Source organism: Dipodomys merriami, unplaced genomic scaffold (assembly GCF_024711535.1).
Source record: "Dipodomys merriami isolate MVZ:Mamm:240054 unplaced genomic scaffold, mDipMer1.0.p SCAF_1, whole genome shotgun sequence".
Lineage (NCBI taxonomy): Eukaryota > Metazoa > Chordata > Mammalia > Rodentia > Heteromyidae > Dipodomys > Dipodomys merriami.
The window spans coordinates 127388184-127445108 of record NW_027202270.1 but is presented as its reverse complement, the minus strand read 5'-3'; the positions used below and the strand labels follow the sequence as shown (position 1 = coordinate 127445108).

The window sequence follows — 56925 nt, the reverse complement described above, 5'->3', positions numbered from 1 at the left end:
AATTGCTCTTAAAAAGTAAAATCATTGCCAGGTACCGGTGGCTCATGCGTAAATCCTAACTATTCAGGAGGCTGAGGTCTGAGGATCATAACTGGAAGCCAGCCTGGGCAGGAAAATCCATGAGACTTTTACCTCCAATTAGCCAATAAAAGCCAGAGGTGGATCTGTAGCTCAGAGTACCAGCTTTGAGGGGGGAAAAAAAAAAAACAAAATAAGGGACAGCACTCAGGCCCTGAGTTCAAACTCTGGTACTGGCACACACAAAAAGCAACAACCTGTTCTCTCATTGATTCTTCCTTTCCATGTACACATTCCTTGGTACCAGCATAAAAAATCCTCTAACTTACAGCAAATTAGTTACGAACATAAATGCAGAATACCGAGCTTGTGAGAAAGCAGCAAAGTAGTGTATAGGATTTTCTAGCTAGTGTAATGAGGCTGACATTGAATGCCAAATAGAAGAAAGAAGTTGTATTCTCCCCTGAAGCATTGGAATTGTGGGCAGGAGCCAATAAGGGCAGCCAGAGTCTACTACCTCCTAGGAACATGACAGCCTTTCTCCCTATGACTCTGCACCCTTCCCTGAGATGCCCTGGGAATTTTCTGAAGCTCTGTCCAAGTGAGGTAAAGGGGAAGGGCTACCCACGGGGTCTGGGGCACTGGGGGAGAGAGCAGCCTCTCACAGGCTGTGCCTCTGCTTCGGCGTATGTACACTCTTAGGCATCAGCACACTGCAGCCTGGGACCAGGGAACCAATCCATAAAGCATGGTGGCCTATGGACGTTCTTAACGGACTGATACCCTGTAAAACCTGAGACACTCTCAGTGCTGTCACTGATGTTCAATCTAGATTTATGTATGAAGGCTTATTGCTATTTGCTAAAGTTCCTTCAGGTTCTTTTTTTCCAGTCCTTAGGCTTGAACTCAGGACCCCCACTGTCCCTGAGCTTGTTTTGCTCAAAGCTAGTTAGTTCTCTACCACTTGAGCACAGCTCCACTTCTGGAAGTGTGTGTGTGTGTGTGTGTGTGAGAGAGAGAGAGAGAGAGAGAGAGAGAGAGAGAGAGAGAGAGTGAGAGAGAGAGAGAGAGAGAGAGAGAGAGAGAGAGAGAGAGAGAGAGAGAGTGCTGTTTCCTGAATAGCTAGGATTATAGGCATGAACCACTGGTGCCCAGCTTCTTCAAGTTCTTGTTGGGAAAATGTAGGGATTGTCACTGCAGGGATTTGTTTTCTAGATTCTGTTATATTTTAGTTGGACCAGCTTGTGCCTTGGGAGATACCACTCCCAAATCTGTATGGAGGAAAATATCTCAGCCTACGCAGATGTCTTTGGACCTCAGGGCCCGCCATTGGTGACTCAGAACCAGGGCTCCTCAATAACATTTATAAATGAATCCAGCTTTGTTTTACCCACAGTATTAACTGGCTTGTCACCCAAATACCAGCTGCCAACACAGGGTTGGTTCCAATAGCATGCCTCAAAGTCCTACAATATTTTTATGCTATATTAAGGTGTTTTCTTAGACAATCACATCTCTCTGTTTCCTTCTCTCAGAGGAGAAGCCCCTCTGCATTGTTTCTAGCCTGCCAAAGGCTACCTTATCTGTCTCTGGTACAACCTTGAGAAGCTCTCTCCACTACACTGGCTGATGGTAGAAACGCCCGGGCCATGCACCTGTCTATAGACACAGACAACAGAGTCAGAAGCCCCGGTGGTATGTGGCACCATTAACTGTGAAGCAATAGTGAACTGTGTGTAGAATGCGAATGTGAATTAGAGTAGAATGCTCTGTTGCAGCTAGACCTATGTCAGAATGGCTAGCTCTCTCTGGATCTCATGCAAGTTAACTGCCTCTCTGCATACTTGTTTCTCCATCTCTAAAGTGAGGTATGGTGAGGTCTCAGTGGAAATCTATGCCAAGGGCTCTGTACTTTCTAGCACCAGGCATAGAGACTCCATCTATTGCAGTTGTTCTCATAGAGTGGATCTGGAAGCTTCACAGCCACAAAACAAAGTGTAGCATCAGCAGGGGCTCAAGGAGTGTTTAATATAGTGAGTGGCTCTCAGACTTTTAGGCTTTGACCATTATAAAAGAGAAAAAGTTGTCTGGGAAGGTAAGTAACTCAGTGGTACAGTGCTTACCTAGCAGGCACAAGACTATGGGCTCCATCTCCAGCATCAAGGGAAGGGAAGGGAAGAAGAAGGAAGGGAAGGGAGAGGAGAAGAGAGAGGAAAAGGGAAGTAGAGGTGTGAGGAAGGAAAGGGAGTATAGGCCAAGTGGAGGGATACTGACATTTTATTTTGCAAATAAGGGTACAAAAATAGGTCTACAGAAGATCACAATATTCTATCATTTATATTTCATGAAATGAAAGAGTTTTAATCATTCTGCTTTTGGAAAAGGAGGAAGGGCAGACCATGCAAATAAATGGAGCTGTGTGAAAATCTCTTGAAGCGCCTTTATCATTTGCCTGAAAACATCACAGTCTAGTGTTAGGGATCTTCCGAACATGCTTACTTTTTGGATGAGGAAACAGGAGCCCAAGGCTCAGCCATATACCCAAGGCCATAAAGTGGCCACAAGTGCCTTATTATTATTTAGGAACATCAGAGATGATTTGGTCTGTCTGGACTGGGAGCCCAGCCATTTTACCCTTCAGCCACACTTTCTGTTGGTTCCATTTTGAAACGAGGATGATAGTCATCCCCCCCTCACCAAAGACTGGTATGAGAGCTAATGAAAGGGTAGCTTCACCAAGATTCTAGAAATGTACCTCAGGTCTGTGGGGTGAAGAATTAAGGAGTGAAACATTTCAGTGGTAGAGCACTTGCTTGTCTAGAGTTTACTTGAAAGTATTTCCACCAACAAAAACAGATGGGCAAATGGGGAAACCCATTAACAATGTGTTAGTATCGAAACATTCATAACAAATATTCTATTATAATAACAATAATGAAGGACTCTGGCATGGTGAAAGAAAGGGAAGGCCTTACTCACCAAGAAGAAATCCTCAGGGAGATCCCTAGGAGTGCAGAGGTCTAATCCTCACCAGCTTTGGGCAGAGAAAGCCAGGGCCAGGAAGTGATTTTGACTTCCTTGCTTCCTTCTCCCCAGGTGGGCCTGTGATGCTGTGACTGGGTGAAGAAGGCCTCCTTCCCCTTCTCAAGGCAATCAATGCACCATCTGACAGACCTAACCCTGCTGGGGATAATAGGAGCTGTTTAAAAGCAGCCAACCAGCATGGAGGACTTATGAATATGCAAATATGCCCTTGATCTGGTTGGCTGACCTAGGCTATTTCCCACCCCGTCCCCAACTCAAGGTGTCCTGAAAACCAGATCAGAGGATCTTCTTGAAATGTCATCTCCTGTATTCTTTCCCAAGACCCACATTTGGAGACTAGATTGCTTAGCTTCTCCCACTACTTTAGACCCCAGTTGAAAGCTTCTGACTGCTGCATCCCAGTTCCTCAGTGTGGCAGCTCCAAAGTGATCATCTTTCTCCCTGATCATCTCAGGAGACTGGATTCTGCTCAATACCAACACATGGTGTCTAAGAGCTGCAGGAAGGACAGGCTACATGGTCTCCGGCTACAGAGGTTGGCTCATGTTAGGGAGGCTTGTTGCTGGATCCAAAGGGTCTTTCCTGGGCAGAGATGAGGACATTGCCTGGCCTCTCCTACACCTAAACATCACCAGAATTTTGCTATTTTCTCCTTTATTTAGCTTGGGAAATAAAGTGAACAATGAAAATCAATGCAGTATAGCTCAACTCATTAGCCTGGATATATCCACAAATAAAATGTTAAAAAGTCACCGAATGATACATCAGTGATTCCATTTCTATTAAGTTAAAAGAAATAGGCAGCCTCCCCTCCAAAATACACAGATTCCCATGGTGTATTTACCTGTCCATTCTTTCTAACTATAACCAAATGGTAGATAGATAGATAGATGAAATTTAGTTATCATAAGCAATATTCTGTGACTATAGGGCATAGTTTCTATTTCATATCCCTGTGGTGAAAGGGCAGGCTATAGTCCCATACTCTGTCAAGTCAGTAATATTCATTAATAGGTAAACAAGATATGAGTGCATAGTTCAGATCATATATATCAAACATATAAAATAGAGTGCTGGTAGGTGCCAGTGATTAACACTTATAATCCTAGCTACTTGAAAGACAAAGATTTGGGAGGATGGAGGTTCTAGACCAGATTAGCTCAGAGAAGTCTGTGAGATTATCTCAACAGAAAGAAACTGGATATAGGTGCATACATCTGTCATCTAACTATAACAGGAAGCCTAAAATAGGCAGATTGTATAGGCACAGACCTGGGCAGGAAGCAAGGTGCTGTGTCAAAAATACCCAACACACCAAAAGGAACTGAGGGGCATGACTCAGTGGTAGAGTGCCTCCCTAAAGTTTGGGGTCTCCTAAATTCTAGAGGAAGAAAGAAAAAAGAAAGAAAGAAAGAAAGAAAGAAGAAAGAAAGAGAAAGAGAGGGAGGGAGGGAGAGAAAAAAGACAGAAAGAGAAAGAGGAGGGAGGGAGGGAAAGAAGGAAGGAAGGAAGGAAGGGTGGGTGTGCTTATTCAAGGTAAGCTGACAACTGTGTGGTGTTTTCTCTAAATGGAGCTATTTCACATTTCTAATTTTTTCTCATGTAATTTGAAAGTAAATACATATTTTCCTTAATTTAAAAAGTCAAATCATGTGTATGCACATGCATATTGAGGTTGTAAGAGTATGATCGATAGATAACTCAGTACAATTGTGGTTAATTGGGGCTGATGATCCAGAGGGACCGTATAGGTTTTTCCATACCACGGTTGGGTAGTGGGTATGGCTACTCCTTTATAATTCTTCCTTAAGCCATACACAGATTTTTACATGTTTCTTTAAAAATTCTCTTTCAAGTCCAGTGCTGGTGGTCTGTAATCCTAGCTACTCAGGAGGCTGAGGTCTGAGGATTGTGGTTCAAAGCCAGCCCTGGCAGGAAAGGCTGTGAAACTCTTATCTCCAATAAACCACCAGACAACCAGAAGTGGTGCTATGGCTCAAGTGGTAGAGTGCTAGCCTTAAGCTGAAGAGCTGAGGGACAGCGGCCAGTCCCAGAGTTCAAGCCCCATGACTGACAAAAAAAAAAAAAAAAAAAACTCTTTTAAGCTGGGCATTGTGGCTCAAGCTTGTAACCTTAGCTACTTAAAAGGTAGAAATCTCAGTTTGAGGCCAGCTCAAGCAAAAAGACTTTCATGAGACTCCATCTCAACCAATTGGCCAGGCCACTGGCATGTACATTTATCTCTCCTACAAGGGAAGCACAATATCTGGGAAGGTTGTCATGTATCTGTCATCCTCAGTGACATGGGGAAGCACAAGTAGGAGGAACGTGACAGCCTGGGCATGGCTTGAGACCTCCATCTTGAAAACAGCCAATGCAAAAAGCAGCTAAAAGTATGTATCAAGTGGTAGAGAACCTGCCTAGCAAGAATGAGGCCATGATTCAAATCCTCTCCCCACACACACCCTGCCAAAATCCTCTGCCAACCACATAAATTTTTTTTGAATCTTGCTGCAATTCATATTCAAGAACTCTTGTCCTAGTAGATAATTCTGTGCTCTGGGAAGGTGGAAATGCAGAAGAGGGTGCTAGCTTAGTTGCACCTTGGACCTCATAAAAACTCACGGGTAAATTACAAGGAAATTAATTTTAGCCTTTATTTTCTGAGACAGACTTTGTCTTATACCATGTGAGTATGGTCTGAGACTATAAAATATTTGTTTTTTTGAGACAGAATCTTGCTATATAACCCAGGCTGTCCTTCGGTCCTTGAGCTTTTGGTCCTACCACAGCCTCCTGGGTGCTGGGATTACAAATTTAATACTGTAAAATGTAAGAGTAAGTTGAGTGATTATTAACTCCCCAGGAGATATACTTTCCTTGAGCTTCTACAACTGAGAGAAGGATCTCTTTTTTTTTTTTTTTTTTTTTTTTTTGTCGCTTGTGGGGCTTGAACTCTGGGCCTGGGCACTGTCCTTCAGCTCTTTAGCTCAAGGCGAGCACTCTACCACTTGAGCTACAGCGCCACTTCCGGTTTTCTGGTGGTTTATTGGAGTAGGAGTCTCACGGTCTTTCCTGCCCGGGCTGGCTTTGAACCGCGATCCTCAGATCTCAGCCTCCTGAGTAGCTAGGATTACAGGCGTGAGCCACCAGCGCCCGGCAGGATCTCTTAAATCACTTATTAAAAATCATAAAATAAAACAAATTATGAAAGAGCTTGCCATTGTAGTACATGCTTGCAATCCCAGCACTAGAAAGGCTGAGGCAAGAGGATTTTAAGTTTGAGGACAGCCTGGGCACACAGTAAAGACTCTGTCTGAAAAAGCCTAAATAAATAAATAGGGCTAGGAATGTGGCTTAGTGGTAGAGTGCTTGCCTAGCATGCTTGAAGCCCTGGGTTTGATTCCTCAGTCCCACATAAACAGAAAAGGCTGGAAGTGGTGCTGTGGCTTAAGTGGTAGAGTGCTAGCCTTGAGCAAAAAAAGCTCAGGGACAGTGCCCAGGCCCTGAGTTCAAGCCACAGAACTGGCAAAAATAAATAAATAATCATGAAGGGGGGGATTAGGTAGGGGGAGTGGGGGGATAGGAAGGGATGGGAAGGGGAAAGCAACAATGCTTGATAAGAAATGTACTCATGGGCTGGGAAGGTGGCTCAGTGGTAGAGCGCTTGCCTTGCATGCCTGAGGCCCTCTGGGTTCGATTCCTCAGCACCACATAAGCAAAAAGAAAAAGCCCGAAGTGACGCTGTGGCTCAAGTGGTAGAGCGCTAGCCTTGAGCTGAAGAGCTGAGGGACAGCGCCCAGGCCCAGAGTTCAGGCCCCAGGACCGGAAAAAAAAAAAAAAAAAAGAAATGTACTCATTATCTTGCCCATGTAATTGCAACCCCTCTGTACGGTATTTTTCACAATAAAAAAAATCATGAAAGAAATAAACAACTATAGGAGAAGAAGCTGGTGGTGTCGCTCAGTGGTAGAATGTTTGCTTACAATTTTTGAAGTTCTGGGTTCAATCCCCAGCATAAACACAAGAATGCATGTGTTCACTCTCTCTCTCTCTCTCTCTCTGTCTCTCTGTCTCTCTGTCTCTCTCTCTCTCTCTCTCTCTCTCTCTCACACACACACACACACACACACACACACACACATGCATGGGGTGGGGGGGGAGAGGAAAGGGAATCAAGCATAAGGAATATCAACAGCAAAGATTGCCATAGCTCTTTCTTAGCATCCTCAGCTGTGTCTAATAGTGTTAGAAACATGGAAGTATTTTGTCACTTATTGGGTACTTACAGAATACCCAGTACTATGTTGTGTGCAGAGGATTTGGGAAAACAGAGTGGTTCCTTTCCCTTATACTGTTTGGCCAACAGAGGGAACAGACAGGTCATCAGGATAGAAACAGACTGCTTGGAAAGCATAGAGAAAGTATCCACTAACTCTGCCAAGAGGGATTAGGAAGGGATTTAGAAAGAGACTTACAGGATGATTAGAAGTCCCTAGGCAAATAAAAGGGAACAACCCAGCAAAGATGTGAAAGAGTATATGATAGTGCATTGGGGCATCAGCCAGCAGAGTGACATAAGCTCAAGAGCTGTGAGGATGGAGAGAGGACAGAACACAGAAGCCAGATTAGAAGGTGCCTGGTCAAGTTGAGCAGTTTGGACTTTATTGATAGAAAAAGCACCTAGGAAGACTTTATGCAGGGGAGTGGCAAGATTAGGTTTGCATCTCAGGAGGATTGTTGACAGAAGTTTGACAGTGGGCTAGAGAAGGTGAGAGTGGAGACTCAGACCTGCTTAGGAAGTTTGAAAGCAATCCAGAAGAAGGACACTGAGGACTTAAATATGGGCAGATGCAGCTTGGGAGGGGAAGTCTGTGATCTTCAATAAACTACTCAAAAAAAAAAAAAAGAAAGAAAGAAAGAAAGAAAGAAAGAAAAAAGAGCAAAGAGAAAAGAAGCTGGAAGTGGTGCTGTGGCTCAAGTGGTAGAGTGCTCACTTGAGCAAAAGAAGCTCAGAGAGAGGCCCAGGCCCAGAATTCAATCCCCAAGATCAGGGGGGGAAAAGATAAGGTAGAAAACTTAGGTAAAAGAAACCAATATGAACAGGCAAGGAGAGTCAACCATTCATTCATCCATTCATTTGTTACTTATTGAACCAGAGGTTTATGGAGCACCTTTTCTATTGGAAGGTGAGCTGTAGAGGCCAATAGTCCCACCTGGGACTAACAGGAGGGGAAAAATAAGGAAAAAGAGGGTATGTCATGTGCCTTCTTTTTACTTTCTGTCCTCTTTCCCCCCACCCCACCCTTGCCCTCTTTTTTCTTTTTCTTTTCTTTTTTTTTTTTTTGGTGTCCAGCAGGGCCAGGACACTCTCCCTTAGATTTTTTTTCTTCTCAAGGCTGGCTCTCTATCACTTGAGCCATACTTCCAAGCTTTTGGGTGGTTATTTGGAGCAAGAGACTTTCCAACCCAGACTGGCTTGGGACTACAACCTCTGATCTTAGCCTCCACAGTGGCTAGTATTACAGATGTGAGCCGCCTGTGCCTGGCTGCCATGTGCTTTCATTTGGAGGCAGTAGCCAGAATAGCAGACTCAAAGGTAACAGGTCCAAAACTCAGCCTACAAATGTTTATTATACCTCTATCAACCTCTGTCCTTGGTGCTGGGGACTCCAGCAGTGAACAAACTAGACTATAAGCCACATGAGATTCGCTTATATTCCAAGAGCGTGGTGAGGAGTCGCCAACTTCCCAGACAGCCAGCACCCACAGCACGTGTGGGGAGCAGTTCGTTTGGCTGGAGAATTTCCATCGGGAGGAGGGGGCAAGATCCAGAAGACAAGGCAGAAAGAGGGCAAGCTGGTGAGGGCCTTGATTCCTGAGACCTCTTTACGGTTCCCTGGGACGGTGGCAGGCTGGGGTGCTTGGACAAGCGTTAAGTACACTGGGGCGCCTGAGCCAGGCAGCGCCACCGGCTCAAGGGCACGCCATGGCAAGATCCGGCGGGCCTGTCTGCTAGGGCCCGAGTTCACAGCCCGCGCCCGCCCTTCCTGCCCTGCCGAGCTGAACTCGGAACCCCAAACCCAGAGCTAGCATCAGGGAAGGGCCGCGAGGGGCCGGCCTCGGGGTGCTCCCACGGCCGGACGCTCCTAGCGCAGGCGGGGAAGCCGCGCGCAGTCGCGGGCGCGCTCCCGCCGTGTCCCGGCTCACCGGCGCCGGACCCCTCCGCGGTGGCTGAGCCGGCTCGCGCATCCCCCCCACACTCCCTGCCAGTGGTTGGCTCCGAGCACCCCTCACCGCCCGGCGGGATGCTGCGGCCCGCCCCGCTTCCGGTTGTTGCCGGGCCCTATATCCGGTGTCCGCCCGCCCTCGGCCCCGCCGCCGCCGCCGCGATGCTGTCCCGGTCCCGCTGCGTGTCCCGGGCGTTCAGCCGTTCGCTCGCTGCCTTCCAGAAGGTACTGTCTGGCCGGGCCGACGCTCCGGTGGGTGAGGAGACTGGCGGCAGGCCGAAGGGCAGCTTGAAGGGCAGGGGCGCGGCGCGCCGGCCAGGCCGGGCACCAAGGACACCGGGACGCAGAGGCCTCCCGTGCCCCCGGGGGTGTGGAGCCCTGCGGCCCGCGCTGTCCCGGGGCCGCCCGGGCCGGCCACTTCCTGCTGCACCCCAGCCTCGGCGCCCCGCCCGGCCTTAGCCCGACTGCGAGGTGGCGAGGCGGGCATCGCGCTGACCCCAACCCGATCCGGGGCTGTATAAAACGGCGCGGGGCGGCCCCGTGGGGGAAGTCGAGGCAGCTTGACAGAGCCCGTGTGTTTCGGTTGCCTTTGAAGTTGGGAAATTCACCTGTCACCCGCACCTAACGCGCACTTTTAAAGAGAAAAAAAAAAAAAGCGGTTTTCTTCCCTCTCTTCATCTTGGGTGACGTCGATAATGTCTTCTTTCTCAACAGGGGAACTGCCCTCTAGGGAGACGTTCCCTGCCTGGTAAGTTTTGCCCTTGCGGTCACCTAAAATGCCCTCCTCGGGCTGCAGAGGAAACCAGAGGAAATCTGGGGGGGGGGTTCTCCTTCCCCCTCATAAGGCGCAAAGATAGTTCCGAGCACTATCATTCATTCGCTCAGCACGTGGCGAATAAGAAGTTTTCGTTTGGGGGTTTATTTTGTGGTGCTGGGATGAAACCCCAGGGCCTTACTGCATACCTCAGTCCTTGGCGATCGGGCTTTTACTGTTTTAGGTACTGCACTAGGTACCCAAGTTTGTGATCCAGCAATGGGCAATTCTTCTTGCCCTCATGGAGCTTATAGGCTAGTGGGGAAGACACAGTGTAAATTGCCAAACAGGTGATCAATTGTGGTAAGAGCTTAGAGCAGTGAGAGTGACAGAAGAGCGTTCTTTAAGTAGGTGACAGTAAGGGTGTGACCTGGAGGATGTGACAGAGCTAGCACAGTGAAGAGCAAGAGGAGGAGGAAAGGGTTGGCAAGATTTTTTTTTTAACTGGATAAAAGATGATTGGAGGCGGGTGCTGGTGGTATATGGCCCAGCACTTGCTAGCAGTGGGAGGCCCTGAGTTCAAACCCATTTGCCCCCACTCCCCCTTCCCCCAAATGATTTGACTAGAACATTTTGGTTAAAGGAAAGAACGTCATGCAATAGAAGATGGGGTAAACTACTGAAAGACATTTAGGTTTTATCCCAAAAGTTGGATGGGGGTTGGGGGGTTGCTATTAACAGTGCATCCTTAACATAGCTTGTGGTTTTTTTTTTTATTATATGGCTAGCATAAATATTTGTTGAATGAGTAAATCTTACTTTAGGTTAAAATCATGCCTCAGTTTTGCAGAGCATTGTTCTGAGTGCTTTCTGTGCAGTTTAATGACCACCAAGCAACAAGAAATGTTGTGTCTCTATTTTACAAATGCATAATACAAGAGGTTAAGTGCCTTGGCCAAGGTCACAAAGCCAACTATTGGTTAAACCAGGTTCACTCGACTCCTTCTCAGCCTGAGTTTTTAGTGGCCACGTGTGCTTCTTTATACAACAGATCGTTTATTGAGTGCTTACTACCATGCCAGCATGGTGCTAAGTGACAGCAGTACAGATGGTCCCTACTCATATAGATCTTATGGGCTAGCTGGAAAGAAAGACAGAGCAAAAACACAACTGTGCACACATAAGTACATAATTACATTGTGGTTACTAGGAAAGAAGTACAGAGTGTGGTATGATAAAGATCGGCTTCCCTTTCACCAACAAAGAACTGATGTTTAAGATGAGACTTGAAGAATACATGAGCTAGCTAGGAAAATGATATTCCAGGCAAAGGGAATATCTTGTGCAAAGTTTTCCAAACAGGAAGGGACCTGATGAATTACAGGAATGGAAAGGAAGCCTATGTGTGACTGGAAAGATAGAGAAGGCTAAATAGCTGAGCATTATTAAGTGCTTGGACTTTATCCTAAGTCAGGAGGACAAGGCATCTAGCACACTTCATAGTGGCCTCCCAGTAATAAACTTTTTTGAATTTGGAATACTGAAACATGTTTAAAATGTTTTCTTCACTTTATAGATTGGTAGGTCAAGAAGAAGAGCTTGCATTTTGAGAGATTTGCATCTTGGTTCAGGAATTCGCCTTGTGTTACTTAACGTCCAGGAGCTACTTATATTGTGAAATAGGAATAATGGCCAGTGGTCACCATAGAGTCATTGTGAGAATAGATGGTGCTCGTACTGGAGCTTTAACTGAGGACCTTGAGTTTCATTTGGTCTGCTGGCTCACAGCTGGCATTCTACCACTTGAGCTATGCTTCCAGCCCTGCTTTGTGTAGGTTAGATGGAGATTAGCCTGGGCTAGCTCTAAAACAGTATCTTTCAGGTCTTAGGATGAGCCACTAATGTCTGGCTTATGTGAAAACATTGTAGCACTAAAGCACTGAATAAAATTTGTTGTGGGGTAAACTCTCCATGGGACTCAGGGTTCCAAAAAATCAGTATGGGCTGTTGTGCTTTAGTCCAAAGACATGCTATGCACTGCATATGAATTGGCTACTGAATATAGAGTGATTTCCTTGTCTCTGGGGAGGTTTATGAAGAGGTGTAAGAAAATATTTTCAGGAAAACAGCTCCATTCTATAGGCATCAGTTGAGGAAATACAGTTGGTTATGATGACTCTTGGTAAGCAAAAAGAGTTTTCCTGTTGTTGGAAGGATCCAAAAGTAGGAGATTTTAGAAAGATGAACTGTATAGGGAAATGATTTGCTCAATCCTAGGACAAATGTGAGAGATTGGGCCTAAAATAGCTCAGTCTTTGTTGGTAGGGTTCAGTGAAAGGTTTCCATACCATTATCCAGTAAAACCCAGACCAGTACTTACCTCTACCCCATCACAAACTTCTCCAGTTAGATTATATGAAGTTGAAAGATAAGCCATCATGTGACCACCTCACCCTTCCCTTTTTCTCTCTCCCTCTCTCCCTTACTCTCTCTTCTTGTCTCTCTCTTTTATTGTTGGTCATGGGCTTGAACTCAGTGCCTGGGCACTGTCCTGAGCTCTTTTGCTCAAGATTAACACTCCACCACTTTGAACCACAGCTCTACTTCCCTTCCTTTCTTGTCTCCCCTGTTAGGCTGGCTTCTAACTCAGGCTGGTCTCAATCTGCCAATCCTCTGTCTTCAGTCTCCTAAGTGCAAGGATTACAGGTGTGCATTATCATGCCTAGCATCATCATGTATTTTTTTTCAAGCTTCAATTGTATTTGAAAACTTGAATTAATAGAGACATTTTACTATACAAACATACAAGATCAATGAAAATGTCTGAATTCTTGAGGTATATTATAAAATTCCTGTAGGCTATACCATCAAATACCTCTCCAGCCTAACACATGCCCACTCTCAACTATACTCCAAGACCAGTTGTTCTCTGCCATTAGGCTATTTTGGTGGAAAATTTTGAAAAGCAGGATTCTGTGTGATAAAGATTATATTGCTGTCTGCAGCTGGTCTCAGGGTTAGGGAGTGAGCAGGCCTTATTTTATTTCCATCTCATATACTGTGTAAGAAATTTGTGGTTAAGAATTGCTTTGTTTTTTGCAGGAGTCTCCTTTTGTCAGGTACCAGGTTACCCTGACAGCAGAAAGATTGTGTAAGTATCTCAGGGGAGGGGGTATGGTATAGAAATATAGCCACAGGATGTTTACATAAGACATCAGTTTTAAGTTTGACCATCTGATTGTTTTCATTGGCCTCCAGACTTAGAATTAGAGGTGGCTATGTTGAGTGTCTAGACCTAACCTTGATGATCATGGTATTTACTTATGCTATACTTTAGGTTTTAGCCTCATGTCAAATGTTGGACCAAGAGTGTATCTGCTCTCCTCAGGTGGTTAAATTATAATGAAAGTTACATTGAAACTTCCATTATAATTAGGAAAGTAGATCCAGAAGAGTACTGCTAAATATTTTCAGTTGGACGTAAGTGCAGCTGAGGGGCTAGAAGTCACATGTATGTGATGATTGAGACCATCCTCTTGGTGGCAGAGTTATTCATTTTGGAAACAGTAAAAGCAGATCATTTGGATCTTGGACTAGTGCTGGAAGAATGCTATTGTTGCATAATGTAGAGTTTGGACAAAGACTACCCATGTGTATTTCAATTGTCTACTTTTGAATGTTGCTTGAGAATGCTCTGCATTCTCAGTATTTTTAGGGTGATAGTAAAAGAATGCTCTCTGATAACCTGTTGAAGAGCTATGAAACTACCTTTTCTGCAGGGAGAATCTTCAAAGTAATGGTTATCTGTGGAGTGGCTTCTTACTGTGCTTCACAGTGAAATTAGGGTTTCATTCAGAAAATGTTGCACACAGGACTAGAAGTATGAATTCCCATGTTATTTTTAGAGGGTCATTTGGCAATCATAAATCTTTGAATTTTGTGTTGATCTACAAATTTCTAAGAATTTATGCTACTCATGGTTTACCCAGATTGTTCTCAAAGTGGCAAACTGTAGGGAATTGATTAAGCTATCTCATGTTAATGTGGAAAAAGGCAGATTACAAAGTGATTTTGTTTCCTGTATAGTACAATTCCATTAAAATATTTTTGCTATTTCTAATATTCTGCAGTGAATATCTAATTTTTTGTAATTAAACATATATTGTTCATATATTACAATGTATTACCCATGCAATTTAAATGAAAATGGACAATTACGATTTTCTCAGTAATACACTAAAAAATTATTTGTAAGTTATGGAGAAGAAAACCTCCAACTTTAGGCTGGATCACCCCTGATTATGTGACCTAATCTAGTGCTGCTTTTGGTTATTTTCTGAGTGAATTGCCCACTTTGGTTTTTAAAATCTTGTTCAACTCTTTATTAATTAATTTATTCTGTTACTGGTCCTGGGGCTGGAACTCGGGGCTTGGGCACTGTCCTTGAGCTCTTATGCTCAAAGCTAGTACTCTACCACTTAAGCTACAGCTGTACTTCCAGCTTCTTGGTGGGTAATTGGTTGGTTGGAGATAAGAGTTTATAGACTTTTTGGTGGTTAATTCAAGATAAGTCTCATGTACTTTCCTGCCCAGGCTGGCTTTGAACTACAGTCCTCAGATCTCAGCCGCCAGTGCCAAGCTGTAAGAATATTTTTGACATTATGTTTTTATTTAATGGTAATTACACAGTTCAGGGAAAAGTGTGTCAGACTTTTGTATCCTTCCTATATCTCCACTGAATGCTTCTTCCCAGAAGTAGCCTGTGCTCCAGGTTCCTGGGTGTCTAACTATAACATAGTATTTACATGTTACAAGTTTGTTTTTGCCTATTGGCTTGTCCTTTTACATGGTTACAAACTGTAGACACATATTGTGTGTAGGTTTTTTGTTGTTGCTTTGTTTTTGTTTTTGTTTTGTTGTGTGGGTCCAGTTGTGGGGCCTGAACTCTGGGCCTGGGCGCTGTCCCTCAGCATTTCAGCTCAAGGCTAGCGCTGTACCACTTGAGCCACAGCACCACTTCCGGCTTTTTTCTTTTTACTTATGTGGGGCTAAGGAATCGAACCCAGGGCCTCATGCATGCATGGCAAGTACTCGACCACTGAGCCACCATCCCAGCCCCAGCACTTTTTGTTTTAATTTTTTTTTTTCAGTCTCCTGTTATTGCCCTGGTAGCTTTAGACTACCTTTATCTTGTCGTCTACCTTCTGCATAACTGGGATTCCTGGCTTGTGTGAACGTACCTGGTTTATTTTTGAGATAGGGCTCACTGACTTTGGCTGTCATCAAACGCTTGTTCTCCCAATTTCTGCCTGCCAGGTGGCTGGGATTGCAGCATGAGCTACCGCATCCAGCCTTGTGTCCTGTTTTGTTTTTTTAATTACTTTATTTCCCTTGATTTCCCAGAGACCTTATAAAGTAATTTTGACATTATAAAAGTAGAAATATCAAAAAGCAACTTAAAGCTATTCACTTTTCTTTTTTTTTCCGCTTTTTTTTTGTAAAGGTGCTTGTTGTAGAAATCCTATCCGTGTAAACAAGTCCCTGTCAGTGCAAACTATTCTCTGTAACTGTCAAATAGCAGTAGACAAACTTATGATACATATACTGATACTGTTGTTGTTGCTATTATTATCATTATTATTTACTGGTCCTGGTGCCTGAACTCAGGAACTGGGTACTCTCCCTGAGCTACTTTTGCTTAAGGCTAGTGCTCTACTGCTTGAGCCTCGGCTCTACTTTTTGGGCAGTTTATTGGAGATGAGTCCTGACTGATCATGGCTTTGAGCCATGATCCTCAGACCTTAGCCTCTTGAGTAACCAGGATTACAGGTGTGAATGACTGATCACTGGCACCTAGCTATATTTATTTATTTATTTTTGCCAGTCCTGGGGCTTGAATTCATGGCCTAGGCACTGTTTTGAGCTTTTTTTTTGTCAGTTGTGGGGTTTGAACTCTAGGCTTGGGCGTTATCCCTCAGCTCTTCAGCTCAAGATGAGCACTCTACCACTTGAGCCATGGCACCACTTCCAGTTTTCTCACAGACTTTCCTGCCCAGGCTGGCTTTGAACTGCAGTCCTCAGATCTCAGCTTCCTGAGTAGCTAGGATTACAGGCGTGAGGCTCCAGTACCTGGTGCCCAGAGCTTTCTTTGCTCAAGGCTAGCACTCTGTCACTTGAGCCATAATGCCACTTCCAGCTTTTTCTGTTTATAAGGTACTGAGGAATTGAACCCAGCTTCATGCATACTAGGCAAACACTCTACCACTAAAGCATTAGACATTCAAGCACTATTCACACATGATTGTATCTTTCTCTTATTTACACTGTTTTATGTAAATACTGTATCAGAAAATGCCTTAGTGTTTGAGGTTATTTTGGAATGAGTGTAGAATGGACTGCTGTGCTGCTTTCTTGCCAGAGAACAGAATAGGAGATTCCATGTGGGTGTGTTTGTTTTGTTGCCAAAACACTTTTTTTTAACTTCTGAGTTAACTCACTGCCTCATCTTAATGGCCTTATCTAATCTAAGTGTCTAATCCCGGGGACAGAGTTTCCTAGCACTCTGGCAAGTCCACCTGAAGGCACACCATTTAACTTACATGGATTTGGTTAGTTAAGAAAGAAATCAAATCAGGAAGCTAAGTTATTTTGGTGGGTCTACAAAGGACAAAGAAGCTTATTTTTCAAAAAATCAAATAAGTCTCTCTTTTGAGAAGTAGCATTTCATTGCAGCACAGGGCTCTATTTAAGGCACCCAAGTCATCAGACTCTGGGACTTTACCTGCTGAGTCAGAATCTCTTCAGGTTTGGCCTGGACATGTATACTTCAACAAGTTCATGTGGATGTCACTGTGAGCAAGAATCACTCATTTAAAGGGAAGGTGCCTGAACTAAAATGTAAGTGATTCACTAGCTAAAGGAGTTAACTTTCGTTTCTTTTGTAGCATTAACAACAGTAGTGTCTTCAGTATTCGCTTCTTCAGAACTACAGCTGTGTGCAGTAAGTATTTGCTTTCTTATAAGTTGAGTTTTCATGGAAAGAGCAGTAACTGGTTGAGTTGAAATAAAGAAAAACATTAAAAAGAAAGAAACTCGACTACTTGTAATGTTCTGTTTTGCTTTTTCCTAGAGGATGATGTGATTACAGTCCAAACCCCAGCCTTTGCAGAATCAGTCACAGAGGGTGATGTGAGGTGGGAGAAAGGTGAGATTTAGTTTTCTCTTGCTTTTTTTCTTGAGGTACTGGGATTTTGAATTCAGGGCCTTGCTTGACTCCAGCCACATTCTAACCCTCTCAACTTTTTTTTAAACTTTGGGTGCCTGTTCTGGGGCTTGAACTCAAGGCCTGTCCCTGAACTTTTGTGCTCAAGGTTAGCACTCTACCACTTGAATCACAGCTTCACTTTCATGTTGGTGTTTCATTGGAGACATGAGTTTCACAGACTTTCCTTTCCAAGCTAACTGTGAAACATGATCCTTAGATCTCAGGCTTCTGAGTAGCTAGGATTATAGGTGTGAGCCATCGGTACCCAGCTTCCTCTCAACTTCCTAGCTTCCTCTCAACTTCTTAAGTTAAATTCCTAAAAGTCTCTCTTCCTCCCACTGATATTCAGTGAGTCTTATGGTTCCACCTTTCCTTTTTTAAATTTTTGTTGGTAGTTGTGAGGCCTGCATGCTGTCCCTGAGTTTTTTTTTTTGTTTTTTTTTCTTTTCCTCTCAGTGCTAGCACTTTACCACTTGAGCCACTGCTCCACTTGCAGTTTTCAGATACATAATTGGAGATACGAGTCTCACAAACTTTCCTGCCTAGGCTGGCTTCAAACTGCAGTCCTCAGATCTCAACCTCCTGAGTAGCCAGGATTATAGGCATGAGCCACCAGTACCTGGATTCCAACTTTTCTTTCTTTATACAGGTCCATACCTACTTCCACCCCTAACCCCATAGGAGGGAGTTTTCTAACATATCTGACAAAGGGAATGTGGGACTACTGGGGATTCCCCCTAACAGATAGCCTCTGATTGTCTTTCCAGCTGTTGGAGACACAGTTGCAGAAGATGAAGTGGTTTGTGAGATTGAAACTGACAAGGTGGGCTTATACTAAATCAGTGACAACTTCTTAATCTAAGGAAAGAAATGGGAATTCATCACTTTAAAGATAAATTTTAACTAGCTCTAGCTTCAGTGGTAGAAGTTGGAACAGATCATTAAAAAGAAAGGAATTAAAGTTTAATTTTTTGTTTGTTCTGCAGGTATGCACTATGTGTCTTTGTAACTAATCTGGTAACTTATTTTTCTTTGTGTTTTATGAACTGTTTCTAGTTTTTCCATGTCACTTGGAAACACATTAACTGAATTTTGCTTTAACATTTCCAAGAAGGGACAGAAGAAGTGAATCTTAATAATAGCAATGACTTGTCATTGCTCTGGCTCTGAATATGTGGCCTTAGGTATTTCTGTTCCAGGGTTTTGTATAACGATGTTGCAACTCTTGTGAGTCATATTGGTGATTCCATAATGCTGGATAGAAATGTAGATTCTCTCTCTTTCCCTTTTCCAGACATCTGTGCAGGTTCCCTCACCAGCACATGGAGTGATTGAAGCTCTTTTGGTACCTGATGGAGGAAAAGTTGAAGGAGGCACTCCTCTTTTCACGCTCAGGAAAACTGGTGGTAAAGAAGTTCTTCTGGTGATCAAGGTCTTCAGTGTTTCCCTTTGGAACTGGAGCTGAACATACTGTACTAATTCCCTGATAGCCAAAGATTTTGGCTTTCTAGGTGCCCTTAGTTGAGATAGGAGGAATAATTAGTGTGAACTTTTTAAAATTCTAAAACAAAAGCGAAGTTTTAAAAAAAAAATAGTAAGTCTCAATACTGTTTCTGTTGATAGTTCTCAAGTTGATCCTTTCTTAGACAAAATAGAAATTAATTTTCTAAAAATAGTGATTTCCCTCCTCCACCATCCCCCCCCCCAAAAAAACAAAACATCAAAATCACATCGAGCTTCAAAAATACCACAAATAACTAGGCTCTGTGTCCCAGGAACTTGGATTTATCTGGTCCTGTCATAGTTTTTTTTTTTTTGGGGGGGGGGTCCGGTTGTGGGGCCTGAACTCTGGGCCTGGGCACTGTCCCTCAGCTCTTCAGCTCAAGGCTAGCGCTCTACCACTTGAGCCACAGCGCCACTCCCGGCTTTTTTCTTTTTGCTTATGTGGTGCTGAGGAATCGAACCCAGGGCCTCATGCATTGCAAGGCAAGCGCTCTACCACTGAGCCACCTTCCCAGCCCCTGTCATAATTTTTTATTGCTCTCCACAAGATTCTGATGCATAGCTACTGAGAGCCACTGTTGCAAAGTCAGAAGGTGGATTATCCCATGGTGTCTGTTGTAGAGAATTCAGTGTAATTTGTCTTTTCATGTCTGTTCTTTCAGGATATATCTAGAAAACATGGATAATTTTCTTGTGAAGAAATGTAAAAGAGGAATTTGTATTGTATCTCGCAATCTAGTATTAGAGATTAGAAAATAGTCTGGAAGTGGCACGGTGGCTCAAGTGGTAGAGTGCTAGGCTTGAGCTGAAGAACTGAGGAACAGAGCTAAGGCCCAGAGTTCAAGCCCCATGACCAACAAAAAAAAAAAAAGAAAAGAGAAAAGAAAAGAATAGAAAATAGTCTATTTTTATGACTCAGTTAGATGGCACTACTAAACTATTTCATTGTTAAAATAGTCAAGCAAAAGATGAAATTGCATCATTAAATTTGATCAGGCCAAGAACAACTTCAAAGTGGGAAAAAATATGTAGTGACAGGAAATAGAACGGGTCTTCCAGTTGAAGTCCATCTTCTGATTGTTTCTTCTTGGGAAAGTAAAGTTCTGATTCAAGTATAAAACTGGATGTGATACCCAAATGGGTTAAGATTGAAACAAATATCTAATTTAAAGCTAAGAATTTGTTACTTGACCATCTGATTAGGTCCTAACTAACTATTGAATCATCCTGGATAAGATGTCTTGAACTCTATTTTTTGATACTGGTCAGAGGCTTGAACTCAGTTCCTAGGTGTTGTTCCTGAGCTCTTCAGCTCAAGGCTAGCACTCTGACACTTGAGCCACAGTTCCACTTGTGGCTTTTTTTTTTTTTGGTGGGGATAGGGAGTTGGTTAATTGGCAATAAGAGTCTCACCACAGACTTTCCTGCCTGGCTTCTACCCTCAATCTTCAGAGCTCGGACTCGAGTAACTAGGATTATAGGCGTGAGCTTTGAACTTGATTAAACTCCCACTTGATTAAACTCTAATCAAGTTTGAACTTGATTAAACTCTAATTACTATAATTAGAACATTTATGTGTTTAAACCATTTTAAATTGCTTTCAGTTTTTTGTTTTTTGGATTTTTTTTTCCTTTTTGAAACAGGGTTTCAATATTTAGATCAGCTGGGCCTGAATCTTACTGTGTAACTCAGGCTGGCCTCAAACTTAAATCTTTCTGTCTCTGCTTCTCAAGTGCTAGGATTACAGTCATATAATTACAAGCATGTACCACCACATGTTTTGTTTTGTTTTTTTTGTGTGTGTGTCAGTGCTGGGGTTTGTAGTTAAGACCTGAGTTTTTTTTAATTGTTTTTTTTTTTTGCTCAAGGTCAGTGCTCTACCACTTGAGCCACAGCGTCACTTTTGGCTTTTTGGTGGTTTTATGGAGATAAAGGTCTCATAGACTTTCCTGCCCATACTGGCTTTGAACTGTAATTCTCAGATCTCAGCCTCCTGAGTAGCTAGGATTAAGGGATAAGCCACTGGCACCAGGTTGCCTGAGTTTTTGCTTCATTGGACATAGGTATTTTGAAAGTATGTGGTGAACTTGATGGTCAGTAGATATTTATAAAATGAGGAACCCATTCAAATTGAGCCACTTACCTGATGTAGAAGATTTAAGGGTTCTGGGGACTAGAGAATAGTGCCCGTGTCTTTGTGTCTCCTATTGCCTTGTGTATACAATACCCAGTAGAAATTTGTTAATGGATTGGAAATAGATGTGTTGCCATTTAGTTTTGCTTAGTCTGTGCAGTTTGGTTGACTCCATTCCAGGCAGTGCTAGTGGCATCTATTATTTTGTTGTTGTTGTTTTGTAGCTGCTCCTGCTAAGGCCAAGGCTGCTGCACCAGCTGAAGCTCCTGCTGCAGCCCCCAAAGCAGAGCCTGCAGCACCAGCAGCTCCTCCTCCCCCTGCAGCATCCATACCCACTCAGATGCCACCTGTACCTTCACCCTCACAGCAACCTCTTTCTAGCAAACCAGGTAAGCCCCCAAATGTTGGGTCTTTCTATTGTGGAAGAATACCTTGTCTGATCAGTTCTGATTCAACAGGCTAATTAGCTGCTTTGCAGAAAAATCTTTAGACTTTGTATCTGAGGATCTGGGTTTACAATCTAGCTTTCCGTGTGCTATGTCACTGTAGGCTTCTTATTTAATTTAAACATTATTAATCTGTAGGGTAGAAATGATAACCTCACTTTAGAATACCTTGAGAGTTAATTGGCAATATGGTATGGAAGCAGGGGCAAATGCTCAATGATTACTCTGTCTGTGATATAACTATACCTTCTCTTGGTTTTCAGTGTCTGCAGTGAAACCCACTGCTGCTCCTCCACAAGCTGAGCCAGGAACTGGCAGAGGTTTGCGTACAGAACATCGGGTAAGCCTCTGAGGACTGTTTCTAGGAAAGAGGCAGAGTGGAAAGGCAGTGTTAAAAGTGGATGCCCACCTTTGCAGGGCTGGCATTTCATTCCCTTGGCCTTGACAAATAGAGTCTAGGAAGTGATTTGCTTGTAACCACATAACCCTCAAATGATATGAATAAGACTTGAGTACTTCTGCAGCATGCTTGTCCAGTGGCTTTCCCACCATTAGACCACCAATGAAATGCCTCCCATGAGTGAAATATTTCCAGGGAATGGTAGCTTAGTGACATACTTTCTTCTTCCCACGATGATATATATTTCAGAGAGGTATTTTGATGAGAGCTCTATTCTTAGACTTCCAGGAAGTCCTACTTAGCTTAGCTGTAGTTAAGGGGTATACTACACAATAGCAAACATAAGACCTCAAGGAAGTAATGGTCAAGAATGTGGGTTCTTCTGCCAGAGAATACGTCCTAAAAATACGGTAGCTTCAAAAAAATGTGTTCTTGAGTTTCTATTCCATCAGTAGCTATTCTCATGCAAGCGTATATCAACAGAAATGATTGTTGCTATAATGATTCTTAGTCTGGCTAGACCTACACCATATTCTTACTTTTTATAAATTGGCTTTGATTTTTAAATCACACCATTTCCTGGGCCTTCTTTTTTTTTTTTTTGGGGGTCCGGTCATGGGGTCTGAACTCTGGGCCTGGGCGCTGTCCCTCAGCTCTTCAGCTCAGGCTAGCGCTCTACCACTTGAGCCACAGCACCACTTCTGGCTTTTTTCTTTTTGCTTATGTGGTGCTGAGGAATCGAACCCAGGGCCTCATGCATGCAAGGCAAGCGCTCTACCACTGAGCCACCTTCCCAGCCCCTGGACCTTCATTCTTGATTAAACTTTAGATACATATGAATAAGTGCTTTTGGCCTATTTTCTTGTTCAAGCTCAGGAAGGAAGGCCAGTTCAAATATGAAAAAGGAAGTGTAGAGCTGTGGTTGTATTTAAATGTTGTAATGCTTGCCATCCACTCCTGGCAAGATGAATTCTGTCTCTGATTATGTGGGGAATGCTTCATTCAGGGAGACCAGATTGTCAATACCTGTTCCACTTTCCTTTCAGGAGAAAATGAACAGGATGCGGCAGCGCATAGCTCAGCGTCTGAAGGAGGCACAAAATACATGCGCAATGCTGACCACTTTCAATGAGATTGACATGAGGTGGGATCTCTAGTCCCTCTCACTTCCTATGTGTTGTTTCTTTTTTGGGTGGTGGTGGTGATAATGGTGATACTGGTGGTACTGGTTGTAGTGGGGTTTAAACTCTAGATTGTGAGCTTGCTAGGCAGCCATATGAGCCATACCTCCAGCCCTTTTTGTTTGCATTATTTTTTAGGTAGGCACTTGCTTTTCTTTGCCTGGCCAGTCTGAACTAAAATCTTTTTACTTTTGCTTCCCATGTAGCTGGAATTAGAGACATGAACCCCATACTGGCTTAAGATAGTATCTCCTTAACTTTTTGTTTAGGCTGGCCTCAAAATGAGATTACAAACATGGCCACCATGCCTGGACTTTTCTTGAACAATTGAATTTGCCCTTGTCCTTAGCTAGTACAGATTCTAAAACTACGTTGAGCAGGGAAAAGAACTACTTTGCTTTACTTGTTAACACACTGGTTTCATCCTCTTAACTGACTTTCTTTATACTATCGCTGCCTCCTCAATGACTTAAAACCTTAGCCTTTTAGGTTTTTATACCTGAATCTTATGACTTCTGATAAATGAGACTAGTTTTGAACTCTGACTGGTATCTGATTGTCAAGCAAAAATGGGGCCACCAGCCAGCAGGGCCTATTCCTTGGCCTACCTTTAGTATGGAAAACCCTTGATAGCATGCTCAGGACTGAAGCATCACACCTTGAATCTCCTCCTTGTCAATGTTCTTAATTCAAAATGAGGCAAGCAAAAGACAGGGGCTTGGCTCTCTCTTTTCCTGACTTTTTTAGTGAAATGGAAAGCAAGTTGTTTTAAAATAAATGCCTCAAATGTTAGTAAAAGGGACTAATCCACTGTTCATATTCCTGTAGTGAATTAGTTGACTGTTTTTTCAACATTTTGATTTGTTCAATATTAGCACATAAGCACTATAGTAAAAGAAAAATGGTTAAATTCAACAGTCTTAATGAACGCTTCCTATACATAAGGAACTGAAGTATGGGATTCAAGGGGATATAAAGTTAAGGAAAGGGAGCCCTTGAATCCCTAGAGTTTACCTACTATCTAATTTGGATGAACACAAATGTCAGAAGGATAAAGATGAATATGAAGTAAAGGACAGAGTGAGCTCATTTCATTTAAAGGTTAGGACTGAAGTAGCCAGTGCATTCAAGGAAGGGTCCTGGAAGAAGAGTTTTAATAGGCTTTTAAGAATAGCATTTTGTGGGCTGGAAAGGTGGCTCAGTGGCTCAGTGGCTTGCATGCATAAGGTCCTGGGTTTGATTCCTCAGCACCACATAAGCAGAAAAAGCCGGAAGTGGCGCTGTGGCTCAAGTGGTAGAGCGCTAGACTTGAGCTGAAGAGCTGAGGCCCCACGACCAACAAAAAACAAAGGCTGGGCTCCAGTGGCTCATGCCTGTAACCCTAGCTACTCACGAGGCTGAGATCTGAGGATTGTGGTTCAAAGCCAGCCTGGGCAGGAAAGACCCGTAAGACTCTTATCTCCAATTAACCACCAGAAAACCGGAAGTGGTACTGTGGTTCAAGTGGTAGAGCGCTAGCCTTGAGCTGAAGAGCTGAGGGACCGCACTCAGGCCCAGAGTTCAAGCCCCACAACCACCACCAACACAAAAAGAATAGCATTTATATGGATGTACATGCACACACTTGGTCTAGGTGCTATCTCTGAGCTTGCATGCCCAAGGATAGTGCTGTACCACTTGAGCCCCAACTCTACTTCTGACTTTTTGGTGTTTAATTAGAGATACAAGTCATGGAATTTCCCTCCTGGGCTGGCTTCAACCATGATCCTCAGATTTCAGCCTCCTGAGTAACATGAGCCACACCAGTGCCAAGCTTTAACTAGCATTTTGACAAATAGTATTGTGGGGAAAAGTCATCCCAGACTGTTTATGGTTTGGACCATGACACAGATGGGGAAACACAAAAATCATAAATCACTTCCTTTGTAAGAAGTCTGTCTGGGAAGGACTGGTGAAGGTTGAATCCATATTTCAGATTTTATATACTAAAGTAGAAATTTATATTAAATCAGGAGGTAAACCATCAAATGCTTCCTTTTATCCTGAGTATTGTCTGCCCATCTGCTTTTCATTAGGGAAATTTGTTTTCCTTCCTTGGGAGGGACCTGTGAAATAGAAAAAAGTAGTTTATTGGTAGTGTGCTGGGACATCATTGATAGGGTAGGACTCAGGCAAATTTCACTTGATGTTTCCATTCTGTTAAGAAGCTTTCTATAAACTTGACATGATTTTCTGTAGTGTTTTACTATGTAGGGAAGACCTGTCTAGTGAGCTACAAAGCCTGCAGCTAATGTTTCAGTGCATTAAGGGTAAATTGTACACAAATTGAATTGGGCTTTGAAATTCTACCCAGTTTTCTTGAGATGAAACATGTAAATATTTGTGGTCCTGAAAGATGGAGTTGGCCCAACAGCCTTGATTAAAGGTAAGTTCTCCTTTCAGCAGCTAATCAAAGTATCATTTAACATGGGCCTGGGGTCTCACTATAGCCTATAATTTGGTTTAGATTGAGTGCCCTTTGGGTCTTATGCTGATGAGCCAATCCATAAGAGGCTTTTCTGAGACTTCTTCCTTTCCCCTGTTGTCCCAGCTCTGCCTCTAAGGGCACAGATCTGAAATAGAAACTTCTTAATGACTAGACAATGGCATTCAGGCAGTTTCTGGCAGCAAAGATGCTTATCACTTTTCTTTCCCTCCTTTGCAGCCTTGTGTCTTGGGAACCAGTAATGTCTTTTGGGTGGTAATCCTAGCACTAAATAAGATTAGACCCAGGAAAACAAACATTTTAAGCCAATCAGTCTTCCTAGGAAAATTTCTTTTTTCAGAAACAAATGGTCTAAAGAAGGCAGTTAAAGTATTCCTCTTATCTTTCCTGCTGATGTGCTAATGTCAAATTAAGCTATGATGGGGGATAGGAGAACTGAGCATTTGAGCCTGATAAAAAGCTAAATTCAGTTTGCATCTTGAAATGCTATTCTGATAAATACAGGGCTTTCTATAGCACAATGATGGGGAAGCAATTTCCCACTAACTCTGTAGTGTCTATGAAAAAAAAACAAAAAAAAAACAGCACAACAAACAAAAAGCCAAGCCCTGACAGACCAAAAATTGTTTAAGTTCTGAAGGTTTCTCAGGCAAGGCTCTGCTGCTGAATCTGAAGAAGATGGGCCGTAGCCCACACAGGTCACTTTTCTGAGTACCAAGGGAAACCACAATCATTAAAGTGAAAACTAGGGATTGGCACTGTCTAGATTGCCCAGCCCTGATCCTCACAGGTGGTGGTGCTAGTAACTGTTCAAAGGACAAGTGGATGGAACTGCTAACTTAGAAGAAATAAAAAGTTAATCCGTTGACTTTCCCATGAGCCTTGAAGAACTTGGGTTTACTCTCCTGTATAGTCATGACTGCTTTGCTCAATTTTTGTAGACTTTGTTTATACTTTAAAAACTTAAAATGCTATTTTTCAAGGTAGATAGTTGGTGATTTTAGTGGATCCAGAAATTCATTCTTTTCTTTCCTTTCTCCCCCCTCCCTCCTCCCCTTCCCCTCCCTCCTCCTCTCTCTTTGTCCTTCCCCCCTCTCTCCCTTCCCTTTTCTTCCCTTCCCTCCTCTCCCTGAGCCACAGTGCCACTTCCAGCTTTTTCTGCTTATGTGATACTGAGGAATGGAACCCAGAGCCTCATACATACGAGGCAAGCACTCTAACACTGAGCCACTGTCCCAGCCAGCCAGCCTCCCTCCCTTCCTTCCTTCCCTCCCCTCCCCTCCCTCCTTCCCCCTTCCCTTCCCTTCCCCTTACTTTCCCCTTCCCTCCCTCCCTTCTTCCCCCTTTCTCTTTCTTTCCTCTTTATTCTTTCTTTCTTTTCTTTCTCTCCTTTCTTTCTTTCTTTCTTTCTTTCTTTCTTTCTTTCTTTCTTTCTTTCTTTCTTTCTTTCTTTCTTTCTCTCTCTCTTTCTCTCTTTCTCTCTTTCTCTCTTTCTCTCTTTCTCTCTTTTGCCAAGCCTGGGGCATTCCTCCTCCCCCTACTCCTCCTTTCTCCTTTCTCCTCTCTTCTCCTCTTCCTCCTCCTCCTCCTTTCTCCTCCTCCTCCTCCTTTCTTCCCCTCCTCCTTCCTCCTCCTTCTCCTCGAACTCAGGGCCTGGGTGCTGTCCTTGAACTCTTTTGCTCAAGGCTAGTACTCTACCACTTTGAGCCACAGCCCCACTTCCAGTTTTCTGGTGGTTAATTGCACATAAGAGTCTCAAAGACTTTTTGGCCTATGATAGCTTTGAACCATGATTCTCAGATCTCAGCCTCCTTTGTAGCTAGGATTACAGGGTGTGAGCTGCCAGTGCTCAGCTTACATTTACTCTTTATGAAAGAACATTATTGTATTAACCTATTTCAAAACTTGAGATACAACTTGTTTTGTACTATTTCAAAACTTGAACTTAGGGAGATGGTTCTGAACAAGGTAAAACCTCACCCAGAAGTGTTCATGTGTAAAACCTGTGTCAGAGTCAAAGTTGGTGCTTCATTGTTGTCATTTGTCTTGTAATGTGTTTTTACAGTAACATCCAAGAGATGAGAGCCCGGCACAAGGATGCTTTCCTAAAGAAACACAATATCAAGCTAGGTTTCATGTCAGCATTTGTGAAGGCCTCAGCTTTTGCCTTACAGGAGCAGCCTGTTGTAAATGCAGGTAAGTTTCTGGTGACCATAATTGTAGAGGTCTTGGGATGTTAGGTATAAAAACACAGATCTACTCTCACATTTAAGGATCATTAGAGACAGGTGCTGGTTGCTCATACCTGCAATCCTAGTTACTCAGGAAGCTGAGATCTGAGGATTACATTTTGAACCCAACTCGGGTAGGAAAGTCCGTGGACTCTTTTGTCCAATTAACCATGAGAAAACTGGAAGTGATGCTGTGGCTCAAAATGGTAGAACACTAGCCTTGAGCAAAAGAGCTCAGGGATAGTGCCCAGGCCTTGAGTTCAAGCCTTACAACTGACACCCCCTAGTCTTGGGCCTTGAACTACTCAGGGCCTAGACACTGTCCCTGGGCCTCTTGTGCTCAATGCTCTATCACTTGAGCCACAGCACCACTTTGGGCTTATTCTCACTAGTTAAATTGCAGATAAGAGTCTCATATACTTTTCTGCCTGGGCTGGCTTTGAACCCCAATCAGATCTCAGCCTCCTGAGTAGCTAGGATTACAGATGTAAGCTACAGCACTGGGCTAAGGCTTTTTATTTCACAATTCTGTAAATATTGACATATTTTCCAGAGACTTCCCTCTTGGCCTTCTTGAACCACCATCATGATTACTTTGTCCCCAACCAGATGCACAGAATAATTTTCCTACTAATGTGTAGCTTGGCAACTGCTCTGTCAACAGGCAGTTCTGAGGTGGCTTAGCTAGCTCTCTACACTAACTCTTGTCACAGGGGAGACTCCAGTTCTGGCTGTCTCCCCTCTCCTCCCCTCCCTTACCTTCATTTTATGGGCTCTCACTTTGGGACTTGACTTCCATAGGCTCTAGGTTGACCTTTGCTCTCAGGTGAATGGCCCTTGGCCCTAGGAAGCCTTGGACATAGCTTCTCTTTCATGGACTTGGGACTTGTTTTCCTTCCTTTTTACATCATTGAAGTACTGACCCAATAAACAGTTCTCTTCTTGAGACTTTGTTTCTTGGAAGAGGGGAATGACACTTTTGCAATCTTCAGCAAAAGAGCTAGAGAAATCCTAGTTCTTCCTATGCTCTGGGTAGGTAGGAAGGACTCTCTGTTTTGCCCAAGTGTGTTGTCCTTTTGGTTCTCCTGTTTTTCTAATGCCTTCCTGACTGGCTTTCTCCATCTTTTCTGGAGGGTGTCTATACTTACAGGCATCTTAATTTTTGGCTTCTTTTTTACTTTACATGTTTTTTTTTTGTTGTTGTTGTTACTGTACTGGGCCTTGAACTCAAGGCCTAGATGCTGTCCCTTAGCTTAAGATTGGTGCTTTACCACTTGAGCCACACCTCCACTTATGGTTTTTTGGCAGTTAGAGATAAGAGTTGCATTGACCTTCCTGCTCAGGCTGGCACTGAACTGTGATCCTCAGATCTTAACCTTCTGAGTAGCTAGGATTACAGGTGTGAGCCACTAGTGCTCAGATTTGTTTTCTACATTTTTTTTTTTTCCTTTGTGCAGGTTCTAGGCTTGAGTACTTGTCTATACTACTTGAGCCACTTCTGGCTTTTTTGGTAGTTAACTGGAGATAAAAGTATCTTAAGAGCTTTCCTGCCTGGGCTAGCTTTGAACTGTGATCCTCAGATCTCAGCCTTCTGAGTAGCTAGGATTACAGATGAGCCACCTGTAATCAGCTCCATGCTTTCTAACAAACAGTGCAATATAGACTTAATTTCTGTGGAAAAGATTCCCATGCCTTTATTTTCTCAGAGTGCTAAATGTAAATTATCAGTTGGATTTGCTATCTTAATTTGGAATATTTAAAAGCTAGATCATCCTGCTTCTTCCTATGTGTTAGCAGGGGTAGGGAATGTGTGTTCCCTTGGGCTATATAAGGTTTGAAAAATCATTTGGTACATGATAGATATTGTGCTTCTTGTAAACTGCCATGGACTATCTGCCTGAAATGATTGTTTTGTGTGACCCACAAATATTATAAATAGTTCCCTCTTCCTAGTGAGAAGTCAAATGGCAGCATCTCTGTACCTTCTCTCAGTAGAGCTAGTTAATAAGAATCTAATGAACTCTTATCCTAATGCATTATTATCCCTAGGATAATAATAGCTATTATCCTTAACCAGTATATTAAGCTTCTGAGAGCTGCCAAAGATTGTATGCTACTGTATGTGGGTTTGTTCAGGAACTTGAGATATTTTCATTGGTTAGGGTAGGAATAAGTAGAGTGCCATCTGCTGTTTGTTTGTTTTTGTTGTTGTTGTTGTTTTTCTTTTGGGTCCGGTCGTGGGGCCTGAACTCTGGGCCTGGGCGCTGTCCCTCAGCTCTTCAGCTCAAGGCTAGCGCTCTACCACTTGAGCCACAGCACCACTTCTGGCTTTTTTCTTTTTGCTTATGTGGTGCTGAGGAATCGAACCCAGGACCTCCTACATGCAAGGCAAGCGCTCTACCACTGAGCCACCTTCCCAGCCTCATCTGCTGTTTGTTATCCAATCACATTCATCTTGATACAGTCCATACTCATTCAAGCACTGTAGATTTTTTTACTCTTATTAAGCAAATAGCTCATTAGCCTTGACCGGGGGAGTTGTATGTAACATATGTTTTCTTTCTCATAGTGATTGATGATGCAACCAAAGAGATGGTGTATAGGGATTATGTTGACATCAGTGTTGCTGTGGCCACTCCACGGGTATGTTGGGGCAGGAGGTGGGGAGTGCTGATCTTGGATCCTCACCATATATATGTGAAGAAGCAGATCACACAGGAGAGATTATTTATTTATTTTTTATTTTTGCTAGTCCTGGTGCTTAAACTCTGGGTTTGGGTACCATCTCTGAGCACCTTTTTGCTAGGAGAGATTATTGCTATAACTCATTTTTTAGGAATTAGTAAAAGTAATCCCCTCTCTCCCCCCCCAGCTCTCCCATATCACATTCCTCTATCTTGACATCAAGCCTAATCAGTGAATAGTAAAGATATTCTGTTCTGGGTAGGGGAGACCTTTGCATTGAATCAAGGGAGTTGTAACTAAAGGTACTGTTGTTTTTCAACTGATAACAGCTTTTACTACTTTCAGGGTCTCGTGGTTCCTGTCATCAGGAATGTGGAAACTATGAATTATGCAGATATTGAACGAACCATCAATGAACTGGGAGAGAAGGTAAGTTATACAGAAGTATGTGTCTGAGCTGTTGGGTAGGAGAGAGAAGAGGGCTTGCCAGCTAACATTGCTCAAGGGGCAGGAGCCTTACTTGGTTTTCTTCAGGAGTGCATTAGTATCTGAGTAAGATAGGCGTGTGGGCGAGCCTAGTAGGCTCAGAAACCTGAAGTTTCTTCAGACAAGACCTGTCAGGGGAAGTAAACAGTAACTGTTAGGAATTATGTCTTCTCTAGTGTACTGTTCACAGTCACCTTAGCTGAACAACTCTCATGTAGAAGCTAGATCCTGGTCTCATGAGTAAAGGAACTTGGATTGGCTTAATGTTTCAATTATGCAATTTGTTTTTAGGCTCGAAAGAATGAACTTGCCATTGAAGATATGGATGGTGGTACTTTTACCATTAGCAATGGAGGTGTTTTTGGCTCACTCTTTGGAACACCCATTATCAACCCCCCTCAATCTGCCATTCTGGGCATGCATGGCATCTTTGATAGGCCAGTGGCTGTGGGAGGCAAGGTAAGAACCATCACTTCTGAGGTCCTAATAGCTTCATGGAGATTTATTTCAGGTTCAGCTTCCTTTCTTAATGGCTAAGGCAAATTCTGGTCTGTGATGAACATCATCTAGGAACTTGCAAATTCTTAAAAGAGCCCATCCCAGACCTATAAAGGTAGAATTCTGATGCTTGTTTGAGAACAGTGAGCTAAGGAGGCTTCCCCCTTTATCCGGGGCTTGTTGAAACTTTATTGTTTAGGTGCTTAAGGGATTTGGAGCCATGTCCTTGTCCTCTGGAAACAGGGCAAGAACGCATGGCAACTACAACCTGTAGGGTTATATGATGGGGCATAGAAAATTTCTGAGAGTTCAGTCAGGCACCTGTGGCTCATCCCTGTAATTGTCACTACTACCTTATAGTAGTATCCTCCAGTCTAAGGAGAGCAGTTCAAAGCCAGCCTGGCCAGAAAAGTCTGTGAAACCTCATTTTCTACTGACCAGCAAAATGCTGAATTGGAGGCATGGTTCAAATGGTAGTGCAACAGCCACTAGGGAAAATGGAGAGTGGAAAATAGAGGTCCTGAGTTCAAGTCCTGCCACTGTGGCATAACACAAAAGTTTTCAGAGAGTTTTGGGGAATTAAATCAAAGGGAGTGGAGCTTGTTCTTGGAAGCTTCATTAGTAGCAAAAGGCTTTCTGAGATTCCAGGGTTTAAAACCTGTTTGGGGCAGGGCGCCGGTGGCTCAGGCCTGTAATCCTAGCTACTCAGGAAGCTGAAATCTGAGGATCACAGTTCAAAGCCAGCCTGGGTAAGAAAGTCCATGAATCTCCAGTAAACCACTAAGAAAACTGGAAGTGGCGCTGTGGCTCAAGTGGTAGAGCTCTGGCCTTGAACTGAAGAGTGTAAGGACAGTGCCCAGGCCCAGAGTTCAAGCCCCACAACTGACAAAAAAAAAAAAACGGTTTGGATCACAAACACCTTTGTGTCCAAAAACCACAGATGTTCCTGGAAAATGTTCATACATCCAAATCTCTATAGTATCATGGAATTTTTAGACCCAGGTTAGATTTTTTTTTTCTTTAGATTGTAGTTCTAAGACTGGGGTGTGGCTTATTGTAAAATGCTTACTTAACATATGCAAGGTGTTGTCTTGAAACCCTAGCACCGCAAAATAATAATAAATTGTAATTCCAAAGTAACTACCATAGGCAGTTACAAGAGAAAGCCTTTTCTGTAACCAACAGACAAGTTGGAGGGTAGAATATAGTTTTACTTTAGTTATGTGGAAACATTTTCTTAAGCTTTATTTTCCTGTGTGAGGGAACTTTGCACTAAGGGTAAAATAAAACTTGGTCTTTGAAAATACGATAAATTGTCCAGTGATGGCATTAACAGAACAGGATTTTGAACTAGGACTTTCTTTGGTCAGAGAGTCATCTCTCCTTCAGCAGAACTGAACTGCTGAGACAAACCTATTGACTCTTCTCTGTGCAGGTGGAGGTGCGGCCCATGATGTACGTGGCTCTGACCTATGATCACCGGCTGATTGATGGCAGAGAGGCTGTGACTTTCCTCCGTAAAATCAAGGCAGCAGTTGAAGATCCCAGAGTTCTCCTCCTGGACCTTTAGGAGGAAGCCACATGCCCTATCATATGATCATGCAGGAACTGAAAAATCAGTCTTCTCCCTATCCCCTCATGAGTCCCAGGTTAGCCTGGTGACAGGCAAGGCACATGCTGTTGGCCTCAAGCAAGGAACCCAGGGCACTATGTAACCAGCAGTCACAGGTCTTGTCTTGGTGTTCCTGCCAGGCTTTCTCCCTCTCCATGCTCTTTGCCTTCACGTCATTAGGCTTGAGAGAAAGAGAGAGAGAGAGCGCCTTAATGGATGTTTGTTCATTAATATTCCTGCCTTTCGTCCAGCCCTCAGCAAAGACAATTTTTATTCTCCCCAGTGCCAGTGTACTATATAGGGAAACCACCGGGGACCATGTGATTAAGTTTTTTATCTTTGGAAAGTCTGTTCTCCAGAGATGCCTAAGGGGATGCTGTGTCTCCCAAGCTTAAAGCAGCCTCTGTCCTGGCTGTGCATTGTCATTTGATGCCACCTGTGTGGAGGTATTGGACACAGGCAAAGAGGTGCTGCTTTTGCTTCATTACTCTCAGCTGTCAGTGACTTCAGGATGCCTCTTCTACCTCTTCCAGGAAGCACTGGCCAGGTCGGGGGGAGAGGGCCCAGAGGCCCAGTGTAATCATAGATGGGAGTAGAACCCAGGCCTGCCCTTATACTCTGTCATAGGCTCACACCAGGAAGACTCAGTTGGGCATATACACAGCTGTGGTCATACCAGTCCTTTTCGACACTTTCCAGGCTGCTAGGACCCATTCTAGCACATTGTTCTCATATAGAGCACACTGTAGCACACCAGGGCAGTGGGGCAGAGCCTGGCAGAGGAGGAGGCACCCTCTGGCTTAGATCGACATGGGCTTTAAAATTCAGGTTTGTGTAGGCATGTGGATTGAGGAGGCGGTTCTCTTATTCTTATGCTGTGACCTGTAGGGATTGGGGCCTTGGTGCTTCCTCTTCAGGTCACAGACCTAGGGGATAGACTATGGTGGAAACCAGCCTTAAAATGTTAGTACATAGTGATGTAATGGCGGTCTTCTCTAAGACGCTTTGGGCTTGGCACAATCATTGGAATTCCTTACAGTAACTTGTCATGAAAGCTCCTGGGACTTCATGGCTCCTGTCCAACCTCACCAAGGCCTGAGACTGCTGACAATTAACATGGGGCCACTAGTTAGTACAGGGTGCCCTTTTTTATCGTGAGCCAAGAAGCAAGGCAGTGGGGGATGGGGTGGGTGGGAAATGGGTCAGTATTGAGTGCCTGCAGCATCTGCTACTCTTCACCATTCAGAAGTTGTAACGAAGATATTTAAACTGATTTTGAATGAAAATTAAAGGGCAGATCTTCTCAAACAGGGTTCCTGCATTTATGCTTCTTTTGGTTACTGAGGTACAACAGTATGGGTATACCAAGGATGTCATTAGCATTGAAAATCACTTAATACCTACTGTTACCTGTGATGTTTCATATCTTTTTAAAAAATTTGGTGGTTTGAGTGATTGAACCCAGAACCTCCCTTCTACCACTGAGACATATCCTCCATCCCTGTCTTTATATATATATATATATATATATATATATATATATATATATATATATATATATTGAAGTTTGAACTTATGGCCTCACACTTCCCACTCTTGAGCCACATCTCCAGTTATATCCCCTACTTACAGTGTAAGTTAACTGTCCTAAGTTGACAAAAGGTGGAACCTTGACTGCCAGCCAAGGAAGCACATTGATGTGTTAGTGTCCCACCTTCCTTCCAGGGAACCCAGTGACCTTGGTGAGACAAATTCTAGAAATTGTAGATCCTGCCTTGTGAAGCAAGGGATCTGGGATGGATTGGAGAATGGCGAGGGCATCTTAATTTTTACTTGGATTGATTAGCAAGATGCTTAAGGTCAGTAGGACCAGTGGACAGAGTTTGTGCCTAGTCTATACTACAAGTAACAGGCAAAGTGGACTCCAGGCTTACATAAATTGTGCCTGTTCTTTCCACAATTAAGTCCTCTGCTGATCTTGTTTACAGCAAGGCCATCCTTTAGGTTGGAGGCCTTTCTCAGAAAAAAAAGAGGTTCTGGGGCTGGGAAGGTGGCTCAGTGGTAGAGTGCTTACCTTGCATATATGAGGCCCTGGGTTCGATTCCTCAGCACCACATAAGCAGAAAAAAAAAAGCCAGAAGTGGTGCTGTGGCTCAAGTGGTAGAGTGCTAACCTTGAGCTGAAGAGCTGAGGGACAGGCCCTAGGCCCAGAGTTCAGGCCCCACAACCAACAAAAAAGGAAAAAAGTTCCTACTTTCTCAAGTAGGAGCTGGTAGGTGGATTTAATAAAAAGAACTTTAGTCTGTCAGATCTAGGACTCGGTGACATAAGCTTTAGTTATTCTAGTAAACTATAAAATAGCCATTATCTCCATTTTACTGAATGGTCAATCTTAATCAGAGCTGGGACCACAGGATTCTAAGCTGAGGGCCCAACAGAGTACCAGATGTGCAGTGTGACTGGATGAGAGCCAGAAGTCCCTCACATTTGATGAAGCTGTGCTTGGAAGTGGTCTGGTCTGATAGGTGAATGCAGAAGGAACATATATTTGTAGCAGGTAGGCTCTAGGTCCCATGGGTTAAGCTTACAGACAACCAGTTCCATGGAGTTCCCTCAGACGCCACGAGACTTTAAAGGCTTTTTCCTGAAAAGCTCAGTCAGTGCTTCCCACGCTAGGAGGCTTAGGCAGCCTCCTAGCAAGGCTCCACCCTCTCTTGAATCTCTAGTGGAGACTTACAATCTACTCCTTCCTCCATGCCACTTTTGCTGCATTAATAATACAGGGACACCAAAAGAAGAGCAGGCTTTATTAGAAGATGGGCAAACCTGTGGCCATTCAGGATGTGGGCTATTGGGGCACAAGAAAGACTGCTTTTCCTCAACCTGAGAAGTAGAGGAGTCAGAGGAGCCATAGTCTCAGGACACAAGTATCTTGCTAGATTCCCCAACTGATGACAGTTGTCAGGCTAGGGACAGAGGTCTAGTAGGACTTTAGCTCTGGGACAAGGAGTGTAGTGTACCCCAATAATAGGGGAAGCTCTCAAACCGGAGGAGGGGCTGATTTTGAGGAGCCCACTGAACACAGTTCTTCAGAGACCAGAAACATCTTAGGTTTGGCTGAAAGTGTGGATAATCTGCTCATGTTTTGTGGTTTCTCCAAATGGGAGTGAGAGAAGACAGTAAATTGAGCAGAACCTCATGATTAAAGTTCAGAATGATAAACAGCCGAGGCCTGAGAAGGGAAGGGGCATGACCTGGCTGCGTTGCTTCAGCCCCTCGGGGCCAGCGGGGGCAGAGCGCGGGCCTCCCCTTCCACCATGGCTCCTCTGCACCTTACTTCTTAAAACTTCCCTCTTTTTTGTTCTCAAGTCTGAATCAAAACAGAAATATGACCAGAAACAGGGAGCGGATCATCCTGTCCCTAATCTTCCCACGCCACAGATCTTCCCTGCCTCCCCCACCCTCTTCCTGCCCCTCTGGGAGTTCCATGACTACAGTGACCAGCCAGCACAGTCCAGGTTTAAGATCAGTATCCTACACCACTTGGTGTCCCAAGCGAGGCACCAGGCTTGGGTTGCTGCAAGTGGTCAGTCACTCTGAGCAGAGCAGCAGAGGTGCCCTTTGATGGGCTGGCATCAAGCACAAGGAATGTGCCCAACAGATGTCTGTGGATGTTGTAAAAGGCTCAAGCGGCTTTAAGGTGTGGGCCTCACTCTGCAGTTTTGGGAACTTCTCCAGGGACAGTGGAGATCATTGCTTTGGAGGCCCAAGGCCAGGCCGAGCAGGAAAGACCACTTCCCTATGTTCTAAAGCCCATTGCTGAGAGGGACGACAGGCGAGGCAGGAGATGGAGTGCAGGCCAGCTGCTTCCACGACCCCACCAGGGCTCCTGTTACCCCACCAGTCTGCTCCACTGGATCGAACTGAAAAAGGGGTGGGACTTGAGTTGTCTGGCACCACCCCCTCCGGCACCCAGGCGCTGCTTGGGTTCAAACTGCAGCAGCTGTGGAGGGAGAGGCCAGTCAGCACTCTGGCAGAGACAGGGGCCAAGTTTCAGGGACTTCAGTTACCATAACTTTAGGAGACTTAGACTCTGCAAGCCCAGCTCATAACTTCATTTTCCCTCAGAGGGATATTGCTGATGGTTGACCACTGGTGCATAGAAATTTGTTGCCCTATTGTTTTGTAGCCCCCACATCAACAGATACAGCACACACACAATTGTGGGGCTTTTATCCCTCCTTTCTTGCCCACAGGCCAAGAAGCCAGCTCCTCTAGGCCAGGCTGTACCTTACCTCAGTCAGCAGGGAGGCTGCTGGGCGACTGAGCCAATCAGGTAGTTGGAGCTGGGTGTGTGCCTGGAATCCTGAGGGGTGGATCTGGAACAGTGCCTGGTGGGGGTTGGGGGTGGGGGTGGGACACAAAGAGGGATCTCTGAAGAGAGGATCCCAGGGAAGTCTTCCAGTGGCTCCCCAGGTTCCGTCTTCCCACCCCCACCCCCCACCCCCGCCTGGCCACCTGCCCCAGTGTCACATTCCATGGGGTTGGTGATTCGTGATGTTGATTGCTGCCTTATGATTTATTGTGTGCCAGACACTGAGCTATGTCCCTGAAATACCTATATCCATTAAAGACAAGAAAGCAGGTTCAGAGGAAAGGGGCCTTGTGCTGAGGTCAGGATTTGAACCTGGGTCCCTCTGGGTCCTGGAATTGATGCTAGAAACAACAATCTTGGGTTGTAATCTGGGTGGGAACGCTATCTGGAACAGCACTGGAAGTTGTCTGCTTAGGAAAAAAAAAAAAAAAAAGCCCTCACAAGCTACTCATTTGACAGCGGGCCACGGCAGGCTGCTATCAAGGCCAAGGCAGGGATGCGGTGACAGAAGAAAGCAGGTCCTCTCTGTGCCCAAAGGTATATGCAACTTGGGAGAGCAGACAGTCTGGAGGTAAGGAGAGCATCCAGGAGAAAGGTAGGAGAGCTGTGGTGGGAGGAGGGAAGGTCGGTATTTGCAGATAGGGTTCTCAGAGGCCTGGGTTTGGGACAAAAGTAGGAGAAAGCCAGGAGGGATGAGACAGCTGTGGACTTGAGGTCATAAGGAGTCCATTCCAGCTGTTTTCTACTCAAATGCAGTTTGGCCTCTTCTTTACTTCCCAACCCAACTGGCCCCAGATGTAGTGCTGAGCTCATCTGGGCAGAGGTTAAAGGCCAGGCATCGTTTTGAGCAACATAGTTTATAGGGAGGACCTTGAGTTCTTGGCTGACCCAGACTGGACAGGGACAGGGCAGCTGCTGACCTGGATGAAAGACTCTATCCAATCCTCCAGCCAAAAGGGCAGGAGTAAGGGGGCGGGGAGGGTCAAGGAAGTGGGGGGGGGGAATTCAGGGGATGATCCAGGGAAGCAGGGCTGTGTCATATGCTATCTTCTCTTTAAACCTAAGTCTTAGACACACTCTTCCAGAAACTTTCCTGACCATCCCAACTCCTCTCTCACAAAAGTTGAGATAATGTGTTTGGGATACTCTTATGTGCCTGTGGCTTCATTAAAGTGACTTCCTGTGTCTCCAGTGGCCTGTAGTGTGGCAGGACATCCAGGCCAATTGGCCAGATGTTGAGAACCAGGCAGCTCTCTCAAGATTCTGGCTAGTAAGACTGAATCCTGCTTACCCAGCATTCAGTGGCACCCAGTAAAGTTTTCTGCCCTGCCCAGCTACTCACGGTTCCTGTCAGCAGCTCATAGAGTAGTGACCCGAAGCTCCACCAGTCACAAGCTTCACTCAGCTCAGAAATCCCCCCAACTTCTGCAGAAGCAAGAAAACAGACATCTTTCCCTCACCTGGGACTGTCCATTTCCATGCTAGCAGACCCTGCCCATTCATGTCGCCCTCAGTCCCCAGACTCAACCCACACAGAGGTATCCAATATCAAGGGCCACCCTCCACCCGCTCCGTTCTTGCCTGGGGCGCTGTACAGGTGGTCCACGGCCTCCCTGCTGCACTGGGGCTCCACTTCCGACCACTGGCCAAAATACGTGAGCCGGATGTGACCTTCTCATCAAGCGTGTGTAAGGAGAAAGGGTGAGGGACAAAGGCTGAGGGTGGCATCGCAGATAGCTGGCATGGAGAATTCAGTCCCAGGGCTTCCCCAACAGGCACTCAGCAGGAGCCAAAGGCCATACTGGGCAGGTCATGGCCCCGGGGGCTTCCAGGGTGTTCTGGGAGCTACTCTAGCCTCAGGGGAAGGGCCGCCCAGGCTCAGGCAGAATCCTGTGTGAACTGGGTGCAGGTGAGGAAAGCGGCACATAACCTCTAAGGTCCCCTTGACTCGGGGGTGGGGGTGGGGGCTCCCTCCTGTGGGGTAGGGGTAGAATGGCCTGGGTTCCTACCTGCCTGGTCCAGGAGCAGGTTCCGAGGATTGAGGTCCCGGCACAGCACCCCTTGGTCATGAAGTGCCTCCAGTGCCACCAGCATCTCGGCTGCCCACTGCTTCACCCGCTCCTCCTTCACATACCACACAGCCTCACCACCCGCCCAGCAGGCTCTGTCCACCCAAGGGGGGCTGTGACCTCTGCCTCGGCCACAGCCCCCCAGTACCCGGCTGGCCCCTTCACGAACCCAAAGGAGTCCCCGAGGGGGCCCAGGGTCTGAGCTCTGGCCAGTCCTCCTGGCTTGAAGGTACCAGTGGCCACCAGGTGCCCTTGTGGGACGGGAGGAGCAGGAAGTGCCGGTCCTGGCCGTGGACTCGCTGTCAGCCTCTCTGAAGGGTCTGAGGGGTGGGAGCTCCCTGGCTGGAGGAAGCCTCTGAGAAGTCCGAGAAGGTTCCAGAAGGATCCTGTCTTGCCTCACAGTGTAGCCTGGGGAGAGCCGTGCTGAGGTCAGGAGGCTGAGGCGACTGTCCAGCTTTGACTTCTCCTGAGCAGAGCCAGATCTGAGGCCAGAATGTTGGGGTGGCGCCTGGGAGAGCAGGTGGGACCACAGGGTGCCTCCTGGGCGGGGCAGAGGGAAGGGAAGAAAAGGAGCTTGGACACCAGGACGAGGCCCATTTCCCCTTTCCTCCATCTGGGGCACGACCCCTCTGTGTGGCTTCTTTACCCCTACCCCTCCCTCTCTTCTTATTAACCTGCCTGCCCTCAGAGAGCTGTTTTAGGGACTGTACACCCTAAATGTATTTCTTGGGTTTGGTGTTTATTTTTATGTTTGTGCTACTGGAGTTTGAACTCAGGGCCTTGCACTTGCTAGGCAGGCGCCATATTGCTGAGCCCTGCCCTACGCCCTGTATTCATTATCAGTAGCTTTGGTTGGAGTGGTGGATTCACTACATAATTTCAATTTTGTTTTAGGGAAAACGATCTAATGAAATGCAACGGCCACATCTCCGATGACTCCACATCATGATCCAGGGATATTCTGGAAATTACTATGATCATGAGTGAATATCTACCACGTGACCCAATTCCAGTCCATACAGCTTCAGTCATCCTAGGGGGCCACCTACCAGAAAAGTGAAAAGGGCGGAGGCCAGAGGACACTGTGGGGAAGGACAGAGCCGCAAACAACCCTCTCCCCTGCCTGTGGCGTGGCCTCCTCTCCAGAATATCTCCCGCTCCTCTGGCATCACATGGAGGCCCACAATGGCTTGCCTCTGCCACCAGCAACAGAGCTTCCGCAGCTGTGCCCCACGTCAGGAGAAAGCCACACTCCTCCCCGGGGCCCACTGTTTTAAGAAGGAAGGTGACTCTAAAACCCCAAATGCCAGAGGTGTTGCCAGGGCCCCTCACCTTGTACGTGCTCCAGGTGCAGGAAGATGGAGTCCTCGCTCACAAAGTACCGCAGCAGCTTCGTCATGTAGGGGACTCCGTGTGGGATGATGGTGAGCCGCTCCCGGCTTACCATGTGGCACCTGGGCAAGCTCTGGGGAGCAGTCAGGGAGGAAGATCAGCTGAGGACAAGGCCAGAAGCAGCGGCTGCTAGGGGACAGTCCTGCAGCCCTGGCATTGGGGAGCACTCAGATAAGAAGTGGGAGCTATTCTGAGGAGCAGCTGTTTCCCCCAATTCCTGACCTGGTCCTCCCCTCTTTTCTCTCAAGCTCCTCCACCCTTCTGGCCAAAGATGATGTTTGTGTGTGTGCGCAAGTATGAGTGTGTATGTGAGTATGAGGTGTGTGTGTGTGTGGGGGGTGTATCTAGGAGGCAGAGCCCATGCTCAGAATAGAACGAGCAGCTTTCAGATTTGGAGGGGACATGAATTCCACATGCACATTCTGGGAGAATGTTCCAGAGCTTTGAGGGGGATCCCAAGGGGAGGACTGTACTGTACTATACTGTACAGCAGGGGCTGGGCAGCACGTGCCTTCACTACGAAGGTCCCTCCAGTGGCTGGGTCCCGGACCAGCTGCACCTGTCAAAGTCCAGAAGCCACACGCTAGTTTCCAGGGATCCATGCCCAAGGCCCTCGCTTCCTCCACCAAGTCAACTCACCCAGAGACAGGGCAGGGAGTACACCCCTCTTTCCCCCGGGGCCAACACCCATCCCATCCTGCTCACCCACAGCTCTGGGGTCCCTCCATGCAGTATCCAGGGACTGCTGCCATCTCTTTTCTCTCTCGCTGCTCACTTTTGGTAGCCTCATTGCCTAACCTACCCCACCCCCACCCCCACCCCCGGTTGTAAGTACTACAAGGGCAAGACCTTGTTCAGCTCTGTATTCCCACAGTCCTGCATGAATCCTTCACATACTCAGGTTGCATGGAGCCAGGAGGATCCCATGTAAGAATGCCTCTCCATGCCAGGCACCGGTGGCTCACGCCTGTAATCCTAACTACTCACGAGGCTGAGATCTGAGTATCATGATTAAAAGCCAGCCCAAGCAGGAAAGACCATGAGACTCTTATCTCCAACTAATCAGCAGAAAACCTGAAGTAGCGCTGTGGCTCAAGTGGTAGAGTGCTCGCCTTGAGCTGAAGAGCTGAGGGACAATGCCCAGGCCCAGAGTTCAAGCCCCACAATGACAAAAAAAAAAAAAAAAGAAAAGAAAAGAAAGAAAGAAAGAAAAAAAGAAGAAGAAAAAATCCTCTCCTCTCCCTGAAGGGGAAGGGAAGATTAAGATCCCACCGTCCTGCAGGGACTGAAGATAGCACCTCCGCTGTTCCTTATTCTTCAAGGAAGAAAGCCAGGGTTCTGAGAGTGTAGTTTCAGTGTGAGCCGAGCGGTCCTGGGCTTGGCATGTTTTTCAGGTAACTCTCTAGACCTTCCTGTTTCCCCTTCTTTGAAATAAAGTCTTCTCTTAAGCCAGGCATGGCTGTGCATACCAGCTACTCAGGGGCAGAGGTATTGCTTGAGCCAGGAATTTAAGGCCAGCGTGCGCAAGGATTTGTCTCAATAAAAATAAAATAATCAAGTCCTGTGTGGAGGCTGTCCTCCGCAGGGCTTCTTGCAGTCTGCCCACCACCTTTCCTCTGTAGGCAGGCGTGGACCCAGCTCTATGAGGGGCAAGGGTGTATCAGATGAGGAAGGCAGGCGATTTTACGTGGATGAGGACATGAAGAAGCCAGACAGCACCCCAGTATGCCCATTCCTTGGCCACTGGCCTGCCTGGCAGGACATTCCCCAGGGAGGGCCTTGGCTGGCCAGAGAGGGGAGTGGGGGGCAGGCCCTGAGGCCCGGACACTGGGCGGGGGTGAGAGCCGCAGCCTCAGATGGTGTAGGGAAAAGGACCCTGGGTTTAGAGCCCTGGGCAAATGAACTGATTTTATTTTTCTTTTCCTACAACCAAGCAGGAATCACAAATGCCCAACTTCTGTTTGTCACTGTTCATTGTGGCCATAAACAGCCTCTCTATGAAGTCACATGACTTCTCTAAACTTTGTTCTTCTAACCTGCAAAGTGGAGTCCTAACAGTTTTCCTTCAGGGGTTCTTGGGAGTGGGATAGGGATGTTGATTAAAGCAGACAATCAAAGCACAAACCCTCACGATCCTTAGCAATGGTCAATATGCTATAGAAAAAAACCAACATAGGATACCAAGTGCTTACTCTGTGCTAAGTAGTTGCAGAGGTTATTTGATTTTATTCCCACAACTCTACTGGTAAGAATTACTAGTGATCCATTCTATTGATGAAGAAATTGAGATTCAGAGAGGCGATATTGCCTTTCCATAGTCTCACTACTGCAAAGTGGTAGAGTCAGGATTTGAATCCAGATAGGTTCAACCCCAGAGCTTGCAGGTTTAACTGGACACACAATCAGATGATGTTGGCAAGTGCTTTCCCTTCTGAGCCTCAGTTTTCCTATCAGTAAAATGGGGACTGGGAAAGGCCCAGGCCCTGGCTGCAGCACTTGGGAGCTGGCCCTTTTGACCACTAGAGGTCTCCCCTCCAACAGCTAGAGATAGAAGCCAGCCTGGCCTTGGCTTTCTGACCAAACTTAGGCAATGTTTGAAAAAGAAAGGCAGAGAATTCTAAAGTCATTTAGGAGAACAGAGTTTCCCACAGGCCCTGACACCTCCCATAATTCCCCCCCAGGCTTCGCCAAGTGGGATTCCCCGCCACCTTGTGCTGGGCAAGGCCCTCTGACTTACAGTCCAAATTTATGAGAGAGCCAGAAATACAATTTGTCCCATACATAATAACAATTGTGTTTGAAAAAACACACATTTAAACCTAGTTGTCTAGAAGAAACTAGATTTAAACATTAACTGATTATCTTGGAGTTCATGAGGGTGCTGAGAGTTGTTTTTTTCCAGATTCAAACTCCTTTCTCTTTCATTATATCTCAAAAGTATATTAGAGGGAGCATTTTCCCATTAATGAAACCAAACAAGAAAAAAAAATCTCTTTCTTTTGCGTAGTGGCTTGGGAAACAGAGACCACCTACTGCTTGCCTCCCATGAATCCCAGTTTCATTCTCTGGAAGACAATTAGTATCATAATGCAACACTGTCCAACTGAACTTTCCGCCATGATGAAATCCTTCATTTCCACATTGTCTGGTAGAGAAGCCAGTAGCTTCATGTAGTGTTGGAGCCCATGAAATGGAGCTAGAACACTGAAGATTCAGAATCCTTGACTTTAATTCATGCAAATTGTCTTATGTGACTGGTGACTACTGTCCTGAACAGTCTGATGGATTTGTGGTTGATTTTTGTTTTTGTTTTTAGCTTTTGTTGTTGTTGTTCAGAGCTTTCATGCCTCTCCATGAGCCTTGGACTTTCATCTCCTGGTTAGCAGGGATTAGAGGTGTACATCACCACACTCAAAGATTGATCTCAGGGCCTCATGATTGGTTGGCTTGCTTCCTTAGCTAGCACTCTACTACTCGAGCCACACCTCTAGACTGGCTTTCTGCTGGTAATGGGTTCTTTAGGATTTTTTTCTGTCTGACTGAGAACCGTGATCTTCCAGATCTCAGCCTCTTGAGTAGCTAGGATTACTAGTGTCAATTACCAGTGCCTGGCCCATTTGTTGCTTAAGATGGTTTTGGTAACTTTTATTTGTTGTTGTTGTGTTGCCTGTTCTGGCTTCTCGAAGAAAAATGATCCTCCTATCTCAGCTACTCAGAAGCAGAGATAGGAGGATCATTTTTCTTCGAGAAGCCAGAACAGGCATCTGGCCCTGCCTCGTAATACTTTTCATTCTAAGGTTACTGCAAGGCCATAGGCCTTTGGGAATGTACCTCACAAATGTGAGGTGGACCTTATGACAGGGAAGATGGATGGCAATTATGAGTACTGCTCCACCTTTAAAGAAAGGTGTCTTCTTTGTTTTTAAGCCCATTGAATCCTTGGGACACTGCAATAAAGCTTTGGTGAAAAAACAATGTCTTTCTTTTCTTTAAGGATACACAAAGAATCTTAAGTCTTAGGAGGAGTTTTTCATGGAGCAACAAGTCCAAAACCTTCCAACGCAAAGGCTCACAGGGACCAAACATGTGAGCGTAGTAGGGGTGGAGGGAGGGAAGGGCTGAGCAGCCCCCATCCTGGGCTCCCTGCTGCCAGGGGAGAATGTGAACTCCACATGTCCAGATCTTCTGGTTGTTCAGGAGATATGGAAATCTGTATTTTTTATATGAAATCTTCACGTTTGAGAATGTTGGTAACAATTCAAAAGCAAACAAACAAAAAACCACCCTGTGTTTGAGCCAAGTAAAATAAGGAACTCAGATGCCCTTTTCTTCCCCATGCCCAACTCAGGCCATGGCTCCCGGAGGTTCAGCACAAATGGAGGGACATTGTCCTGTCCCCAGGCTCCTTGAGGACAAACCCTCAGGTATCTTGCTTGTCTACCTACTCTGGCTTAGGGACTCACTCTGCCAGCATCTCTACAGCTCCTGGAGACCCCCTGCCGGCTCCAGTGACTCCCAACAGTTGCTTACGTCCTGGGCATGCCAGGACGGAGCTGAACAAGCCTTGCATGCCCAGCTCCTGGGGTCAGGGCTGGCCAGCACTGCCTCGCTACCTGGATCTGCCTGGGCAGAGCTGTGGTGGAATGGGCCCAGTGGTCCTAACACTTTTCCTAATTTGGGGAAAGTGTTGTTCCTGGCTTGGGCATGACCCAGAGAAAGGGATCTCAGGAGGGAGCTAGAGTCAATCAATTGGGTACCCCAAAAAAGGTGGAAAGGAAAAAGAGGGCAGTGCAGGTTTAGCCTTAATTTGTACTTTCCCAGTAGGTAGCCCTCAGAGTACAGCATATCTAAAAAGCTTTGCTCAGGGAGAGAGCGCGGCTTAGCAGTAAACTGCCAGCCTCACAAGCACAAACCCCACGACCACCAAAATGAAGCTATAAAAGCCATCTAAAGTACTTTGCAAATATATGCATGTTCTGGTGTCAAACAAATCAGGAAGTTCTGTGTCACAGATCTCCCGCTTAGAGAATCTCAGTATAGATTTGCAGCCTAAGAACTCTGAGAACTCCTAGAACAAAAATATAAAGTAATAGAACGTTTATTCACTGCTTCCCAAACACGTCCAACTAGGAACTTTGCTCACCATTAACACCTGTGCTTCTGCAGGGTATCATTCAGAAGGATGGTGTCAGTCACTCCTGACAGCCTATCCTTGGGAGTGGCTATGCTTGACAAGGTCAGGATGTGGCCACTGAGGGGGAGGGGGACTGAGGCAGATGGAGGCAGGCTGGGCCTCTGCTCACAGTCTGGGGCTTAGTCCAGAGTGCCAGGAGAAGCAGCTGGAGCAAGTTCTGGAGATGGGGGCTTGTGCTTGCTCACTCATTCTTGTGGCTCTCACTGAGAACCATCAAACATGCATTAAATGTCTCAGTATGTGCCAGGCCTTTCCCAAAATCATTTCTGTTTTCTTCCCAGATCACCCCTTTGGAGGGAGAATTCCCACTTCACTTTACCAATAAGGAAATCAAAGCTCAGCATAGTGAGGGGACTTGCCCATGGCTACCTGATGAGTGGTCAGCCACTGGGCCTGCCCCTCCAGACAGGATGCTACCCACTTGCATGGGGGTGAGGGGGTGGGAGCATATACTAGTGTCTCTTCATGATCCCCCCCCCCCAGATCCATCAAAAATCATCCAAGTGTTTTAAATGATAAACTCCTGAGTTCAACTCTAAAAATTCTGATTCCACAGGTCTAGGGTGGAGCCCAAATATCTGTATTTTGAGGAAGCTCCCCAGATGCTTTTCGTAAATGGCCAGTTTGGGAAAGAACTTTTAGCGACTACTCTGAGAGCCTTGGGGTGGGGGCAGAGGAGACTCTGATACTGGCTCAACAGTCATTTGACCTGTTTGTCCCTCGGATCCCTCACTTTAATAAGGACTGGGCTATCACCTATCTTCCTGTCTGCTCTGAATTAAGGGAAAAGGCACAAAATGGAGTCAGGATGAGTGTGTGTGGACATGGAGAGAAAGGGCAGAGGCCCCTGAAACACAGGCCAGCCTGGGCCCTCTGCCAGGCAGGTCTCTGGAGCTGATCACCTCCTAGCCCCAGGAAGAAGTGCTCAGGAGCAATTCTGGGCTGCAGAGTGAATGCGGGGTGGAGGCTTGTGGGAAGTGGGAGTGGGCAGGGCAGTGAGGGCTGGCAGGGTGCCCTGGGTACAGCTTCTCCTGTGGTTTCTGTGGGTTTTCTGTGTCTGAGCCTGAGGCTGTAGAGAGGGAGCTGCCTGCCTCTTCTCATTCCCCTTGTTTTCCTTTTCACAACCAAAATGGTGTGTGTTGGGGGTGAGGGAAAGAAGGGGCTGCTGGACTCCACGGCCGTCCTGGCCCACTAACCCCTGGAGGCATGCAGACAGCTGCTACAAATCCCCTTCCTCATACCACACCCCTGTCCTAGCCCACCACTGCTGATTGTACACCACGTACCTCCCCTCGCCTCCCCTCCCATGCCTCAGATATCCACTCACTCACCTTCTCGATGACCCCGACCACCCTGCAGCCCCTCAGCTGCTCCAGAGCAGAACTCAGCGTGCGGATGGGCCGAAGCCTCAGGCTGCTGAAGCCCTGCAGAGGAGAAAGCCAGGCCACAGGTAGCCTCAGCCACAGCGGCCTCCCTGGGCCCTGGGCAGGGGCTCCTGATCTTGAATCCTGGGGCCCATATTGTTCAGGGTAGCCAGGCTGACCTCTACCCATCCCTCCAAGATCCAGAAGTACCTTCCCAAAAGCCTAGTCTACAGGAAACAGATAACTGCCTGGATGGGGGAGGGGACTAACTGGAGAGCCTGCAGGTCTCAGAGTATACACCAGCCACCTGCTTTGAGGAAAGAGCCTATGCACACACAGTAAGCCAAGGAGGATAGGTTGTGTATGCTGGGCAGACCTATAGGCATGACATCTGTGTATGCATCTTCAATCCCCATCAAGTGCCCACTGGTCAGGAAAAACCACATGGGGAGAGTTTTATTGTTGTTTTTGTAATAGGTCATGGGGCTTGAATTCAGGGCTTGGGCTCGATCTCTGAGCTCTTTTGCTCAAAGCTAGTGCTCTACTACTTTGAGCCACAGCATCACTTCCAATTTTCTGGTAGTTAACTGGATCTAAGACTCTCACAAACTTTCCTGCCCAGGCTGGCCTTGAACCACAGATCTCTCATGAGTAGCTAGGATTATAGATGTGAGCCACAAGCATCTGGCTTCATGGGGAGAGTTCTGGGCACACATATGCATTCACTCATGGGTATATGTGTCTTTCAAATACTCACAGTGAATCCACTCACAACAAAAACACAATCTGGAGGCTTTGTGTGTATGCACACATGCAAGCCATATGGAGCTGTGGGCTGTACATGTACACATGCGCCAAGTGCTCTGGGACGGCACGAAGCTGGCCAGGATGATTCTCAGGACCTGAGAATGAATGAACCAGGAGGGTATGGGAGAATGGGGGAACAGAGGACAGGAGGGAGCCCTGGCACACACTTCAGACTCACATCTTCCACTACCTGTCCTGTCCTGCAGTCAGATGCGCATGGGGCAAAGGGGCATCCTCACCGAGTCTGGGCTGGCTCCGCTGCCCAGTGTCCGCTGCAGGTGGCAGTTGAAAATCTCCTCAGCCCGCCGCAGGTACTTGGTGATTTTCAGCTTGACTGCCTCGCATCGCTCCTTGTTGGGGTCAACTGTGTGGGGGATGAGGGTCATCGGGTCTATTTCTGCTCCCTCACCCTGCTGGAGGGCTGAGGGGCCATCTTCCACTCACCACCCTCTGCCCTCCACAGCAGATGGCTCCTATTTATTTTCCTTTTCTTTTTTCTTTCTTTCATTCTTTTGTTTTGTTGTTGTTGGTCATAGGGCTTGAACTCTGGGCCTGGGCGCTATCCTTCAGCTCTTCAGCTCAAGGTGAGCACTCTACCACTTGAGCCACAGCACCACTTCTGGCTTTTTCTGTTTTGTGTGGTGCTAAGGAATTGAACCCAGGGCCTCCTGCATGCAAGGCAAGTGCTCTACCACTGAGCCACCTTCCCAGCCCCTCCTATTTCTTTCTTTCTTTCTTTCTTATTTATTTATTTATTGCCAGTCCTGGTGTTTGAATTCGGGGCCTGGGCACTGTCCCTCAGCTCTTCAGCTCAAGGCTAGCACTCTACCACTTGAGCTACAGCTCCACTTCTGGCTTTTTCTGTTTATGTGGTACTGAGGAATCAAACCCAGGGCTTCATGCATGCAAGGCAAGCACTCTACCACTAAGCCACATTCCCAGCCCTACTGCTCCTATTTCTAAGGTTGCTTCAGCAGATTCTGCCCCCTGTCTTGCTCTGGGGTAGAAAACAAGCAGGAGAGGAAAAATAAGGCAGAAGGATGCTAGGAACCACAGCTACCCCTCAGCCTACTGCACTGTAAAGCTGGTACCCACATCTGCCCTCAACACCTGGAAAGACACAGGGCATGGATTTCCACAGCCTTTTTTTTTTTTTTTTCAGAAGATAGAGATGGAAGTTTCTGGAGAGTACTGTTTTCTCTATCTCTGATGCCCAGAATGACAAAAGCCAGGACAAAGGAATGCATAGGACAGTCCTGAAGCCTCTGGTTTGTGGGGTCTCTTCTGCAGGAGCATAGAAATGGGGAGTCAGGGTGAGTGACTTCTACCCACAGCCTGGCCATGAGGCCTTCAGGGGGTTAAATTGGCCATAGCACCAGCCACTGCCCAGGCATGGAAATGCCTCATTCTTCCCTGACAACCTTGAGCTGCTTTCCCTGGAACTCTCCCCGGCCCTCCACTGGACAATGCATGGCTGTTCCTTGTCATTCATATTAATTTGCTCTTCTAGAAAATGTCCCAGGCTGACCCAGTTTGGCCTCAGTTTCTCTCTTTGCTCCTTGTATGTCTACTTCATTGTCCTTCCATCTGGGACTATAATTACACATTACCTGCTCACCAGTCAGCCATCTCCCTGGAGCTGAGAGCAAGTTCGCAGAGGATGGTCATCCAGCCCAGCTCCAGGGCACCGAGCATACCCCAAGGGAGCAGAGGCAAACCTCCAACCCAGCTGTGCCCCTGCTAGCTGCAGAGCCATGGCAGGCTCTTCAACGGCCCCATGCCCCATTTTCTCATAGACAATGAATATCAAAAATAGTTCCTGGCCAGCACAGTGTGCTCTTGCAGTTCCAGCGACTCAGGTCACAAGGCTGAGGTGGGAGGATCACTCGAACCCAGGATTTTGAGACCAGTCTGACAGTCTGAGCAAGAGAAGCGCGTCTCAAAAAAAAAAAAGAAAAAAAAAAGAATGGAAAAAAAGATTGTTTTTATATACATGTAATTAGTGCAAACATTTTTTTTTAGTAATTCAGGACCTTATATGGTAGTTTATGCCTGTAATCCCAGCTACTCAAGAGATGAAGATCTGGAGGATCACGATTTGAGGCCATCCTGGATAAAAAGCTGACAAGACCCCATTTCAACCCCATTTCAATGAACAAACTGGATGTGGCGGTATGTTTCTGTATCTCCAACTACACGGGAGGCATAGGTTGATCATAGTCTGAGGCTAACCCAGACAAAAACTTGACCTCTTATCTGAAAAATAACTAAAAGCAAAACTGACTGGGAGCGTAGCTCAAGTGGTAGAGCACTTGACTAGCAAGCTCAAGGCCCTGACTTGAAACCCAATTACCACTTAAATAAATAAATAATAAATCTAGTAATTTCTATTGCTGTGAGGCTCCAATGAGTCAATATAGGCAAGGCCCTAATAATAGATAGCAGATGCTAGTTTTTATTATTGCCTTACGTGGAGGTCCAGTCATTCCTACCCTGACTCTTCTCTCCGCCCCTCCCCCCACCTCCATGTCCCTGCCTGGCCCAGTCCTACCATGCACACCCCGGAGCAGCACATCCACACCATTCTGGTAATGGTTGAAGGCAGCCTCGTAGTCCTCACTAACATCACGCTCCAGGGCCAGGCGGATCTGTGTGGCAGCATCCACCAGGTAGTCACGCTTGGTCATGTCAGGTGTCCCCGTGGCTACCTGCTTGCGGATCTGTTCCAGGTACACAGAAGTCTGGGATCTTGCTCGTGAACAGGGCTCAGCCTCCAGGCTGGGGCCAGGCAGGCATTCACAGGCCACCAGGCTCATTGCTGCCGTGAGGCTGGAATCTGTAATGAACCAATGCATGAGGGCGCAATGTTCCTATTTACACCCTGCTTTCCTCCATTGGATACTGGGAAGATGAATATTCTCTTCTGAGAAGTGGAAGATCGGAGCTATGGTAGGTAAGGTAGGTAAGGTCCCTTCATAAGCCAGATCCTTCCTAAGTCGTGGAAACAATAAAATCACAGCTTGGGCTCTGTTTTCCTTACCTTTCAAATTCAATTCCTTGAGCATTTGTGTTGAGTTTTGGAATGAGCTGGAGATATCTGTGATCCAGAGTTGCCTTCAAATGGCCTTCAAAGATCAAGCCTGCTGTCTAGTGCACCTTGAACACACGAAGGCCGCACACTCTGCTCCAAAGCTGCTGCCCACACTGGTCCCTGCCCCTGCCCATGCTCCCTTCCTGCTGGCCCTATGGGATCCTCTCATCCTTTAGGTTCAGCCTAATGACCCTTTCCCATGCCAGGGTGGATTGTCCTGATTGCTTTGGTTCAGTGGTCCTGTGGTCCACATGGTCAGTGAGTACAGATCTCTCATGGAGGAAACTGGCATATTGCTGGGCCTAAGAGGCAGAGTCAGTGCCATTTGGGGGTTTTTGTTTGTTTGTTTCTTTGTTAGCAGTACTGGAGCTTGAACTCAAGGCCTTTACCTTGCTTGGCTGGTGCTCTATCAGTGCCTTCAGCACTGCTTTTTTACTGTTGTTGTTGTTGGTGATGGTGGTGGTAGTGGTATGTGTGTGTTGGTACTAGAGCTTGAACTTGAACTCAGGGCCTGGGCACTGTCCCTTAGCTTTTTCACTCAAGGTTGGCCCTCTACCAATTACAGCTTTTTGGTGATTAATTGAAGACAAGAGTCTTATGAGCTTTCCTGCCCAAGCTTCAAAGCATAATCCCCAGATCTCAGCCTCCTGAGTAGCTATGATTACAGGTATGAGCCACTAGCACCTGGCTTTTCCAGTTATTTTGGCTATGAGAGCCTTAAGGACTTTTCTGCTTGGGCTGACCCGGGTGTGAATGGACACTAGATATGAGAGACCAGGGTAGCCCGGCCCTGTAGAGGCTCTTTCCTCCTGTCCCAGAGGCCGTGTAGCCTTCCTGTCAGGAGCTCCTCCCTCATGAATGTGTAACACACATAGATGGCTAAGGGGACTCGGGCAGTGGACGAGGGAGAGGCAAGGGCGCGGGGAGGGGCCGCAGCCCTGTCTGCCCCTCACTCCAGCCTGGCAGCCACCTTGCCTTTCCCAATGTGTGCCAATGGGAAAGGGTGGGCTGGGAACTCCCAACCCCAGGCTTTCTGGACCTCATGGCTGGGAGGAAACCAGTAACAGGATGAAGGGAAGGGTAGGAAGGAAACCCACATTCCCCAAACCGCGGATGGCTGAGCCCGGGCCAGGACGCAGGCAGGAGGTGAAGGAAACCCGGCCCTCCCTAATAGGCCCAGCCCTGGGGGTCATGCAAGCCCCTGAGGCCTGGGTTCGGGGCCACCCTGCCGGCTCAGGTCTGGCGGTGGGAAGCGGCGCGTGCAGCCCGCGAGGCCCCGGGCAGGGCGCACAGGGCGCACGGTCCTGCGGGGAGGGGCGCGGCCGGGGAAGGCAGGGCTGGGGCACCGGGAGGGAGGAGGCCTGTTCGCTGGGGAAAGATGAAGGAGGAGCTGGGCAGACACCGTACCTGCCCGAGCCAGGAGCTCGGTCCGGTCCGCGGGGCCAGACCTGCCGGCTGGCCGACACCACCCCTTCACCTCCGGGATGAGCGGTCCGCAGACATGCCGGCCTGTCAGGTGCAGGGAGGGGTGGGGGCGGGAGGGCGAGGAGGTCTCGTCCGGTGCTGCCCGGTCATTGGCTGTGGATGATCTCATTCTCCACCGTTAGAATAAACCACCAATCACCGCCAGGCTTGGTTTCCTCCAGCCCTTAAAGTCACAGGTCTGGGCGGTGAGGAGCAGGGGCGGGTCAGAGGGGGGTGGGGAGGGAGGGGAAGGGCGGGGTTGGTGAGCACTGTCCTGGAGGGTGGGGTGAGGGTGGGCAGAGGAAGTGTATTGTCATCCAGGTGTGCCCAGAGGGGCTGCTTCGGGAATCCAGGACAGCACTCAGATGTGTCTAGGAGTTTCAGAGTTTCACTCACTTATTTAAACAAGTTATGATTGTGTATTGAGAGTCCACTCTGCCCAAGGGGTTAAGACGGCCTAGAAAGGTTTGCTCAGCTCCTCATGGGTTCCTGGTCTGGTGAGGGGTACAAGAGCTAAATAACAGATGACATGGGCTTTCCTTGTGATTGAATGTGTGAGAGGGAGCTGTGATCTAGCCTGTGATCACAGCACGGGGCTGTGATCTAGCCAGGGGGTTAGAAGGTATAGGCAAGACAATGAGAGTCCTGTAGGGAACTGTGCAGTCCCACACACTGTCCCTGACTGCGCTCCTGTCTCCGGACCCCCACCCCTCCCCTGCTTTCTCCACCCCTGAGGAGCTGTGGCGCAGTGTCCGGCCCACACACCTGCCAGGTCTCCCACCTCTTACCAGAGATGACCTGCTCTGCATCCCATGGAAGCCAACCTTCCCCCTTGGGCATGAATCCTGCCCACCACCTATTCAAGGATACCACCATGCTGGCAATTCTGCTCCTTTGCGGCACAATTAATTTTGTTTCTTACTGGATCGTTCACATCTTATATATAAATGCAATGCCATTGCTTTTATCTTAAAGCAAATGAATACCAGGTGAGGTGGTAAACACCGAGTCTGTGGTAAGCATTGGTAGTTCTTCCTATCTTCTGGGGAGGCGGAAGCAGGAGGATCCATGGAACCTAGCGGTTCCAGCTAGTCTAGGTAGCACAGTGAGACTCTGTCTCTTTAAAAAAAAAAAATCAAAACAAGAAAACGAAAGATATTCTTGCTTTCACTTTTTCTTTTCTCTCTCTCTCTCTTTTTTTTTTTGGGGTCCGGTTGTGGGGCTTGAACTCTGGGCCTGGGCGCTGTCCCTCAGCTCTTCAGCTCAAGACTAGCGCTCTACCACTTGAGCCACAGCGCCACTTCCGGCTTTTTTCTTTTTGCTTATGTGGTGCTGAGGAATCGAACCCAGGGCCTCAGGCATGCAAGGCAAGCACTCTACCACTGAGCCACCTTCCCAGCCCTACTTTCACTTTTTCCTCTACCTACTGCCCTAATTTTGCAGAGAAACTCCTTGAAAGACGCCTCAAACTTGTCTGTTTTCAAGCACTCTTCCTTAAACCCTTTTCAATGGAGTTTCTCCCAGCTCGGAAAGTGCTCTTGGTCAAGTTAGGGATCATCTTCTGGTAGCTAACCTTCATGGTGGGTCCTCACTTCTTTTGTGTTGAGTGATTAGGAGCATCCAGAAAGGTGATTATAGTCTCTCCACACACTCCCTCCCAGGCCTCCAGAAACACTCTTAGCTTTCTCCTTTGCCACTTATTGTCTCTCTCCCTCCCTCCCTTCTTCCCTCCCTCCCCCCACCCCCCTCTTCTTTTCTTACATTCAGGGCCTGGGCGCTGTCCCTGAGCTCTTTTGCTCAAGGCTAGCACTCTACTACTCTGAGCCACAGCTCCACTTTTGGTTTTCTGTTGGTTAATTAGAGATAAGAGTCTCAGGGACCTTCCTGCCTGGACTGGCTTTGAACTGTGATCTCTCATTCTTTTTCCCCACATTGCCTTTCTTTTATTTTCTACCAGTACTAGGGAAAGTTTTCAGTAAACAAAGCTTCAAGGGAGAAGCAAGAACTAAGGTTTCACTCCCCGCCTCCTGCCCCCATTACATTCAATTTAGGGAGTAGTAGTGCTAGAGTTTGAACTCCCAGTCTGGTACTTGCTAGGCAGGCACTGAATCACTACAGCCACGCCTCCAACCTTCATTATGTTCAATATTTATTGACATACTGTTCATATAAATTTCTTCTGTTAAAATATACCTTTTAAAAATGTACACTGGTCCGTAGTATTTTCCAGTTTTGCAGTTCATAGTCTAATGTAGAGCAGTTAAACCCTCACCTCAGAGAATCCCAATATACCTCCTCCTCTACTTTCTGCCTGTATGGATTTGCCTCTTCTGGAAACCTCATACAAAATGGCTTCATCATAAAAATGACATCATCATATAAATGGCATCATACAACTCTGGGGCTCGGCACTGTCCCTCAGCTCTTCAGCTCAAGGCTAGCACGCTACCACTTGAGCTATAGTGCCACTTCCAGTTTTCTGGTGGTTTATTGGAAATAAGAGTTTCACGGACTTTCCTGTCTGGGCTGGCTTTAAACTGCGATCCTCAGATCTCAGCCTCCTGAGTAGCTAGGATTACAGGCGTGAGCCACCAGCGCCCGGCAGTATTTCATTCTTTTTATGGCTGAGTAATATTCCATTGTGTGTATGTGTGTATATATAATTTTATTTATTCATCAGTTGATAAATACTTGGGTTACTTCCACTTTTTTACTATTATGAATAATGCTAATGTCAAAATTTATGTACACATTTTGTGTCAACATGTGTTCAACTCTATTGAGTGTTATGTAGGCGTGGATTGTTGGGTTATATGGTAACTCTATGTGTAACTTGTTGAGGAATCGCCAGACTTGCTTTCCAACAGAGCTGCCCCATTTTACATCCTCATCAACTATGCAGGAAAGTTCCAACTTCTCCAGATCCTTGCCAAATTTTGTTGTTGTTATCTTTATGATTGCAGCCATCCAGAGGGTGTGAAGCAATATTGAATTGTGGTTTCAATTTGCATTCCCCTAGTGGCTAATGATATTGAGCCTGTCTCATGTGTTTGTTGGCTATTTGCATATCTTCTTTGGAGAAATGTCTGTTTAAATTCTTTGGCCCTACCTGCAATTGAAAAGGGGCTGCCAAAGCAAATTCCATCCCTCCTCTGCTTAAAACCCTGAACAGGCTCCCATTTTACTCCTGAGGCCTCCAAAGTCTTTGGTTTCTCGGCCCCCCTGCAATTTCTTCTCATCTTCTACCAACCTCACTCAGCCGTGGAGCATGACAGTGCTCTCTCTCCGGAGCTTGTGTTTCACAGCTGCCCCTGCCTGAAAAAAGGCTACCTCCAGAAATCTACCCAGCTACCCCTACCCTGTTTGGAGTCAGTACCTTGCAGTGACTTTCTTGGGAGTCCTTTGATGGCCTCAATCTGTCCCCAACACCTCTACTCTGTCTCATCCTGCTCTGCTTCTGACTTCCATTGGACTCAGCACCATGGCCTGCTCTGGAGTTGAACTGTTTGTTTGGGTTTTGTGTGTGTGTGTTTCCTTTCTTTCTAGACATGCACTGATGGCTCACGTCTGTAATCCTAGCTACTCAGTGTTGGGAAAATGGAGAACAGAAAAGGAATAGGCCAGACTCGATCATCAACAGGCCAGGACTGTTTATTGAGGAACAGCGAGGGGCACAGACCTTCTCGAGGGTTTGGAGGCTGTGCCAGAGAGTCAGGACAGGAGCAAGGAGGGCAGAGGTTAATGAAAAAGCCACCAGGTCAAGGGAGGTGGGTGCTTTTCAGTTGGGCCTACAATGGGATGTTTACAGCTGGGCTTGGGTGTATTGCCCTGCCTGCACATCAAACAAGTTAGCACACCTGGGATTTTGCCTGGCATCTGTATGGGCCTAGGACAATAGGGTGGAGGTCAATCTTTCATATTCCATCTTTAGATACATAAAATGATCAGGCCAAGAGGGGAGAGGCAAGTCCTTCACTCAGAAGGCTGAAATCTGAAGGTAGTTCAAAGCCAGCCTAGGCAAGAAAGTCCATGAGACTCCTCTCCAATCAATCAGCAAAAATCTGAAAGTAGAGCTGTGGTTCAAGTGGTGGAGCACTAGCCTTGAGCAAAAAGCCCAGACACAGCTGGGCACTAGTGGCTCATGCCTATAATCTAGCCACTCAGGAGGCTGACATCTGAGGATTGCGGTTTGAAGC

General features: G+C 46.3%; 2 protein-coding genes across 6 annotated transcripts; one reads left to right on the top strand and one right to left on the bottom strand.

Moving 5' to 3' along the window:
• Positions 1-9395: 9395 nt before the first annotated feature.
• Positions 9396-34377, top strand: Dlst (dihydrolipoamide S-succinyltransferase). Its single transcript, XM_070029950.1, has 15 exons — positions 9396-9518; positions 10008-10041; positions 13150-13198; positions 16992-17047; positions 17177-17251; positions 18079-18134; positions 18606-18717; positions 21174-21338; positions 21659-21735; positions 22842-22939; positions 27527-27657; positions 30262-30335; positions 30723-30806; positions 31155-31322; positions 32797-34377. Exons 1-15 carry the CDS (start codon positions 9456-9458, stop codon positions 32929-32931), a joined length of 1377 nt encoding a protein of 458 aa, XP_069886051.1. The 5' UTR covers positions 9396-9455; the 3' UTR covers positions 32932-34377.
• A 1385-nt stretch (positions 34378-35762) lies between these two features.
• Rps6kl1 (ribosomal protein S6 kinase like 1) lies at positions 35763-52764 on the bottom strand. 5 transcript variants are annotated; one of them, XM_070029899.1, is made up of 11 exons: positions 52673-52764; positions 50726-51010; positions 48414-48538; positions 47335-47427; positions 41321-41368; positions 40750-40882; positions 39358-39957; positions 38930-39019; positions 38691-38773; positions 37269-37364; positions 35763-36976 (listed from the first exon to the last, which is right to left on the bottom strand). In XM_070029899.1, the coding sequence occupies exons 2-11, from the start codon at positions 50988-50990 to the stop codon at positions 36866-36868; spliced, it is 1644 nt and encodes a 547-aa protein (XP_069886000.1). In that variant the 5' UTR covers positions 50991-51010; positions 52673-52764; the 3' UTR covers positions 35763-36865. The 5 variants fall into 5 exon arrangements, with proteins under 5 accessions (XP_069886000.1, XP_069886030.1, XP_069886039.1 ...); XM_070029929.1 differs by having other exon boundaries at positions 35763-36343; XM_070029938.1 differs by having other exon boundaries at positions 39358-39825.
• Positions 52765-56925: the final 4161 nt, after the last annotated feature.

Coding starts and splice junctions, on each gene's coding strand:
- Rps6kl1 (XM_070029899.1), bottom strand. CDS start 50,990: ATGAGCCTGGTGGCCTGTGAATGCCTGCCTGGCCCCAGCCTGGAGGCT. Junction 39,020..39,357: donor CCTGCTCCTGGACCAGGCAG/GTAGGAACCCAG, acceptor CTTGATGAGAAG/GTCACATCCGGCTCACGTAT. Junction 38,774..38,929: donor CCACCTGTACAGCGCCCCAG/GCAAGAACGGAG, acceptor TTGCTTCTGCAG/AAGTTGGGGGGATTTCTGAG.
- Dlst (XM_070029950.1), top strand. CDS start 9,456: ATGCTGTCCCGGTCCCGCTGCGTGTCCCGGGCGTTCAGCCGTTCGCTC. Junction 21,736..22,841: donor GTTTGCGTACAGAACATCGG/GTAAGCCTCTGA, acceptor CTTTCCTTTCAG/GAGAAAATGAACAGGATGCG. Junction 22,940..27,526: donor TTCAATGAGATTGACATGAG/GTGGGATCTCTA, acceptor GTGTTTTTACAG/TAACATCCAAGAGATGAGAG.